At 41.2% G+C, this 72,089-nt stretch overlaps 1 protein-coding gene across 5 annotated transcripts; it reads right to left on the reverse strand.

Moving 5' to 3' along the window:
- Window positions 1-24,938: 24,938 nt before the first annotated feature.
- On the reverse strand, window positions 24,939-28,126 carry LOC147455873 (uncharacterized). Of its 5 annotated transcripts, none has more exons than XR_015188501.1 (4): window positions 27,774-28,125; window positions 27,434-27,644; window positions 25,962-26,094; window positions 24,949-25,491 (listed from the first exon to the last, which is right to left on the reverse strand). XR_015188501.1 is itself a non-coding variant. In XM_086515352.1 (3 exons), exons 1-3 carry the CDS (start codon window positions 27,833-27,835, stop codon window positions 27,017-27,019), a joined length of 315 nt encoding a protein of 104 aa, XP_086371478.1. In that variant the 5' UTR covers window positions 27,836-28,126; the 3' UTR covers window positions 26,108-27,016. The 5 variants fall into 5 exon arrangements, 2 of the variants coding, with proteins under 2 accessions (XP_086371478.1, XP_086371477.1); XR_015188500.1 differs by having other exon boundaries at window positions 24,953-25,491; window positions 27,434-27,652; window positions 27,774-28,121; XR_015188502.1 differs by lacking the exon at window positions 27,434-27,644 and having other exon boundaries at window positions 24,939-25,491; window positions 27,774-28,124.
- Window positions 28,127-72,089: the final 43,963 nt, after the last annotated feature.

Raw genomic sequence — 72,089 nt, forward strand, 5'->3', positions numbered from 1 at the left:
ATTAAAAAAATCAAAAACTGATGTGAATTTGATAATTTTTTGCACCAAAATATCTTTTTTGAATTTGGATCTCTTTAGAAAGATTCAATACAAAGTTTCAAAGTGAAGCATTAAGCTCAGATCTGTGGTTGAGCAGCATGGTTGTTTGATCTCATCCGTTGTAATTGCCTCCTATAGAACCAATTGAATAATTCCTTTAGTGCATTGCTCCTTCTTTGTCCACCTCCCTTTCTCGTACATTTGAAAAAAGAAGTCCTCACTTGATAGTGAGATTTTTCCATTCCCTGAGTATTCCATGTTGCAAGGGGTCCTTGTTTTGCAAAATATGGTCCATGCAGGTACAGAATATGCTAAAAATTAAAAAAAAAGTTAGTTGAACTCAATAGGATGCAAAGTAAAATACTATCCAGACTGTAGAAAGTAATTGAATACTCACCAAGTAATATGTGATGTCTTTTGCTCCCAAGCATCTGTAATAGCAGTTATTAAAAGCTTTACTGTCTTTTTAAAGTCATATGCATAAGTAGCAGAGCTAACTTGTTGTCTCAAAACTTTCAAAAAAATGTCGAGCTTCTTCCACACTTCCATGCGTTTGTTGGCTACATTTGGTCTACTAGTGACATTGGTTGTTATAACACAAAGATCCTTCTAGTAGTTCCACATAGCATCAATTTGTTTGTTGTCATGGTTACTCAAAAATCTTCTGGCTTTTGCTCCACCCATTGAAACATCTTGCAAAACATCACCGGTTCCTTTTGAAAGAGTGGGATCTTTTTTTAGATGTACTTGACCACCATGAAAACCCATTTGAGAGAGCAAAGCCTCGCATTTTTCTATGCACTCATCTGCAAGTTTAGTTGGCTTAATAGAATATGCATTGTCAAGATGGAGTCGAAGCAATTTGTACAAGATTCTAATCTCTGCATGCATTGTGCATATATGTACATTTTTTAAATCTATTGTTAGAATTGGTTCCCAAATCATAGAAGACGATGGGTAGTCGATGACATTAACACTATTCCTCGATGGTGCTTTTCCAACCTCGTGTTTTGCAAGCCATCCTTTTGTTCCAGTGTAACAGAAGGGATATCGGTCTGCAAAAACAGCCATTTCAATGTATCGTGATTTTCTACTAGTATTTGAGTTGCTTTGATCCACCAAAGTTCCATTTCTGATTGAGTTTTGTGGTATGGGGAATCAAGATTACCCTGGCTATAGTCCAATGCTCTATTCATAAGGGATATGGATACTCTTTCCATTTTTTGACATTTTTGAATTTGAGCTTCATCCAATTTCAGAACAAATATAAGTTTTCCTTCACAATCTACTTCTTGCATATTATAGTATCTCACCATAGCAGATTGAACATTTTTTATACTCATCCAAATGTTATTAAAAACATTATACTCAAAAGAAGATTTTTTTTCTGTTTTTCATATGGCATCATTCCTTCTATATGATAGTACTCTCCAAAATGTTCGAGTATTTCTTCGTTTAATAGAGTCCTAACTTTCCCAACATTATGAGGCCTAGGCAACCTTGGGGATAGCCTCATCCGTCAGTGGTGCATCCACTAGAGTGTCACAAGGGCTAGCCACAACGATGGATTTCTCAACCACCTCCTCGAGCCCCCTGGGATACTCGAGTCGAAGTGCCTGACCTTCCGCTGCAAGGTTTATATGGACACCCTCTTGCTCCTTGGCATCCTTGATAAAGGACCCAGCCTGAAGGTGTGGTAGGAGGAGCTCCTTCAAATCAGGTTCCTCGCTCACAAAGAAGATGAATGTTTCCAGCCGAGAAAGGTACTCCATTCCCAACTTGCTCTTCTTGAGTGATGGCACCCCTGGGGCTTGCTCGTCCAAGAAATGGCCTGTGTCGATGGCAATTTCTTGGAACCGTCTCAACCGCTTGGAGAATGGGGGATCACCTTTGTGTATGGAGCACAAGAGAACATAAGACACCCAGATGCCTGCATGTGGGGAGATAGATATAGAATATTTTATGATGTGCTCCTCCATGAACGTTGAAATCTTGGCAAATGCATCTATGTGGAGGGCAATTGTGGCGTCAAGGTTGGGGAGATGAGTAAAGAAGATGTGGAGGTCCAACTTCCCTTTATAGTTGATATCCTTGAGGAAGAGGGTGAAGCGTGACAAAGGGGTGGAAGTGGGTGCAGATGCAGAGACTGTGGAGGCGTCCATATCTAGCTCAGGGTGTCAACAGAGAGTGAAGGAGCTCAAAGGTTGTGAAAGTGAAAGGTTTGAATGAGTTATGCAGCCCCCCTTTTATAATGGTTCCTTTTTTTAAAGAAGGCACTTTTCCCAATAAAAAAGAAAAAAAGGTACTTTCACCAAAAATGAACTTTCATCTCAATGTGACAATTAGATTTCAATAATAACTAATTATGGTTCTAAAACAATTTGTAAGATGTCCATTGTAGAGTGAAAATTTATATTAAAATTCTTAAATTTGCCGAAGCAAACCATATTGATTACATAGGGGATTATTTTGAAAACTGCAAGAGTTACAAAGCTATAAGAGTGATAGCATAGTTCCATCCATGCCCCAATCTTCATGGACCTTCAATTTGTCATTCATTCTCTTCCCAATCTGCGGACATTCATTACAATAAGTAGCCAATGATCGTCAAACTATGATGGAGTGAAAATGTGGTGAAAGGATTCTCACCTTGGGACCTTGTAAACAAATTTGCGCTTGTTGAAGGTCCTCGAAACCCATAATAGCCAAATTTTCGCTCACATTACTGAGATTCCAAAAGCATCATTGGGAATCGTCACTGCAATGTCAAAGCTTGCAATAGCGCCATCTACACTCTGTAAGGGATTCCACACTCCAAACTTCCACATCCAACGATCATAGTGAAATTGTATGTACAAGGAGGTGCGGGATTTTAAATAGCACATCCCAATACCTAAAGCTCCAACCTTACAGCAATATCTATCCCCATTGTGCGTGTCCTCCACAAAACCCCAACCCTCTTTTAAAAGACTCCCTAAATTGTCATAATGCACATCTTTACATACAAGCATTGAGGTAGTCTCCACATATCCAAACTCTTTAAACATATGCATGAAACAATGAATAGGCAAACACCAACTCAAGCCCACAGACCTAGAAGCTTTAGAATATTGTAAGGAGTTTTTGACATCTATTATCATCTTTTTCTTAAAAGATGCTACCGACCACAAATCTGGTTGTGGCCACTCCATACTTAATAAGGAAGATACTTTGATGGGTTCAAGCTTTCCAAACCCTTGTGTAGAAGTAGGCACAATATAGGAGTGAGAATAGAAGAAAATCCTTCTTTGAACCAGTTTGGTTGGGCAGACAAACCATTTTGCTCCAATATCCACATGTATAGCATTGAATGTGTCGAAGAGACTATGTAGTGGCTCCTCCTCCACCAATGTGGATGGAAATATGACTGTAAATGCATGGAAAATCTTAAATATGAGAAAACATTCCATTGTGATTTCACATCTATCTTTGTATTCTCGAAAGATGTACTTACAATGTGTTGGAAATCAAGCTGGTTGTTGCAATTGCATGCGTGACACTGAGACATGTTTCACAATGGCTAGGGTCCCCTTGTCTTTGTGATTCTTGAAGCCAAGGAGCTTTCCTTTCCAATGCCATTAAGAAGTGTAATACTACTTTGTCCCCCTACTTTTTTGGGGGCTTAGAGTGTGTCCACCACCCTCTTCTCATTGGCTAGCCTCTAATTTACCTTAATCCCAAAGGTTCCCTAGAGGGTTCATATTTTTCCTAATGGCTATGACGCAAGGGAAAGCTAGTGGAAACATAAAGCTGATGCAAACCAAATGTCAGGGAAAGCTAGCACACATTGATGCTAGTGAAAGGCTTGTGAAAACTTGTGATGTCTAAGTGTGATAGGTCTTGAGGCAAGAACCATTGACTAATGGAAGGGACTCCCTGAATAAGGTGTGCAATTTGACAACTCCTTGAGGAAGAACTTTGGTCACCAGAAATGGCCCTTGTTAGACTGGCAGTAGCTTCTTTGCTTTCTTTAGATTCTTTGCTTCATATAAAAGAACAAGGGAGACTTTGCCAAACTTTCTTGTCTTTAGATGGTGATTGTGTCAAGCTTCTCTTCTTTGCTTCCCAATCTCCAAGTCCTTTACTACTACTAATAGCTTCTCTTCTTCCAATTTGCTGAGTCGACTCACCATTGCTGAGTGTTGGCCTCTAGGGCAGTCTACTTTTATTGTTGTGACCTGAGGTGGAGCCAAAGTGAGATTCAAATGGAGCCATTGCCTATAGACCAAAAGCGAGCTAAAATGGGGAGTGTTGAGTGGTGGTTTTAAAAGCAGTCTCACTATGTCCATGTGGCATCCAAGACTTTTGTTGGCCAAGAGCTTGATTGAAGGTGACATGTTTTGCGAAGCAGGGATAGGAGAACCTTCTTGGTGCTTTCAGTGTGGACATTGGCCCAAGGATAATAGGAGCAAGATTTTATGTGCAAGATTTTGCACCCGTGAAAAAGTTTGGTCAAGAGCTCATTTACAAAGTGGGTTCCTTGATCACTGGTGATCCATAAAGGAAAACCAAACCTGCAAAATTTGTTCTTATACAAAAAAATTTCAAATGTGGTTGATGCGCAGTCTGGGGTTTCCAGCACCTCCCCCATTTGGTAGCCTAGTTTGTGGCTACTAGAAGATACCTTTCTTTGCCTGGTTGGCCAAACCAGATTGCTCGCCCCAACAAAACTGATACCCCACCTTTCAAATGGCAGCCATGTCAAAGAGATCTTCAAGGGATGGCTAGCATGGAGAGTCAGTTTGGGAGCGCACCATTGGAAATAATCACAAGACCGAGCGTACTGCACTGCATCTCAAAACATGTATGGCCACCACAATCCAGTGTGTAAAATGCAATGTGTGGTTATGTGCCCTAGGTAGTGACCGTCTATGATACCATAGTGAGCACCTTCCAAAATGTCTTGGACTTCTTGAGGCATGACACAACAGTAAAGAATACCATCTGGACCACTTTTAGAGAGCGTGTTTCCAATCACAATGTAGGTCTTACTTTTAATAAGCAGTCTCCTCTTTTCCAAGCTTGATAAATCTTGTGGGTAAGAACCTATAAACAAGAGATGCATAACATCCAAATACCAGTCCGTGAAAATGTCTACCTTAAAAATAAATATGTCAAGGAGGTCCTCCTCTATGCCTATTGATGGCTCCCCTGAAGCGATCTTGGAGAGATGGTCAGGCATCTGATGCTCCTTGCTAGGTCTAAGGACAATCTCAAAGTCAAATTCCTGAAACAGTAATAACCATCTCCAAACATGCCCTGCCACTTGAGGCTTGTTGCAAAGATACTTGAGAGCCTGGTGGTCACTTATGACTATAAACTGTACACTCAAAAGGTAATGCCTAAAATTTTGTAGAGCATAGACAATGGCCAAGCCCTCTCTCTCAGTGGTGCTATAGTTTCTCTTGGCCTTTTTGAGTAGCCGACTTGTGTAGCAGACAAGCCGATCCAACTTATACACCTCGCTAGTTGGGCCAGGACTGTGCCTAGAGCTATGATGTTGGCATCAGTGTGCACATGAAAATAAGTGACTCATCTCGCGTGACTAAGATGGGTGCATGTGTGAGGCACTTCTTCAGATAATTAAAGGCTAGCTCTTTTGCAGAGGTCCATTGAAAAGGTTGGGTTGGACTAGCTAGGTGAAGTAGAGGCCTAGCAATATCTTTATACATTCCAATAAACCACCAATGATAGCCAGTGTGGCCTACAAATCTATGCACTCCTTTGACAATGATTGGCTTGGGCATGTGTAAGATGGATATAACCAGGGGGCAATCCCTCTAGCAGATACAATATGGCCCAACAGAGTACCTTGGGTGACCATAAAATTGACACTTACTGGGGTTGAGTTTCATACTTACCTCTTGAGAGTGAGAAAAAATGAGGATCAGTTGCTCCATGTGTCCTTAGAAAGATTCCACTAGACTTACACAACCTTGGCCTGAGAAGCAAGAAAAGTCGTCCATGAAAATCCACAAAAACTTGTTGAGGAAGGGCTTAAACACAATGTAGGGTGTATTGTTCCGGGAAGTTGGTGCATTCTTGAAGCCAAAGGGCATCCACTTGAAGATGAAGACTCCCCATGGACTAATGAAACCTGTCTTGATCCTATCATCTCCTAAAAAGGCCATTTGATTGTAGCCACTGAAGCAATCCATAAAAGTAAGAAGAGCAAGGCAAGCTATATCGTCTAACATGCGCTCAGAAAATGGGGTCAAAAAGACATTTGGGATAGTGAACTTATTAAGAACTCTGAAGTCTACACAAACACTGATCTTATTTGAATTCTTCTTTGGTGTAACACCCATCGAGAAGAGCCATTGTGTGTGTTCAATGGGCTCAATGATATCGGTGGCCAGCATCTTAGCAATTTCCTTCTTGGCCGATACTACATACTTTGGGTTGACCTTGTATGACCGACCATGCACAAGCTTTGCATTCTCTTGTAGGGGTATGGAATGAATTCCCGGAGTGGGTTCAAGTCCTATGAGGTCCTTGTATGACGACCAGGAAAAAAACATATTTCAAACAAGTAATGAAGGAAACCATTATATCCAGTAACTAAGGATGATCCCATAGCTATGCTGTTGGCAAAATTTGGACTCTTCCTCACTACCCAAGTTAACTTCTTTAATTGAATCTTGATAGTTGTTTGAGTTCTACTCCTCTGCATCACTATAGCCAACTTAAATCAATGATTCCACATCATGAGCGCAATGCTCAGGGAAGACCTTCTATTGGATGGGTCGGCTCCACTCTCAAGTTGGATCTATCTATGCCCTATGCTTGTTGCGGTAAAATTCTTTGGATGTAGTATGCATGCACACTCACAAGCTAGCTCAAACCAACAAAAAATACAAAAACGTGGAAACAAACAGACACCAAAAATTAAAATAGTAGCCAAGACAACCACAAGCCCTCCAAGGTAACATCCTATACATACTCAAATAACGATACAAAGTCTAGTCTACTAGTTGTGGCCAACTCTGCCGAGTCCACAAATACCACAACAAGGTATAATGAGGATGTAGAGGCTAAGGTGCAATGGAAAGTCCGGTATCTCATTAATGCTTAGAGAGTGTGGCCATAGGATGGCCATACTCTGCATGATGAATGCTACATCTCTAGCCTTGGTGGTTTGAGCCCCACCCTGGTCGGCCGATGTGCCCACACTAAAGCGCCCACTGTGGGCGGTTCAAGAGTGTTCGGGCACCCCAGACCAAGTATGGTCCAAATGGAAGAAAATGTCCTCTTGAGCATGTCCACCAAGGCGGCCATGCAAGTTGAGCCCTATGTAGCCTTGTAGACCTACTACATAAAGTGCAAGAAAGAGTCACAATTAGTACTCAAATGTCAACAATAACAGCATACCTTGCCTTGATGTGTTACTTTTGCCTAAGTTAGTAAATGATTACAGCCTGATAAGATGACAATATGATAAGATAAGACAATATGATCATAAGCCTGCTTACATCAATGTTTGAAAAACTACTTGCTAACAATGGACTGAATAGCATACTACCATCTCATCGCAAGTTTACAGAAGTAGATCTTCGTATGCCAAAACCAAAATAGTGCAAACTTTCATACTAAAAGCCAAAGATCTTCCAAGAACACCTACAAAGAATCATGGAGTTAGCACATAAAACAAAAACTAAATCATCAAAAATGATTTTAAAAAAAAGAAGGTTTATGTTATTATTGACTTCTCATGTCACTTTATAATAGGTTCAATTATCGTCGTATGCTCTACAAAGCATGATTTCTAAATAAATCATCTCTTTCACATGATTTAGAGTTGTAATGTTTGTCACAAAATTTGAATAGGGATCTAGCTAGTCATTTGGTTTGACCTCCCCTACTTGCACAAAGTTGTGCAAAAGGCGGCAAGCACCAACCAATATTGGTGATAGTTCCAAATCCGTATTTAACTCAAAAAGTATGCACCATTTATTATGCAAGATACCAAACACATTCTCCACTTTCACCCCTTAAAGAGAAGTCACAGAGTCATGCATGTCATTGGGGGCAATACATAAAATAGTCCAAAAAAGCTTATGGGAATCTATGCCTATGGTAGGAAATCCGTGCCTTCAAATGTATTGAATTGGGAACTTATATTTTGATGGCTTCATAGAATTTATAATATGTGTTCCATCTATGGCTTTGATTTTATGTGGTAACCCTATAATAGCTTCATACTCCTCCGTGATGCTTTTAAATCTTTCACCCTCGAGGATGGAACTATAAAAGTGCTAAAACAGGCTAGGATGGTATAAAATGCAAGATATAATCATTGTGTACTTATATGTAGTGGACTCCACAACTGGGTAAAGACATGTCATGGACTTCAAAACATGACCATGTGGTAATATCCACAAGACTCATACAAGTGCTAAATCACTAGTTATGAGTGCATGGATGAAATACTCACCACTAGATGGCAAGAAAGGCTCCACTATGTCTAGAGAGTGCATAAAAGGACTCAAAAGGCATGCAATATTCCAAAAACAACTTGTGCTAATTACTTAGATTGACTTCTGACCACTAACCATAGTCAGCACAAATCAAGGTCAAAAATATCTAATGCCTTGGAAAGACCCACCTTTGAGGGGTGCCATATCAACATGCATCGGGCTTTAATGCACTCATGAAAGCTCCCCACCCATATGTGAGTTGATGGTGTCGCAAAGGTTTTTACTCTTGCATACAACAAGCCAAACATTCCAAAAACCAAAATATCTGCAAACTCTCCATCCTACAAAGACATGGGTATCCGAAAATATTACTACCAACACATGATAGAGACTTTTGACCTAGTAGTTTAATAGCGTTACCTTGTGTGAAAAAATTTGGGATGACACAAAATCCAACTACTTAGTTGCCATCAAAAATAATAATAATAAGTTGACCAAGACCTTGATGATAACATAATAGAAATTATAAATTTGTAGGAAAATATCTCATACGTTTACTACTCACAAACATTATTTAAAATATTTGCAAGTTTTAATTGAGTGGAAAGGTAAACTTGCATGCTTTTTGTGTCCTCCTCCTTCAATATTTGCAATAGCTGCTCCATCTATGCATGCCTTGATGCCTTTCCTTGACATCCCGGAAGGTGTCACATGACTTAGCCATGCCATCACCCATGGTGCCATTTATAGTCCCTAAGAGAGACTCTTGCAATTGCTTTGCCTTGCTGCCACCACCGAATCCCTCCAAATCTATAAATTTTGTTGAGCTTGTAGCATCCTTTGATATATTGGCACTCACTCTGGCATATAGCTACGCTTATGTTGAAGTTCATGCAGAACTTCTTCATTTCCCTTTGGTTGGCAAGCACTGTCCAACCCCCACCTCCGCCCCCCAATAAATGCAATACATTTGGGATTCTTACACCACATAACCTATATACCCCACACTTCAACTATGTGGTAAATGGGCCTCCACATGAGACCCACATGGATCCTTGCCCCTTTTAACCTTCAAAACCACCCCAAGGAACGCATAATTGATGAGTTTTTGTCCATATTTGGGCCATTTGGGGCCCAATTGCACCCCAAAAACTTCCAGCTCGGTATTGTACTAGAATTTTATACACTTGGCATCATATCTTTCAACCCACCACTTGTAACCATAATTAGAATACTTACCAAACCTTATGCTACCATTCTTAGAAATTAACCATTTTCAAAGTTTGGATCATAACTGAATTTCATAAGTGGATCGTTCCAATTGCAAACCCAAAAAAACAAAAAAATACAACCAAAAATATTTGACACACATTCCAAGAAAACCCCCCATCAACCTTGATTCCCAATACCAAGAATAGTCCAAGCAAACCAAAATAGAACGTGTATTCTGCATTTCAACCCGTGCGCACAAAGTAGCATGACATTCACCCCCTCTGAACCTGCACACCCTCTAGTATGTGCCAATCAACAATGCCATTTGATACATCATTATCATTATCCAACTCATGATACTCATTATTTCCAAGATTTCATCTTCACCATGACTCTTTAGATCTCATGTTTTGAACATCATGTTGCCTGCAACAAGTATCTTCATCTTTGTGCCATCCAACTCGCATAACATATAAGTAGCATGGTCATAAGCATGTTTGCTCACATAAGGACCAAACTACTCCTTGACCATCTTTTTCATGGTTACATGTTGATTATCCAAGTTGCTATCATAAACAAAAACCCAATCACATTCTTTAAATGCATCGCATCAACCTATGCTGCTTATAAAAAACCCATGTATTCTTCAAACGAGCATCCTTTAGCTTTATCATTGCCACTTCAATGTCTTCGCTCCTCTTTTTCAATTCACGTGTCCTTAAACCAAGTAGATCCTCTTTGCTCGAACCTATATCCCAAGGTAAAATACTCTAAGTTATCATCACTATCTCTTATCTAGGCAGAATAGGCTTCTTTTCATACATCAATTCTTCTAGTATATAACATGTAATTGTACTAAGTGTGGTATAGTCTGCCCGTAAAGCATGAGATAACAACCTAAGAAATTTTGTTATAAATAGTAGTAAAAGCTAACTTATACCCATATGAGCAAAGGAACCTCTCACTTCACCAGCATCATATTCACCTCTATCAAACAATAATTTTCCCAATTCATGTATACCTTCAAAAAACATCCTCAATTTGCACATGTAGCTTTGGTTCTCAATGCCCTTTGTTTGACCATATTCTCTTGTAGGAATGATATATTTGGATCTATCATAGACCTACGACATAGCCACCAACATGCATAGTTAAAGTATAAATAGGAGGAAATCTATCATGATGCCTTATGTTCGAATAGATATGACAAATAGCACAATCTGTTATAAGTTAAAACCACATCTTTATACATGGCCTTCCACAAATAATGATCCTTGATCTTTGAAAAAGTAGCCCAAACACTTCTATATCCTACCCACAAGCTCTCATTAAACTCCTTGAAATTCTCTAGTTGAGTTATCTTGTCACAAACTACTTGTTGAGATGTTACTCTCCTCTGTTTTGGTTGCTTCCATGGAAATGCACCCTACACCCTTCAAAAATTAACCATTAGCCTTATTTTGACTCCTTTTGAACTCTTTGTCTCTCCATTCTTCCTGCTTTGTCAATGTGCTCAAGTATCGGCCAATCAAGAGCCAGTCACCTCCAAACATCTCCTCATAAAGTCTCAAGTGCATAAACCATTTTTCCACAGTCTACATGCAACTTTGAGCAAATGAACTACTTCAAAGCTACATCGCACTCTCCATAATCATGTCCTCTTCACTTTCAAACTTGGAAACTAGATTGTCGTACCTTATGACTGCCATGCAATACAACAAAAGGCATGCTACCACACAACGCATACATACACATAACACATACCCGAATCGTGTGGTCAGGTACTCCGCTACTGTTGCGCACTGCGACGCAGAGCATGCTCCCACACAACCCCCTCTCTCCTCTCTCCTCTCGACGTACCTGCACAGGCGGTCGACTCTCTCTCTCTCTCTCTCTCTCTCGCTCTCTCTCGCTCTCTCTCTCTCTGTGTGTGTGAAGATGAAGCAATGAAATAACACCCAACGGGCCCGATCAGACCCGTATATATATAATTATGCAGGCTTGCCGGGCTTTTCAATATTTTCGACGCCCGCAGGGAAAATGGAAAAGCCCGCCGGCGGGCCCGTCGAGAATACTAAAAAGCTCGACAGGATTTTACTGTGTTTCCAGGTTGCCCTTAACCGGATTCTTTGTGATCACGTTTAGTGTAATCATGTATGTAAATGTGTAAATAAGACCTTGTGATCACACAAAGTTTGTCGTAATTACGTAAATATTAAATCCTTGCCAAGAACTCCTCTTGTCTTGAGTGAAAAGAACGGGGCCCTTCTTCACTGGCTCTCCCAAAGAAGATCCCTTCCGTGTGCAAAACAGTCGACCCCTTCTTCTTTCTTGGCTCTCCCAAAGAGCTCTTCAAAAACTGTCCAAAAAACTGGCCTCTTAGGGTGCATGAAAGCGTCCTATATTTATCCTCTGCATGGCGTGTGACAACTCATCTTTGCTATTTTTGGCACCCTTGCTTGCACCCCAAGATTTCCATATGCACTCCCTCTTAGCCGGGGCACCGACAGCGCCGTCGATGCTCCCAAGCCTTCTCTCAGAAAAGTTGGACCCTTTACGGGCGTGCCATGTAAGCAATCATTGAGCACCAACGGTGCCATCAACTGCCCACTACACCACCAAACGGCCGTCCACTGGCGCGCAAAATACCCCCCATCACCGCGCTCGGTCGTGAGCAGAGCCCGCAGCGCAAGACACCATCGCTACGAGCTTGGGAGCTCTCCTTCACCACTTTGATACCACAATGGACACCCGCTTGCAGCTCATATACTCCGCAATTTGCCTGCTCACTTGCGTATATGGGGTAGACCCCTTGCCACGTGGAAATCCCATGAGCCTTTGGTCTCCAAGGCCTTCAAAAATTGCACCCCAAGAAACTTCTCCAAGCTCTAGAAAATTTCAATTTTTTGGCCTAGTTCACCTGACTGCCATTCCCTGCTTACAAATCCAATCACCAACCCGTTGAATCTCAATGCAAACCCCAATTCTCTACTTGAACATGTGCAGACCTCGACACCTTTTTGACTTTGCCGACAAGGCGGCTGGAGATAGGTGATCCAAGTGGAAGTCGAGGTACATGTGTGTAGAGCTCAATTCATGGAGTCTACCCGTCTTTTCAGATTGCGAATCAGAGCTATGGTTTGCGTTTTATGGCCAATTGAATTTTTTTTGAGGGTCGGGTCTGAGGGGAGCTCCCTCCTCATTGGCTATGGCGCCTGCAGGGCGCTGCGCTGGGCGTTTGGTGGTGGTTTTGGCCTGTGGCCGTGGTGCAGAGGCGCTCGCGCCCATGTAGAGTTGATTGATGATGTGGCATCTACACTAGCAGTGAGCCCCGCGGCCCTTGGGGCCCCAAAGTTTTGAGAAGAAGAGGGAGGGTAATAGCGACCTTGCTATTGCCTCCCCCCCTCGTGGAAGAAAGTGGTCACACAAGCAGAGAAAGCGGGCCAAAAAGGGTTCAAGAAGTCCAACCAAAAGACTAATCCCGCCAAAGGGTTAGGAGAGAGCAAGTGGAAGAGAGGGAAGGTGCTCAAAGGGGTCAATTCAAAGTGGCCGAATAATGCAAGGCAAGCCGGGCGGCCAAGTTGGGCAGACATTAGGAAGAAGTGCACCATACAAATGTTTCCAAAAATGAACTATGCCAAGTGGTGGCAATGCAAGGAAATTCTAAATGGAGCTATAAGTGAAGTGCACAACATGAAAGCTCACCCCATTTTTCATTTTTGGTTCTCCTAGACACACCCTTATAAAAGGAGATAGACATTCATTTTTTGGGGTCTTTGACCAAGGTTACTTTTTTGCCATGAGGTTTTTTTGCCAAGGCTTTTGAGCCATTATTTTTGGTTGGCGAGGTTCATTTCGGCAGTGTGTTGGTTGTATATGGTATTGCATATGCTAGAAGACTATTCTCTATTGTTTCTGGGCATCATTCCCCCTTTCCCTTCTCTTCTCTGCTTGTGTGCGTGTGTTTCCCGGCGTGTGTAGGCGTCTATGCACCCTTGAGGTTTGTCGTGCAAAGAGAGATAGAGAGAGGTTGTGTGAGTGTGGAAGGTTGTAAATTGAGCGGGACGGAGTGATTGAGTCTGTCTAGTGCATTGCAAGGCGTATGTGCGTATGGTTGTGTGAAAGTGGTGGTTTGCTTACGGGTACTGTTGAGTTTTGAAGGTGAACTCTAGTGGATTGGGGTGTTGTGTATACCCTGGGCTATAGTGAGGCATTGTGTTGTGTGCTGGGTGTGTTCCCCTTTCCCCCTCTCCATCTTCTGGTGCCCCCACTAAGGAGTTGTCTGTTTTTTAGCCGACAAAGCGGTTGGCTGATGGTCGAGATGTTTGATGGTCGAGTTTGAAGCTAGTAGAGATGGTGGAGCCAGGTTTTGGCCCCATATTTACAGGCGTCGAAGGTCCCGAGGATTGGTTAGCAGATTTCGAGTTATGGCTGTTGTCGATGCGTATATCAACGGATACAAAAAGGTTATAGACGGTGCCGCTGTTGATGCAAGGACGAGCCGAGTTGTGGTTCGATGGTTTAAAGAGCAGTGATCGAGAATCATGGCCAAGGTTGCAGAGTCAGTTTCTGGAGCGGTTTCGAGAGGTGATTACGGCGAAAAAATTTGGTGCAAGGCTGAAGGCGGTACACCAGGATGTAAGTAAAGATTTCTCTATTTTCATTGAGCAATTTGAAGTTTGTTGGAAGCAGTTAAAGATTGCTAATGGGGTCAAAAGCAATCAATCTTTGAAGCTATCAAAGCTGTTAGAGTGCTTGCATCCGAGGATTAGAGAAAAGGTCGAAGATGGTGCAGATACATACGAAGACATGGTCTATCTGGCAAAGATAAAGAGCAGAAAGGTGAAGCGTAAGTTGGAGCTGGGCGTGTTAAATCCATAAGATTATATGCCTGTTGCGGAGGTAGCGAAGTGCTCTTGGGTCCAACCAAAGGTGGTTCCAATTGTTCGGAATGCCCAGCCTGTTGAGGTAAGACCTACTATTGGCTATGTTCCTTGGAGGTTTCCAGTTTGTGACATGCCTATGCCGAGGGTGGAAGAGCTTGTCAACAAGAAGAAGCTCCATGTCGAGGTGAACCAAGATGCAAAAGCGGTAGCAGATGTGGAGGTTCCGGTACGGATTGAAGAGGTAAAGCATGTCCTTGTGGAGAGTTTGCATGAAAAGGTAGCAGAATGCAATCGAGATGAAGATACCAAGGGTTCAGAAGCTGATGAAGAAAGTTTACAAAGCAGTGAAGATGGTCAAGCTTTTGTGGAGCAACAAGTGGAAGGAGATGCAGATAGGAAGTCGATATATGATGCCGATGCTGATGAAGATACAAGCTCGATTAGCTGGGAGACAAGTGAGGAGAATAGAGCGGATGAGTCCACATCCTATGATGAAGAGACGAAATCTGATGAACCTAAACTGGTAAAGGTAAAGCTGCCCTCTCATGTGTTTGATGATATGGTAGTAGCCCATGTGCAAGAAGAGTAGGGAGCAGAGCAAGCCGAGAGGCTTCATGAAAGCCAAGTGGTGCGGTCTAGACCTACCAATGATGATATGCAAGTGAAGGTGGTGTGTGGTGCCATGCTAATGACCGTGCTGATGAAAGTAGCGGTGGAAGGTGCCATGGTGGTGTAGCATGTGCGGAATTTTTCCAAGAGAGATAAAGCGACAGTGTCTATGGAGAAAGACAAAGATGATGTAGTAGAGAAAGAATTCTCTCTTCCATGGAGGAGCATGATGCAACGGTAGAAGAGGTACTTAAAGAACAGATAATTGAAGTTGATGAGCGAGAGGTGCTGATCGACCATGAAGGGCCGATAGACGAGGAAGGGCTCGATGATGCTAGAATGGAGTGTGCTGCCAAAGAGGAGGTTGTGATGCCAAAGATGGTGGAGGTTCCACTGAGGTTGACATGTCCAATGGTGGAGAAAGGAGAATCTCAAGGAGTGACTTTGCTTCCATTGAAGGTATGTAAGCTATGGTTGATGAAAAAGATGGTAGAAACAGCTCTATGGAGACTGGTTTAGCAGGTGCAGGGGTATATGCTCAAGGCCTCCACTTTATTTGGTTGGGAGGGAGGGTCAGACATATGTTGGATCTTGGTGCCAGGTACATGTTTTTTTTATGATGATATGCTCGGTGCTTCTTGATATGGAGTAGACAAGTTGCAAAGGAATGCATGGAGTGCAGAAGGTAGGCTATGGACAGCCTACACATGGTGGTATAGGTGCTACGGTACGGCACTCTGGTGAGCAATTACAGATGGATGGAAGATATCAATGACAGGTGTTCGATCCAGGTGGAAGCTATATGATACAGGGGATGGGACAACTCACTTGAAAGTTTGACAGTAGACAGAATAAAATTATGTACATATGGTTTTAGTTTTCTCATAGTGTGTGCCAGGTTTTGCAGTTAGTAGTGGAATAAAAGCTCTTATGTGGTTGAGCATAAATGCTCAACTGGGGGGTGGGCAATGATGGTGCAGCCAAAGTGTATCGACTCTAGAAGGTGGCATGGGCAGATATATGCAGGCTAGCAGAAGCATGGCAAAGGGCTGGAGCAGCTAGGAAAATCATGGGATAGCAGGTAGCAGCGGAATTGTATGCCTGATGCGGCTTATAGGCCAAGGAAGGCTCCATGAGAGGCTAATGTGGGTAGCAGATGAAAGAGATGCAAAGTGTAGTTTTTGGGTCCAAGGATGAAGAGCTTGAAGTGCTGAAGGAGCAGGTCCAGACGGCTCATCAAACCGAGCTATGGAGCCCAAGATATTGAAGGTTGAAGTTTAAGAGGATTGCAGATTCTTGCCGGACAGGGCGGCTGGAGATAGGTGATCCAAATGGAAGTCGAGGTACAGGTGTGTAGAGCTCAATTCATGGATTCTACCCGTCTTTTCAGATTGCGGATCAAAGCTATGGTTTGCGTTTTATGGCCAATTGAATTTTTTCCGGGGGTCGGGTCTTCGGCTGCATTGAAAGGCGTGTCATGTGGAATCTTTTGGGCCTTGCCAAAGGTCTCGATGATAGTGTACGTCCTGTGGAGTTAGCACAAATTCACGGCACGTGATTCCGACCCTCGAGCACCGAGTTATGGCTTGGGAAAACCTAGGGCATTTGAAGATGAAATGTTTGCAGATGGTTTTTCAAAATTTTGGTTGCCTCGGATCGCGAGCCTAGAAAAGTTGAGAAGCGACACGGATTATGTTGAAGCAAACCGGCAATGCAAGTTTCATCTGGGCTTTGCGGCTTGGCAGTATGACACTGGAGCAGACTATAGGAACCTGGAGAAGGAGGCCAAAAAAATGAGTTTTTTTATTAATATGGGAAGTTTTTTTTGGGGGATTTTGGATAGCCCCAAGGGCTTTTGCTTGAAGGGCTACCACGTGACGCAGGCCTCATCCCACATGCGATGGCGGAAGCAAAGGGGTCGCAGTATAAGACCAGGGCTGTGAGCCCTCATTGGGTATCAAAGGGAGGGGAGAGGAAAGCTCCCTCCTCATTTGCTATGGCGCCTGCTGCAGGGCGCTGCGCTGGGCGTTTGGCGGCGGTTTTGGCCCGTGGCGGCGGTGCAGAGGCGCTCACGCTCGCGTAGAGCTAACTAATGACGTGACATCCGCGCTACCGGTGAGTCCCGCGGCCCTTGGGGCCCGAAATTTTTGAGAAGGAGAGGGAGGCCAATAGCGACCTCGCTATTGCCTTCCCCCCTCGTGGAAGAAAGTGGTCACACAAGCAGAGAAAGCGGGCCAAAAAGGGTTCAAGAAGTCCAGCCAAAAGACCAATCCCGCCAAAGGGTTAGGAGAAAGCAAGAGGGAAGGTGTTCAAAGGGGTCAATTCAAAGTGGCCGAATAATGCAAGGCAAGCCGGGCGGTTGAGTTGGGCGGACATTAGGAAGAAGTGCACCATACAAATGTTTCCAAAAATGAACTATGCCAAGTGGTGGCAATGCAAGGAAATTCTAAATGGAGCTACAAGTGAAGTGCACGACATGAAAGCTCACCCCATTTTTCTTTTTTGGGTCTCCTAGATACACCCTTATTAAAGGAGACAGACGTTCATTTTTTGGGGTCTTTGACCAAGGTTACTTTTTTTCCATGAGGTTTTTTTGCTAAGGCTTTTGAGCCATTATTTTGGTTGCCGAGGTTCATGCCGGCAGTGTGTTGGTTGTATATGGTATTGCATATGCCAGAAAACTATTCTCTACTGTTTCTGGGCGTCATTCTTCCGTCCCCCTTCTTTTCTCTGCTTGTGTGCGTGTGTGTTCGGGCGTTTGTAGGCGTCTATGCCCCCCAAGGTTTGTCGTGCAAATAGAGATAGAGAGAGGTTGTGTGTGTGTGGAAGGTTGTGAATTGAGCGGAGCGGAGTGATTGAGTCAAAAATCCACAAAACAACACCTGCTAGTAGGGGAACATCACGTAAAATCCAAACAAACTCCCAGTGTCCATCTCTCCCTCTCTCTCAATCAGTTACCTGATGCTACATACCATAGCCACAGAATCTAGTGGTCATGCAGTGTTGCATGCAAAGGCGCTCTACATGGACCTTTTCGGAACTGCAAGCATCCTCGTTTTTACCCCCACCACCCACCAACCAACCCTCACACACACACACACTCTCGCTCTCTCTCTCTCTCTCTCAACCACAATTTTTGTGAACTTGTAATCACTCATGACCTATACAACACTTTCTAGCTTCCCCTAACTCAACCACCCTCAATTAGCATGTATGAGTAGAGGCTACTCATACATCTCACCCTGGCGTCCCATCCTACCAATCTCTTGCATCTATTCACCTTTTCTCTACTTGAACCTCCACTTTTTTCCCATAATACCCTAGTACTAGCGGCCCAAGGTAACCATTCCTGCACAGGGGTCATCATTGCCATCACTTCTGTCATTACAATTGTAGCCTATGTTGGGGAATCTGTAGCCGCGGACTTCGTCAGCCTAATAGCATCCATGGTGACAGCGCTCGCCTTCTACAGTTTTCTTTGAAACCCTAGCCAACTGAGGTTGGCAACTCAGTTGCCAAAATTTAATTTTATTTTTTTCCCTAGCGGCTTGTTCAGCTAATGGCCTGCCCCAATTTTTGGTGAGCTAACAAAAAAATCTTGGGTTTGTTTCCCACGAACTAGGAATCTCATGTAGAGTTTATCTTCACCCTTGCGATGAAGCCGTATTTGGTCTTAGTACTTATCCTCATTTACAATTGAACGGTTTATTGCATCCTACTATCTCTATTGGTATGTGAGGGAGTCGTCTAGAGTCTCTGTGACCCACTGTAGCGCTATAATTGCGTGCATGTGCAGCTACCTTGGAAAGCTTGAATGCTTTAAAGCATGCTTACAAGACATTCTTTCATAAGACCAGTGCATAGTTGAATGCCTTATTGGTTTTCATTTAGGGAAAAAAAAAATTTCCACCAAGAATCTCTTCAAAATGATGCTTCAAATGCATGTTTTGGTATTAACGATAGTGGCCACGTTTTTGCCATTTGTACGCAACTTTACCGTCAAAGGCCATCCAACCTCATTTGGAAACCTAACCGGCCTTACTTCCTTGGATCTCTCAAGCACAAAGATTACAAGTATACTTCCAGAAGCTCTTAGCAATCATAGAAATCTTGTCACGTTGCAACTTGGTGCCAACCAGGTAGATGGTCCACTATCTTCTGGCATGCCAAGCCTTTTAAATTTTCAGTATTTGCAGTTGGGAAATAATGCAGTTTGAAACCCCATAGCCACAAAAAATGGAAAGCATGCCTCCCTAAGAACTTTCGATCTAGGCTTTAACGCTCTTTCAAATTCAATCCCATTTCATTTGAAGAATTTGACTTCAGTATTTTCTTTGACTTTGTCTAATAATTCCTTGAATGATATAGTACCTGAACAACTCTAAAGTTGCATCCCATTTACAATCTCTTTCATTCAATCGCAATGCTCTAATAGGAGCCTTCCAAATATCCTAGGATCTCTTGCCAATCTTTCCACTATTTGTCTCTTCTTTAACAAATCTTTTAGGTCTCTTACCTAAGAAATCAATGCGACTTACAGAAACCCAATAAATTTTATCCTTGACCAATAATCTCTTTTACAGCACAATTCTAGTTACTCACCACTTTAACTATCTAGAAGGAATAGCACCAGATTATTTTGTTTCTGAGGTTCTTTCGAAGGAAAACTACTTGATGGATATACCTAACAAGCACAACTTGAAGATTTATCAAAAAATTTAGAGGGCTTTCATTTCAGGAGAAGATTGAAGCTCCTTATGGAGAGTTTCCATTGGTGGTTGATAGGTGTCATCAAATGTGATAACATGCATCTATAGAGCTTAAATTTGCCTCATTTCACTCAATCTTATATTTCTCTCGTTGTTTATTACATCAAAAACGGTTGTACTCTTGTTTGGTCAACAAAATTTAAAATAATATTATTGGCTATTTTAAACAATATTTATTGAATGATGATTTTGTTGATGGCCTTCATTTTTAAGAACTTGTTTAGCATTTGACAGTTTTCTAATAGCCATTTCTTCGAACCACCTCTAGATACATAATTTCTCAATGTCTTCTAAAGCATTTTTCCTCTTTAATGAGTCAATTCCGAAATAAATCTATTGCTATAATATGTCTTAAGATCTTGTCATTATGTACAATCTCTCATCTGCATATATTGTAATGTACTCTCTTACTATGCTATCATAATAATACTCACCTTCTCTACTTCCTTACAAGTTACTTTCTTGGTACATAAATATAGGAACTCAAGCAGTTTTCAATAAGGATAATACCATTCGTCAATTTGAAAAGATTTGTTTTTGCTTATCTATATTCTCTTATGATGTGAAATTAATCATCCCTAAAGTTTTGACTTGTGCTTGCACTAAATGTAATTTCTATTGAGAGAATTTGTCATTAAGCTACACAATCACTAATAAGAGCTAAGGTGCTTTAGTGAAAAACACTTATAATAAGTACTTGGGAAATTAAAAATCCTCCAATTTGTGTTAATATTTTGTCTTTTTATGTTTTCCTAATCCATTGGTCACGTGCACACAGATTCGTCGATTTAAACAGCATGACCGTAGATTTGCCGCTCTAAACAGTACACCGACAAAGTACAGATTCACTATTTTCAACAATATTAAATGTAGATCCACCGATTTAAGTAGCATTAGTGCAGATTCGCCGATCTAAGCAACACCTCTTATTGATGTAGATTTGTCGATTTAGGCAATACCGATCACAGAATCATGTTACAGTGTGTGACCACCACTGTCCTTTGTATGATTTTGTTAACCTGGGTATATAATGAAAGTGATTGGGATTTGGAATTATATTTGAAATTGGATTTCAATTTGATATATAATGAATTCCTGTTGCGACACCGTTTATGAGATTGGACTTGAGATTTATAAGAATCGATGTTGACGTGTGTGACCAATGAAATCCTGAATCATCAGGGTATGACATATACTACTTATTCTAGTGGCATTGGATACTAGAATATAGAGTATGTGGATGACGACAGGAATAGTCAATAATTTTTTAATTTTTCATTCACTATGTGATACGGTAGATGTCGAATACTAATCATTGTTTTTTACAAGTATGATTTCCAAGTTCTTATCTTCGCAACTCAGGACAATTGATTTCTGACGGAGAGGTATGTACTGGGAATGATAAATCATATTTATTGTAGCTGACAGGTGAAAATTGCATAACTACTCTATGGAATGTGCAAAGGATAGCAAATTCATTATCATTGTATTATTAAAGAGCTCTTTGTGAGCTATAGTCACTTTATATCCGGACGAAAAATGTGTATTCATTTTTTAGCATTCACAAATCTATAAGTAAATATGTGCAAAAGGAAAATTATCCTCTTGCACGGAGGAAGATTGCACCCAGTGCTCATGTCTTTCTTCTCCTCTCTCCTCTCTTACCGAGCCAGCGTAGCATTCCGCTCTAGGAGTTGCGTCTGCTCGCGCTCTCTTACTCTCTTTCACTCTCTTCCCCTCTCCATTCGTGTATCGCAGCAATTATGGTGCAAAATATTCATTATGTGTATAGATTTGTTCGTTTATGGCTTGCACTGTGCTATTTTGGGTAATTTGTAGGGCCATCTCGCATCGTTTTGTAGCATCTGAAGCAAGTTACAGCGTTGGGTTATCCACTTTGTGACTGAGGATATAGATTTGAAACCGTAGATTCTGCATGGGGTGTTGATTACAGATTTTCAGTAGTATAAGTGGTTGTGATTGTATCGATGTACGTAGTGGTCTGCTCGTGTGAATCATCCATGTGGTGCAAGATATGAGTATGTACTCATTTGTGCTCGAGAGGATCTTCTAGAATGTACAAACAAAAAATGAACTTCAAGTTGTGAGTTGACTTGTAAACTTAAAAACTCAATAATAATATTAAAAAGTTAAACAAAACTCCAAAATAGACGAAATTTGACCCACGGGACCACTAATTGAGACATCATCAAATCACTTGGCATTCAATGCATATTTACAATAGAAGTGGTTAGTATCAAAAATTTATTCGTTTTCTACCCAATGCTTGTCATTTCGTTGCTTTGTCTCCAACCATCGTCATAATCGATCTTTTGCACTCGAAGCATGATATGATTGTGATCGCCTCATGCTAACCACTTTCTCTATTCTGCGTTTCATCTCTCTCTGCTAAAACTCTGTAAAACCAATTGAACATCTCGTGTAGGGTATTGCTCTTTTTCCTTCCACCTCCATGCCGTGTATTTTTAAAATACATTGCTTTTGCTTCATAGTGTGAGCGCTCCATCCTTGGCTACTCCAGATGCCCACTGGACCGTATGTATCGAGATAAAATAAGTTATGTGCAAAAAGAATGTGCTAAAAAAACAATTAAACTTTAGTTCAAACACTGATGCCTTTTGACTGCAAAGACAAAGTGTTCAACCCACCATGTAATGGGTTACGTGCTCTTCCCTCCAGGCATCCACCATTTGCACTGTGAAACTATTAATTACAAACTTTAAGGTGGATATCTTAGCACGGGTTAGCTTTGTCTTTTCAAGAAGACTAAAAATATTATCTACAAGCTGTCACACGCAAGCACGCTTAATTCCTAGGGCTCATTACCTCTGTAGATCGTAATGTCACACACCTTTTTCCACAATTGAAACTCACTAGGACTTTGGGAGTCAGAATAGTCTGAAGCAAATGCCTAAATTTACTACCACCCAAACATATTTTATTAGGGCGATCCTATGTACTTCCATGTGTCTTCTTGTCCTTTGATAACTCAACTGCACCCCCATGTAGATCAACACTTGATAGAATAGATTTGAGCTCTCTTATACACTCTTCTCTTCTTTTTGCAAGCTCCATATTCCAAGCATAATTTATATGGAGCATAAGCAACTTGTCAAGAATTTGTAGATGAGCATGAAGAGTACAGACATGCACATTTATCAGTGGAATTGGTAGAATAGGTTCCCAATTTTGGGGTGTCCATGTTTCGATTAGGGGGTACACTCTAGTTACAACTGAGCATACCTTGAAACCATTGTTGTATTGCTTTACTCACTGTTTTGTTAAATGTTTGGCATCTTAAGTGAACTACCCAATGTGATCCCATTATTTAGTTTGGCTTTTAGGCATTTACTTTACTTAATTGTCAAGGTTTTGGGTAGAAAAATTTACTAAGGCTGCTATATAAGCAACTCCTTGCCTCCATTGTATACACATTCAGTTATCCATTGCCAAGGTTGATAGTTTTAGGAAACTCTCTCTCTCTCTCTCTCTCTCTCTCTCTCTCTCTCTCTCTCTCTCCTTGGTCTCTACCCTTCCGCATCGTCAACTACTATGACATGGGATCAGAGATTTGTCTCATTGTCGACGCCGTTCACTTTCTCACTTGCAGACAACATTTCAAAATGCTAAGTCTATTCTCTTTCTCGACGTCGCTATCCATTGGCATTTGTTGCCCACAATAACATCTCAAAATGTGGCCTCTTCTAGGCGTCGGTCTCCCCCCACACTACTCCTACAAGCATTTCAAAACATTGTAAACAACGACGGTCTCTGCGAGCGTGTTAAAATGCTTCCCTAAGGTGGCCCTCTATGTTAATGTATGCACCCGCTATGCATTTTAAAACGCAGTCAACGTTGCCTTCCCTGTCCCTTGCATTTCATGATGCCACCTTGCAGCGCCAATCCACAGTGCTACCCCCTTTTTCTTGCTAGCATTTTAAAACGACGTTTCGAGTAGGTAGTGGTGGTTCTCCTTGGGCGACCGACCGCGCGACGAGGTGAGGTGACAACAAAGGTGAAGAGAGGGTGTTAAGCGTTTTGACACTGCCTTGAGTTCAATGCACATGCATCGGACAGGAAACCAATCAAACGTCTAAAACACTATGGATGAGTGCACCAATCCATTATTGTTGGTCATATTATGGACAAAATGTGTTCCAACATTTCATTATCTTAGAGTTTTATATTTTGGACATAATGTGTTATAGTTCACAAAAGGGGATTATTTGATGTAGTGTGATCTACAATTCAAAGTTTTTACAAAGGTAACAGATGCTCAAGATGGCATTACTTTCAAGTAGAAAGTTGAGGAGAGAAACACCGAGATTATCCAATAGTCAAAGACCTTCTATTTGGGTGTCCATGGTAGCTTCTTTATCAACTTGGTCTTACTATTGATATCCACTATGAGATGCAAAGAAGGTGTTAAAAGTTTTGGCATCTCATGTGAACTGCCCAATGTGATCCCATTATTTAGTTTGACTTTTAGATATTTATTTTACTTAATTGTCAAAGTTTTGGGTACACATTCAATTATTCATTGCAAACGTTGATTGGTTCAAGAGACACTCTCTCTCTCTCTCTCTCTCTCTCTCTCTCTCTCTCTCTCGTGCTCACTGTCCTTGGTCTCTGCGCTTTCACATCATCGACTTTGACATGTTTGTGTAGTAAGCATACTTTCGCAAAGTTGACTGTAGCTTTGCCACCCTTATCCTTACCACCCTTTGACTTGTTGGCCTTTACACCTCTTTGTCCTCAATTTCCAATGAGACGTTACTATGTCTGCAATAAATGCATGGAAAGAGGATCATTGTACCTTGCTCGTACCCCAACATACACCTTGAGAGTTTTCAAGTTTCATGCCAAATGTCACTCCACTTGAAACGTATCCAGACCTGAAACATGCAATCATTGTTCTTGGTATTGTCGAATTGGAAATGTGACACTCATCAAGCTTCATTACAAATATAACTTTGTCATACTTTTTCTCTGTCAACCCATAAAATCTTATCATTAACTCTTGGAGCTTCAACAAGTCAACATAGACATTAATGTGCTCGTTGTAACGGAAGGATTTGTTGTCTTCTAATAGCATGACATCCTCCACATATTGAAATCCACCCAACAAGATTGCAACAACATTATTGACGCATCTTTTCGCAACGCTTACATAGTAAAGTGTCGACAACAATCTAAATAACATTTTGCCTTGTGACCTAGTGAGACAATTCTATACAAAGCTTTATAAGCCTTGAAACTTTTTCTGCGCTGTCACAAATCTTCATCTCCTCCTTAGGTGACACAATGCCTCTTAGCTCACTGAAATGATTTTGGTGCAAAACATTAGTAATATTAGTATTGATGGATCATCCAATAGCTCCACCAACTCCTTTGGCTTGACGATATGTTACAGTAGAGTACGTCCAGTCATTTGAGCATCGGAATAGATTCTCATCATCATTCGAGCCAAGTTCTTAGATATTGAAATAATATTACAACCTGCAAAAATTTAAGAAATTAAAAGCTTGTATTTGTATCCCTATCGAGTTTGACAGATACATTTCTTTCGAACTTCACCGCTTGAAAATAGCATAGATATCACATGTCTCTTGCGCTTGCAAATGTGGTAGCCCAATGGAATGTGTGTAAAATGATCAATTCATCGGTGTATATTACGTGCAGTGTTGTAAAACAAATTATCTTCACATAGAATTTAGATTTCACATTGTGTATAAAGATCATAAATACCCTTTTCTTAGTTAAATGACTCTTGAAAGAGATTTAACTTTAAAAATTTGACCTCCACTTGATCACATAATAACTAGTCGAAGACATCATAGTTGTTGCAATTCAAAACATTGAAGCATAAAAGTTTTTGATCAAGGATTCTTTACTAGCATTAAGGATAGGAAGTATTGACATTAAAAAAATTCAAAAAATTATTGACATGAAAAAACATTTGAGCTTACACTAGCGAGTCTTTCACACCAATCCTCGCAAGACGTGTGTCATTCATCTATCATCTTTCAAGGTGGTGCTCCCATTAGCCATCTTATTGTCTCGCATACTGTCTTTCTTGGTTCAAGGCTTCCTTTGGTCTACCTGAGTACATAATCCACACTGCATTTTCTCCTTAACATTTGCGATTATTAGTTGTTTGTTATGAGATACTAATAAGTAGACTACTTGAAGATCGATGAATCATTTTCTACACCATAGAGTTTGACATCTACATGAAATCTACTTAACTTCAGTGCACATTATTAACCACGACCGTTAGACATCTACACTTCAGAACAAATTGTCTTTACATAAGAATTTGTACCTCACATTTTGCATAGACAATATGAAATACCTTCTCTCAATTGAGTGACTCTTGAAGAAAATTTAACTTTATAAATTTTATCTCAATGATCCCATAATAACTAGCAAAAGCTATCATAGTTGCTACAATTCAAAGCGTCAAGGCGTATGAGTTCTTGATCAAGAAATCTTCATTTTCATTAAGAATTGTTAGTATTGACATGGAAAAAAAAACTTTTTCGTTAAGGATAGTAAGTATTGACATGAAAAAAAACATATGAGCTTGCACTACCGAGTCTTCCTCACCAACCCTGGCAAGATGTGTCATTCATCTATCATCTTTCAAGGTAGTGCTCCCATCGGGTATTCCTATTGCCTAACATCCTGCCTCTCTCGGCCCAGTTTCCTTTGATCCACCTCATTGCATAGTCCACACTCCACTTTCTCCCAGTCTAGTCGATAATATTGAAAGGGATCTCCATGGGAATGTATCTTTCAAAAGCATGCAATGATGTCCCCATCTTTGTAACCTGCGATTAAACGAAAGATATCTTCCCCCACCACCCTTTCAACTAACGTCTTGTATCATAGCCACTCATTTGCACCTTTGGAAACTCAAGCCTCCTCATTGACTAACCCTTCCACATTCCTAAAGCAACATCAATCTAAAGCAACATCAATCCGACCTCTCGTCAGTTGAATCTCCGTTGGTTACTCCTTGTCATCGACCGTGCATTACATCTTGTTGCAAGCAATAGCAATGCTAGCCACCAAAAAAAAAGCTTCAGAATTCAGAAGGAACTTCTGATTGTTCTTCATATACCAAAATAAATCAATTCACGAGGTATTTTTCTTAGTTTGGATATACATATCTAGTAAAAGTCCAAACTAGGGAATGTGAAGCATTCTCTACATAGTGATTCAACATCTATCAGCAAATTCTCCACATAGAAAATTCTCTATGTAGTCATTTTTCTTTACATAGAGAGTGGTGCAAATTGCTACATAGAGAATTTACTACCTAGAGTGCAATTTCTCCATGTAGGTAATCGATGCGCTTCACCATATAGGAAAACTCAAAACTAACTAACTATGATTGAGAGACAATAGTGATGAAAGACATGATAATCTGGCTGACCTGCAAGGTCAGAGATGGCAAGCTTCTCATCAACGGATTGGAAACATAGGTGGTGAATTTCAAGGCCTCCCGAGCGCGAGCGTGGCTCAAAACCTTGTTCACAACACAATATGCAGGAGCGGAACCATCTGTGGAAGCTGCCTTCATAATTAGCTCCCCCATGATCAATATGGACGTTTTGAAGATTGAGAAGAGATTTACAAAGTGTGGTCTTTCCCACTTGCCCGTCACCACAGAGTAAGACACGCCCCATTCGCAAAAAACAAAAGATTTTCACTTGCAACAACTTGTGTTTGAACAAAATACAACATATGAAGAATTAACAATCGCTTATACATACCTCCACTCCTCTTTGTCAAGCAGGGCAGGTGCAGTCCTTGCATTTGACCTCCAATGCTTCATGTAGTCCCATCAAGCTATCATCAAAAGCATCCTCCATAGAACTCACGATGCACCATACTGATAATACATGCAGGCAAAGGCATCGTCGTCGATGTTTGACACAGGCCCCGTCATCGACATTCTCAACTCCGTCACCGTCGTCGTCGGCGTTCTCTACATCAGCAGTTTCCCCGCATCTATCCAAGCTCCCGCGTTGTCTGTTTCTGAGTCTCCCCCTTTCTCAACCTTGTGCATTGCGATTCTAATGTAGTATTCAAATAAAAACCCTAGGTTTGATGTACAGAGTTGGGTTGATCTTATTCTAAAAATGCGCGGTTCATTAAGGGGGTAAGATGCCCTTTAGGAAATCTAGGTGGAACACGGTGAGGCTAGGCACATGTGGCGAGCAAGCAGGCAAGCCAGCATGGAGTACAAGTGGCAAACAGGTGGGGTCAGGCGTCTACCATTGTGAAAATTTGTTTTTCTTAAAGGGAAATTTGTGGCCCTTGAGCAAGCTGGTTAGCACAGAAAGTAGTGGATCTTGACCATTGCATCGCGAGTTCAATTTCTACTCTCCCTTAGTAAATCGATGCAGGCCAAGGGGAGAACGCGGAGGAATCTGTGGAGAAACCTGGTCATGGAAATGAGAGAATAGGCATTGGGTTTACCCACATAGAAACAACAGTTTCCTTTATAGAACAAAATATGCTCTATGAAGCATTCTGTGCTCTTGAGCAGAGCACACATCATGCATTTTGTGTCAGGAGTGGGTTCAACCACATGAGGAGCAGTCTTACCAAAAATTTGCTCGTTAGGCACCAAAATCTTGCTTCCAAGATATGAGGGGATAAGGTCTTATGGGTCCAACACATTACTAGGGTAGTTTTCAGAAAAATGGCCCAAATTTCCACAATGAAAACAGGAGCCCACAAGAATAAGATATATCGCCGGCTCTCCAATATATAGCAAGTCAAATTCCATAGTGGAAGGAAACTTTCTATTTATTTTCCAAAACACACAAACTCGATTCCTTTTAGGACAGTGCAAAGAAGGACAAAAAAGGACTTCTTCTAAAGATGCCCCCCATTCTATAATACAGGGCCATAGAAAGGATGGCAGATCTACAAGCTCTACCAATACAAGACACTTCTGCCTATGCTTTCAATTGGCCAATGATGTCACAATGGGCTCAAGGAAGGGGCATGTATATGTAGGGCAAGAACATTGGTGAATGTAGGGGCATGTATATTGCAAAAGCCCAAAAGTATTGATGAGCTTCCTATTTGGAATGTCGTCGCTTGCATCTTGTTGATTGCATGGTATACCCAAGATGGTTTTGACAAGGAAAGTTTGGGATGTGTTCATCGAACACAAAGTGAAAGCCTTTCTCTAACTCTAGTTGCGTCTTGTCTATCCTTTGAAGGTCGATCGCATTGCACAAGATGTTCACATGAGTGCAAAATGTGATGATAAGATTGCTATTCAGAATCATTTGTAGAAACAAGTCTTGTTTGTGGTGCTTTGGTTAGCAAGCAGACAATGTCCACATCCTTACGAAAGCACAAAAAATGCTTGATCAATTTGTTGTGTGGGATGTTATCTCCTGGATCCATGTTGATTGCAAGATGTTCCCAACATGGCTTTGGCCAGAAAAGTCTGGGTTGTTTTTAGCTCATGCTATGTAAAGGCTTTTTCCCAAAAACAATCACGTATACTCACACATTGGAGACCTATGGCATTGCATAAGATACTAGGAACTATGCCTTGAAACAAAACATGGACTGTATTGATTCATGTTCCACTTTGCAATGCTTTCGATTAACATGTATGCCAAATGAAGAATTGTGTATTGCTTTCGATGAATGCAACAAGAGGCAAGTAGGCAAGGTTGCCTAACAACAAAAACAGGTCAACCATGGCCTGTCACTGTAATGGGGTTGACAAACCCTGATTTGTCTTTGTAGTTCCTCTAACATATCCCTAATAAACTCTAACCCCAATTACATGAACGAAATACATGTATATATACTTAGCCTCTCTCCATCACAACATTCAACATCCATCTTATACAGTTACAAAATGAAGAAAAAGTTTAAATACAGACAAGAACTCATCTTTAGGAAAGAACACAAAAAAAATATCATTGTATATAAGTTGATAGATAATTGTTGCGCCTGTCTTAATTATTTTTGTCCCACAAATCTTGCTATCGATTTGACCGGAACACACTTCAGTAGGTGGTTCAATGAAGTCAAGAAGAGCATCTTGATTTTCCACATTATTGTCCCTTTGCAACGTCTTGTGTAAATGGTCCATATTTGCTAGCATAGCATGTAGAATCCATTTAGAACTCACTTGAGTATGATAAACGAGTTATCATAAGTAAGTTGTATCTAAAGGAGTACCTCTTTTCACTTTCCTTGAAAGTAACTGGCTGGCATAACTCATCATCAGATATAAGTCCTTGACTTAATATCATTCATTATTAGTAAACAACCCCACCCTGTATCCCCACTACTTACAAACAATCCTCCAAAGTGAATGGTAAACAGGGATCACAATCACTGGCAACATTGCTAATTAATCAACAATGTTAGGAGCAACCATCTTGGTTAGCTTTGGTGAGCTTATCTACAAGCACCCAAATTGAGCCATGACCTATATTGGTGATTGGTAGATCTATAATTAATCTCATAAAGATATTGCACATATATTAGGAAATGCTTTAGAACCTACTAATGTCATGAATGTGCATGCCGCTCCAAATCACTCTTTGCTAAACATTAGGTCCCATAGCACCTAGTGTGCATGCATTTAGCAAAAATCAGATCCGAACCTGCATATCCATAATCGTACTTACCAATGCTTATTGTTAGCGGGTCATCGCGACGGACGTCTGTAGCATAGCTAAATGGCACAAACATAATGTCAATACTCAGGGAAGTGACTCGGATGGGACACAGAGACTCTTTGAGGTTGTCAATCTCAAGAAGTGAACCTAACAAGCTAATGCAACAACTCGACAAGTAAATCAATCACTCAATGATCAGGGAAATATGTATATGTCCTTTCTCACCGCTCTAGGTCATCACGCCATTTTGACACTCGAACAGACTTGAAATGCACAAAACTTTAGGAGGAGGTCTAGGACACCTAGGACACTATCCTAGCAATTCTGGTCGCAATTCGTCAAGGTACCAAAATCATGCTCCATCATGAAAAAGGTCATGAAAACTGCAACAAAACATACCAAAAAGGTCGCTCTATGGTCTAGGAACACTCTCCTATGGTCAAAACGTCAAAAACCAATGATTTAAGCACTCAAATATGAAGATCGAGCTCACTAATGCGTAGTCACGAATCTCAACAAAACTGACAATGCTTACACTTGAATGAAAGAAAAAGGAAAGAGGAACACAATGCAAGTTTTGGATTTGAAAGCGGGTTACCCAATCATTAGAAAAGTCGATAACAAGTTGGAGCAGCTTCGTAGATTGAGCGTACGTACAATAGATCTCTTTCTTCTTCTAAAGATATGCCTCCTTTCACATTAAGGTTATTGACATTTATACCTAGGGATTTCTAAATGGCTAGTGACTGGCTCACATGGACCTTTACAATTATCATGACATGATTACAACTCCTCAGGGAATTGACCTGCTACTCTGGAATCAAGATTTACACTGAGTATCGCTACACTAGCTTGGCAAAATAATAAGAGTACAAATGTGGTGTTCGGCTATGTGTCCAGCCAGGTGGGCCCCCATTCGATCAATCCCGTAACATTCCCCCTTTCTAGATCGTGTCGTCCCTGGACACGACCATGTGCAACCTTGTTGTTAGGTTTGTATGTAGCTATGACTTCAAAGTTGGTCTTTAGCTTCGGAAGAGCTTTGACGTTGATGACACTCCCCCCTTCCTTGAGTGATTCATATGTGCCTTTTTTGGATTTTGAGATGACGCATGAATGGTCTGCCCAATATGATATCCAAGTTGTTGCTCTTGTTAAAATTCATTATGGCAAAGGTATGCTCATACTCAATGCCACATGAGGATACAATGATTTGTTCTAACATTTCTATCGGTCTCTCCACATATCCATCCACTAATTGCAGTTTCATTTGAGTTTTCCTATGAGCACGCTTTCCCCATTTTTTCCACATTCTTTTGGTTGCAATGGCAATTTCTTCCCCACTATCTAATATCACAACCGTCTTTACTCCTTTGTACTCAAGTGGTAAGGTGGTGTTTTCTTCATCGCCTTTGCAATAATCACCCACCTTATTTACTGGTACTGGTTTTGCTTGTGTTTTCTTAGGCAAAGTTTCATCCATGTTTTCATCTGCATGTTGGTCATGTGAAGGGATTTTCAACCCCATCTTTACCAGGTGTTTTCCCATTTGTCTGCATAGATGCGGTCTAATTTTTAGCAACTCTGAGAGAGAAAGTGTGCATTGTATAGGAGAAGACATCAATTCGTGCAAGCTCTTCATATCCATCATCTTTTGTGTGGCTCTCCACTGAGAAGGTACCATTTTAACCTTCAATTTTGTTTCGAGTTCTCTTTTGAAAGATGGCAAAAGTCTACAGAGAGTTTGGTTTGCTCTCTTCAGATGTGATGGACCTGGCATCCTCATATAAAGATCTTTTATCCCCTAAGAAAAATTCATGACCCATGTTTATCTCAGGGATAGGTGCTTACTGTAAAGTAGCACTACCATTTTTTTGGTTTCTTATAGATTTCCATAAAGATTGTGGCCACGGTTCTTCTACCTCCGAAATAGGCATCACTCCTTGTGAGCCCACCCCATCTGTGGTATTGACTACTTCCCTTGTATCTAAAGGTGCCTCAACAAGCCTTGGTTCTCCATTTCTTGGATTCGGTTACGGATTAGCACCTCCATTTTTGGAGCATCTGGAACAAGTGGTTCCATAAGAGCTTGGACTACTTGGATGAGCTCCTTGCACATTTGCAACCTCTCTTTTTCATACCCTAGATGAGGATACATCAATCATCTATTCTCTTGGGTTTGATTAAGTTTTAGTATAGCTTCATAGGCCTTCAAAATTGCATCTAAAGGTTCAAAGACTTTGTCCACCAAGACTGAACCTCCCGATTTAGTCTTTGACTCTTTAGGTCCTTTGCATTTTTCTTGATTTCTTGCTCTTGTCTAAGTTGTTCTTTGGTTTGGTTTGGTTCAGTTCAGTTTCCAAAGAAGATTTCTCCTGCAACCTCTTCACTTTCATTTTTTTCCTTTTGGCTTTCCATGATTTTCTTGTCATTCTCACTGATAAGTTCTCGATTTTTGTTTAAACAGGCAATGTGAGTTCCTCCTCAATGTTGCATTTTTGGAAGCTTCTTGATCTTGAGCACGAGTCATCACAATTACAGGAATTATGGGTTCTACCTCAGATCCAATTGAAGAAGGCATCATGCCTACAATGTTCATTGTTGCTTTCCCCTCGTAGTCTAGATTCTTAGCACAGTGTTGGAGTAGATGGTCTCTCTCACAACTGTTCACAGAATATAAGTATTTCTATTTGTGGACCCTTGTTTTTGGACAACTTCATGCCCAATGAAGAAGGCATCATGCCTACAATGTTCATTGTTGCTTTCCCCTCGTAGTCTGGATTCTTAGCACAGTGTTGGAGTAGATGGTCTCTCTCACAACTGTTCACAGAATATAAGTATTTCTATTTGTGGACCCTTGGTTTTGGACAACTTCATGCCCAATGGTCACCTCCACATTCATAGCATGAACCTTCTTGTTTCATAGATGGTGATCCAGCCAATGGTTGTTCTTGCCTGGTAAGAATGTTCTTCGAACCATAATTTTGTATGGCTATGAACATGAGCGTATTTGCATCCATGGAGTATTGGTTTTTCATGGGTTGTGGCATATGCGTTGGCTGAGTGTAGTTGACTACTACTCTACCATCACTCAGAAGAGGTGATTGTTGCCCTAGTATTTTTTGCGGCTTCGGTTGAGTGCTACACCGTGGAGTGAGGTGATCCCTTCCACAAGTATTACATCTCCTCAAATGTGGTTGTCATACAATCGGGTTCTGTATGTAGACTTGATTTTCTCTTCTAATCACCTCCTCAACTACTTGATCAAAGCTCTGCACCATAGGAGGTTGAACATCTTACTTTGTTGTGGGTTTGATCTTCAGGGATGAGGTGCTACTAGTCGCTTTGTCTATCTCTTCAGTCACCTCTTTGTAAGCCTTGCAATTGTCAACTAGATAAAGAGCTTCTCTACTGACTTGCTCAAACGTCATGCATCCTTGCAAATGTAGGTCCTTTTTTAGAGTCTCATTATTTAATCCTTCAATGAAGAGAACTGACAATCTCTCATCTTGTGGTATCTTTCTTGCACCACATCTCTCGATGTATTGTTTGAAGCGAAGCAAAGCTTCCTTCACTCTCTCGTTTTTTTTTCTGTTTGAAAGTGTAGATTTGGGAGATTGTGTTGTGTTTGATCCCCCTTGTTGAGAACTCCTTTACAAATTCTTATAAGAGTTATGCTATGTTGGGAAAATCATCTTTGCTCAATGGCTAAAACCATGTCAAAGTCGTTCCTTCTAATGTTAACCAAAATCCCTCATACTGAGTATGGAAATTTGTAAATTTTCACCTCTCAAAACTTGTTTGAAAAGTCAGACATGAGCATATGGATCCCCTTACCCATTCTACTTTATTTTGACACATTCAGCCACTTAATATGGTCTTAATCATTGTGGTTCGGTCACTAATGTAACCAGTTTGTGGTCACTTGGAAAGAAGTCTCTCTTTCTCTACTCTCGTGTTGGAGAAAACCCCGGTGGAATCCTCTTTGATATGTGCTCTGACATTGTTTTTGGCTAAAATAAGTAGAGATCGGAGTACCCTTGTACACATATATCTCTTTAAATCAATTGGATCAACAAGTATGTACTCTACCATACTTATCTACCATCAAAACTTGCACTCCATGGGCATATGTATATGTAAATGCATAGAGGTTCTTATGGGTGCTCAACTCTCTTGCATTGGGTTCCACACACTTGTAGAAGATAGATGGATCCCGTGTGTGAACCTATATAAGCCCTCGTGATCATAATGCATTAGGACTCTCAAAGATTCATTGGTTTTGATGAATCTCATGTTCGGTTTGTTGATCAGAGGATGTGTCTCCTCTAGGTATTCTCCCAATCCCACTATTGCCGGCATTGTCATGTTTCTTGCATTTTTCATGTCTCTAAATAGAAACCCTAGTGGTGGATGATTTGTCATGTTTAAGTCTCACTCAATAATCTCAAGATAGTGCTTGACAAGCCTACTTTGAATTAGTGTAACTTATCCCTTTTGCCCCTGGTCAAGTCTCTCAAAAGTTAGGTCTTTGTGACTCTTTGGTATTTTGAAACTGGTCTTGGGTACCCTAAAAGTTTGGAATTAGGAAACCTAAAAAAATTCAGCTTTAAAACCAAAACTTTCCAAAAAGTAACAAGTACTCAAGCGTGCAAACTGACTCCTTAGAATAATGGGTGCCACAAATAGTAGATAATCCAAAAATGGAGCATTACAAATAGGGAGAGTACCACCAAACGCTTTTTGCTCTTAGGATCTCATCAGTGGTGGTGTTGGTGAATGGTGTTTGTAAGGGAGGAGGAGGAGGTAGAGGTTTACAAAGGGTTCTTGGTAAGATTCTCTTTTGAGGGTTGACATTTTTCTTGGGGAGAAACGTTTTTTGGAAAGAGTGGAATTGAAGGCCAAGTACCAAGGTACAAGGAGAGAAGTTAAGAAGGGTTAAGATGAGTTAGGTGTAGGAAAAATCAAGAACCAAGCGTATAATTTTAAGAGTACAAAATTTAGGGTGGGGTAGCAGTGTGTATGGGGGGGGGGGGGGCTGCTTTAAGTAAAGGAGAAGCATCAATATGAAAAGAAAGGCAAGGTTAATAAGGGGAGTGGGTTAAGAATAGCCTGTAAAAACTTGAAGAGGTTAAAACTAAAGGAGAAAAAACTACATGAGGGGAAAAAAAGGTCCAAAGGTAATATAAGGGGAGGGAGGCATGGTAGTGGGATTCACGCGTCTCAAAAAAAATTTGAGCTCTAGATGGTGAGGTGCAAGAGGTAACAATGGAGGGAAAATGAGCACTGAAAGTTTTTGAAGAAAAATGAATCAGTAGGCAAGGGGGTTGGGGTGGTGTGGAAGGCACAAAGAGAAAACTTGCGGGGTAAAAAGTCGAATCAAGGGGGGTGTAAGCTATGTACCAAAAGGCTGTGGATGTTGGGCCCAAAAGTCCAACAAATGGTTGGTCTAGGGAGGTGGGCGAGGTTGGCATAGATTTGGCAAGCTTTAGAAATGGGATTGCTAATACATTGAGAGGGTAGCATTTTTCTAATGGTGGGTGTGAAGGGAATTTTGAGCACAGTGGGTGGACTTTTTGTTTTTTTGTGCGAGGGTAGGAGGAGTGAGGTGCGGTTGAGGTAAGAGACCTTGTTTGAAAACCTTTAGGAGGAAACTAGGCGGGTAGCCCTTAGACCAAAGGCGTAAGTAGAAAACGTTGCGGAGATGGAGGTATCCCTTCAAGGTCAATTCCCTTATAATATATATTTTGAGCTCATAGATGATGAGGCAGCTTTTTTGTGTGTGGGGTGCCATGAGATCCAAGGGATGTAATTGTAGGCATTTACGGGTTTTTTGATAGCAATGGGAGTCCAAGAGACTAGATGAAGTGAAGCGATCACCTTTAAAGAATTCAATGTCAAGGATAATGGCATGGTATGGAAGATGGTACTCAAGATTTTAATGTGCTCTTGAAGAGGTTCACCGTAAGAGTTTAAGAGGTGGGTAAGGGTATTGAGGGATACCTTCCATAGTCTAAAAGAATCATCAACGTAATGCTTGAAGTAGAGGAGGTTAGGGTTGAGTAAGAGGGGCAAGACGCTTCCAAACGACAAAGGAAGAGACAAGCATAAACCACGGCAAAGTTTGAGCCCATGGTGGTGCCTTTTGTTTGTTTCCAAAATTTTCCTTTAAAGGTGATATAATGATGAGAAAGGATAAGGGAGGTAAGGGACAGGACAAGATGGGACTTGTGAGTGTCATAAAAGTTAGAGATGGTAGATTTGAGAGCAATGAGGCCTTGATTAATAGGAATGCTAGGGTATAAGGCTTCTACATCAAAGGTGAAAAGGAGGGTGTTCGGTGGAAGGGGAAGTTTGTCCAAGTCTTTGATGAGGGTGAGGGAGTTTTGTAGGTGCTATTTTTGGTAAAGCAGGATTGGATAGAGTTTGAAATGGAGCCAAATATAAGCCTTCTCAAAGAAGTAACCCTTATAGGAACATATAGGTCGAGAGTTGATGGATGGCTTATGGATTTTAGGGATGAAGTAGATAGGACAAGGTTTAGTGGGTTTGTTAAGGGGGGAGAGGATAAAGTTGCACTCAATAGAGGGAAGAGTGGAGTCGCGAAGGGTGATAGAGGAAAGAAGGGAAGCTAAGAAGGTGTGTCCTATTGCTCGGAAGCTTTCTTCTTGGCTTTACCTGACTCAATTTGGAATTGTCTATCAAAAGTTAGAGCAAATATTGTAGTGAGTTGCACTTGAAACAACACTCAAAACAATTTCAAGACCGGAACATAGGAACTTTGGCTTGTATCTTGTTCTCCAGAGGGTATTTTCAGCTCAAACTTGAGATTTGGGATGTACTCAAGTATATCTACAAGATCATCGAGTCAGATACCCCCACTATGTTGAGGTACATGGATCACGATCCATGTTCCCCTGTCAAATGTTTTTCTTCAGATTTTGATAGTGTGTAGACAAGGTCATATGCAAGCTTTGTACCAATTTTCATCAAATTCTGAGGTTGAGGTACATGGATCGCGATCCATGTTCAACCACATCTGGACTTGATCTTTTAGGAGTTTGTTCTTGACTATGTTCACAAGATAAATCTCAAATCTTTTTGGATTTGGACTTGTTTTGACAGGTCAAATGGCCAACACTAGTTCTATATAGTGGTGACATGTTTTGCTTCCTTTTGACCCAATTTTTCTCAAATTGTTTCACAACTAGGCTTGGGGATATGTTTCCTTGTGTATGCATACTGATTTGGAAAGTTTCAAGTTAAGTGTTACTATGGGTACATGGTGACTGCGATCCATATTTGGAGCCCAAATTGACTTTTCTTGGTACCATTAGACTTAGCATGATTAGTAGGTCCTTTGGTATCATATTTTTTGAAAATGGACCTATGGATTGAAAGTTAGGTCAGTTCTGGCACTTTGTTAGAATGCTTGACAGTTCTTCGCTTTTGGTCTGGTTTTTGATATCCAAATTCTGTTTTGAAAAGACCACTACACTCCTTGTGATGTGCTCTAATTATGGTGCAAGTTTGATATCAATCTGTGATAGAGGAACATGGATCGTGATCCAGCGCACCTCTGTGTCAGAAGGTACTGAAACTTGGTACACAGCTTACCCTTGGTCTCCAGATCCCTACTATATGGTTTTTGTGTGATTTGGATCACTTTAGGTCAAGTAGAAGTCAATTCATAGGTTTGTTTTAGGGTTTTTATCTTTGAACAATTCTTTGCTCTTTTGACCCACTTTTTGAACTTTTTTGACAATCCTTCTCTGGGAACTTTTGTTCACAATGGTCTCTACTACAGGCTGGAAAAGTTTCTGTCCAAAAATTCCTCAGGGGTACATGGATCGCGATCCATGTTCCACCACTTTTGGATCTAAATTTTTGTGTGATGATAGCGTGTGATGTTTGTAGCTTGCTCCACAATTTTTTTTTGGATTTGGATCAGTTTTGCCCAACCAAAACTGACTTCTACAATCTTTGTGATAGTTTTGACAATGCTCTGTTTTTGGCTCTTTTAACCACTTTTAACAACTTTTTTGCATTTGGTTCTTTTGAAAAAAGTGTTTGTCTATGTCTCAGCTACCTACTGCTCAAATCTCAACCAAAAGTTTTGATGAGGTACATGGATCGCGATCCATGTTCCATCACATCTGAACTCCAAATTTGGCCTAATGATTACTTGCAATGTCAGTAGTCTACTCCACCTCTTCTTTTTTAATTTTGGACAACTTTTTCCCGGTCAAAAGTGAGTTTTTCTATCTGTCCCTGGTTTTTGGCTATCTGACAAAATTTTGGTGTTTTTATCAACTTTTTTTCAGTTTTTTGCTATGGTTTCTTTTGGCAAATTAGTCCCACTAGTTATACTTGTTAGAAATTAGTCCCAAAAATGTCATAAGGTACATAGATCGTGATCCATGTTTGATAGCATTATTTCATGAATTTTGTTTTGCTGGTTCTCTATTCCCTGTAGAAGCCAAATATCACCCCTTTTTGAATTTGGATCCCAAAAAGTTGAAAAACCCCAAATTTTGTGTTTATGATGTCTGTTTTGTTGTTTTTGTCCTATCAATCAATTTTGATGTGATTTTTGACTTTTTCTTTCAAGCAACTTGATCAAAGCAATATCCCACTGATGCACACTGTAATTGGTCACTATCCTGCAAAATTAGTCTCTGAGGTACATGGATCGCGATCCATGTTCCTCCATAGAATCTGTTCATATTTTCCAGATTGCTTCTAGAGAGTATGTTGATGCCCTTGATTCACAATTTTTGAAATTGGATCACTTTTGAGGTCTCTACCATCAAATTTTTAAAATTTCAGAGTTATGGTCATTTCAGCCAAAATATGGTGAAAGTTTTTTACCCTTTTTTTCCTCAATCTTTTAGCCCAAATTTGATGGTGGTAGTTTCTACTTATCCTACTCCTAAGTACTAAATTGAAACATGAAACAAAAGCAAACAGAACGGTACAAAAATAAGTCAAAACAAAAAATGAAACAACACTCCCAAAGCATAGAGAAAATTGAAGAATGAAATTCTTTTGGTTATCTCACTCACAATCCTCTTTACCTCTCGAGAATAGACCTAACAAGTCCTCAACTTCTAAACTCTACCAAGCAGTAACCACGTGTCTAGTTGCTTCACTACTAAAGTGTAAATGGAATGGAAGACAAATCTTCAAAAAAGAACGCTCTAAATACGCACTAAGTTGCTCATTGTGATGAACGTTTGTAGCATAGCTTATCTGATGCTAACATAATGTCAATACTCAGGGAAGTGACTCAGAGACTCTTTCACGGTTGTCAATCTCAAGAAGTGAACCTAACAAGCTAACACAACAACTCAACAAGAAAATCAATCACTCAATGATTGGAGAAATCTACCAATATCCTTTCTCGCCGCTCTAGGTCATCATGCCATTTCGGCACTCGAACAGACTCTAAATGCAACAAAATCTCAGGAGGAGGTCTACTAAGGACACCTAGGGACACTATCCTAGCAAGTTTGGTTACAATCCGACAAGGTACCAAAACCACAATTCATAATGGAAAAGCTAAAAATTACAACAAAACATACCAAAAAGGTCGCCCTATGATCTAGGAACACTATGTTCAAAACGTCAAAAAACAGTGTTTAAGCACTTAAACCTGAAGATTAGGCTCACTAACGTGTAGTCGCAAATGTCAACAAACTGATAATGCTTACACTTGAATGAAAGAACAAGGAAAGAGGAACACAATGCAAGTTTTGGATTTGAAAATGAATTACCCAATCATTAGAAAAGTCGATTACAAGTTGGAGCATCTTCCTAGCTTGAGCGTACGTACAACAGAGCTCTTTCTTCTTCTTAAGATAAGCCTCCTTTCACATTAAGGTTATTGACATTTATACCTAGGGATTTCTAAATGGCTAGTGGCTGGCTCACACGGACTTTTATAATTATCATGGCATAATTACAACTTAGGGAATTGACCTACTATTTTGGAATCAAGATTTACATAGAGTATCACTACACTAGCTCGGCAAAATAATAAGAGTACAAATGCGGTGTCTGGCTATGTGTCCGGCCAGGTGGGCACCCGTTCAATCAATCCCAAAACACTTATGGCTAATGTTATGCTCACGGCTCACTGAGAAAGAACTAGATACTTTTCATGTGGAAATTGTGCTAACATATATGGACCATACTAGAATGTGAAAATCCATCACATCTAGGTACCAAATAACCTTCTTCATTAACAGAACATAAATTTTCTATATGTATAAACAACCATCCGCTAAAGTTGTTTAATTGTTCTTGTAACATTAACAAGTCTTACTAGGTATCGAAAAATTTTGGTTGGCCGCTGAAATTGTTCCTAATACGATGTGCTCAAAATGGTCTAACAAATGGATATGACCAGTACCAAAGGACTCTATCATGACACATAATTTAAATAACAAGCGCCATTGTGAATCCAAGAGACTCATATTCTCCACATGTGGAGTATGTCTCATATAAGAATTAAAAAGAAATGAAACCCATCAAGTACGAGAGGTACGTGTAAACACTCAGTGACATGAATGAGAGGGACCCTCATAAACCTTGCTCCAGACTTGGCTAAACTAAACTCCATGAGTTCCTAAACCAGGTTTCTCCTCTTGTGACAACATGTGCCAAACAAAACCCTACATGTAGGTCCATAACTGCATAATACAGAAATGTATTTTGAACAATACAGCCCCAAATACTTTACTACTACATCATTTTTTCATGTATTTGAAGAGAAAAATGAATGAAAGAATTCAATCTTATCACATCCTACTTAGAAAAATCAATCAAAGATTATGCAAAATAAAATAAAACCAAATCATATGCATACTTGGCAGTTGAACATAGTGTTCACTTACCCGTAGTCAAATACACACGACCAAATCTCCTACCTGAAAAGGCCTACTAACACGAATTGAAAGATTAGTGAGAATCAAGTAGTACTAGACTGATAACCTTGGGTGTCACCCATGCAATCCAAAATCCTTGGTTAAAATCTATAATGTCAAACCCCTTGGTTAGATCTATATAAAAATTCTCAAACAAATAGCCACCTATGACCAATATAGTCTACCATGTCAATATCAGCTTGGGAAGTTGAAATTTTTCACTACCCCTTGGTAGATTGTGAAATTATTTCCTTGAAAGTACAATTGTGATGAGATCATATTGTGACCCTCAACACCTATGGAGTGATTGTATAGTAGTTAGGTCATACCCCTAAAATACCACTCGCAGAGACACAATCAATGTTGCAACTAAGCATAGATCATCTCCAAGTTGGAATCTTATTCACAATTGGATCTTGAAGAAATCATATCTCTCCATAATCAGAGGAGAAAAATTGTCAACACCCCAAACAAGGTAGTCATACTGAAATTTCTTGGATGTTCAAACAAGAGACCACCTACTTTGAGACTCTCTTATTCTATTCATGTCGTCCCATGGATTATTTGCTTGATAGCGAGTTCATGCCCACTTGCTATCCACAGAAAGAATCATCTGTATTGTAAACATCTTGTGCACAAAAAATTCATGCCGTTGTAGTCATATACAACAATTACAAGAAAATATACCAACCTCAACTCTTCTTGAGCAAAGTAGCATATTAGTATAGCAAAAGCTTAAACAATGAGTAAGTGGAAAGAATCCTACCATAGTGGCAAGCCATGCATGCATAACAAAAAAGAGAGTGACAAGCCCATGGATTTCACAACGGTCCAACAGTTTGAGCCATGCCATATGTGCCTTAATGCACGATTTCTAATGGTAGGGATACATCACAGTACATTGTTGGCAAATGTTACTGCAAAATTATGTCCTGTTGTTGCTATTTGCCAAATCTGTGTGCCATTATCCTTGATCCTAAGTCAATGGATAGAACTTTGGCACAAAATAGAAGCCTTTCTTTCCATGTAAACTGTCAAAGCGCTTTCTTTTGCAACAAGAAAATCATGTCGAATTTAAGGGTTAAACACAAAAAGCAAGAACTTGTAAGTGGCTAACCTTGTCGCCCCTCCATGGCGCGTGATCCTGAAATTCAAAGGGAGATGCTCATTTGAGAGGGAATTTCAACCTTCCTTCTGCTTGAAGCTGGCTTGTAGCCTTCCATGTTGATGAATCTGGCTCATAGCCATGTATACTATGAAATTTAGAGCTTTCGGTTGTACCATGTATTCCCTCATGGATTGATACCAACCTCCAAGAAAAAAATGCAGGTAGACATGTTGCAAAGTTTCCTCAAGATTGTATGCTAATAGCATATTCCAAACTTTGGAAACATGCATGCAATATGCCCTGAACTAAAGACGTGTCTTGCATAAGTTCATTGAAAAGGTGAGATAGAATGCAACCTTAGTGCTCATAGCTCAGTGGTTTTTGTGTCACAAAAATGTAAAAAAACAGAGAAAATTGACCTGTTTGAGCTTGCATAGAAAATTGGCCTTGTTGAGGCATACTTCTTATTGAATCCTTAGATTGTTCAATTTTGAAAAAGATAGCTCCGTAATCTTAGCTATCAAATTTCATCTTACTACCAATCTCTACTTGATTGAAGCAACATTTGCTTGTCAAGTTGGCATGGTAAAAAATTTCTGCACAAGATTAGTTCAAAATTGTAAAATGTAACTTGTTTACTAGATAGTTGGAATTGTCACATGTAGTGCTAGAATTCATAGCATTACTTGGTGTGATTTACTTGTTGATTTTTCCACTTCTTGACTTTGTCGAGTAGGATACCATATCGAAAGAACAAAAAATATCGACAGTAATTGTATAAACAAAATACACCTGAGTTGCCCAATGCTGCTTTGTAAGTACCCATTTGTAATTGCCTTTCAAACCTAGCTTGCCAACAGGGTTGATCATAATCAATCCTGCCTGCCAACTTTTGGGAGTTGAAATTAAGGATCGGCCTTGCCAATTGTCTTTGCCTTACAAATCATCAACCATGGCTGGCCTGCTTTTACTTCAAGGTAACCTTGGCTTATTCAAGGTTTAGGAGCATCATTGAAGCCTTTGTATGGGTTATCCTTGTTGGAGCCTTGCTCCTTAATAAAGAGATAATCACATGCCTTGCATGGATTCTTAGGATCTTTCACCATAGTCATAGTTCTTTGCTACAAGCCTTGCTTGTGCCTGGAGTGCTTAAAATGCACAATTATAGAAGAGCATCCATGGTAGCACACGTTCATTGCATACCATAGACACACTGCATGTTCTTAGAATATTTGGAAAATATAATCAAAATTGATCGCTTACCTCATAATTTACTTGTATCAACTTGCCCTGTGATCGCATGGCCGGGTTGTTTGAGCTTCCATGATCCTCAAATTAATTAACAATATTGTCTTTGCCTAACAACATTGCTCTAGCAAAACTTCACACCCAAAACTGTGGGATGGAAAGAGAGGGAAACCCCTACCAGCTTCTTGAACTGGAACAATTGGTCGGCCATGCCGAGCACCTTTGCTTTACCAGCAATAAGCCTTGCCTTAACTTTCCATATTGCAACTGAATGAGTTACCAACCGGAGATTCCTTGCCTTTACATGATACATCTTGGTAGCCCAACTTTGGATGCTACCATCAGTGTTAAATATGTGTGTCCGTTTAGCCTAAACTAAAATTTAACTCTAGTTTGACACTTATTTCATCCTATCTCTTGGAAGTCCCAATGTTGCTAATGGTTTACATAGATAACTTCAATTTGAGCACTCTAATTTTGTGCACAAATAAGTCTGATACCATACTAATGTGTGTAAAAGTCAAACTATGCATGCATGCAAATTTGGTCGACTTTCAAAGATGTAGGGGATTTTTTTTTGAAGGTTATCCCTTGCCATCAAACATGAGAAATTTAAGGATGAGCTGCTTGTTGCTGAGCTTTTCCCATGAGCTCGTCTTCTTTGAAGCATTTCTCGCTTGAATGTGGCTCGTAGAGCTATGTATGATTATAGTAGTCCAGATGCAATCTCTCTAAAATTACAGTTGGCCCTCCTTGATTGTTGGATGCTTCCTTGCCCGACGAAGGAGCGCTAGATTGCAAGCTCATTGCTCAAATCAATCTTTGGAGGGTGTGCACACTCCCTTAGTCCTTTTAAAATTAGGGTGCCCAACCCTTGGTGCACCTTTGGTGTGTACACCCAATCTCCTACCATGTCGACGAATGGGCATCAACGCAGAGAGAGCAAGTGGAAGTTGTAGAGGATGATAGGCGCTCAGTCAATCCGCTCAAGAAGTGAAAACCTTCCTTTGCTATAACACAATTTTTTACAGAGAAATAGAGCTTGGTTATGACCAGGTTGATTGTAGCTCACTTCCTTCCTAAGCGAGCCTGCACACGGGCCTTGTTGGCGAGAGTGCCTTTGTCTTCATAGTATCAAGGAACCATGCCCACACCATGCCATCACCATTTCATGCAAGCTTGAGATAAGGACTGAGAGAGAGAGAGAGAGAGAGAGAGAGAGAGAGAGAGAGAGAGAGAGAGAGAGAGAGAGAGAGAGAGAGAGAGAGAGAGAGAGAGAGAGAGAGAGAGAGAGAGAGAGAGAGAACATGCATAGCCATGCAAGGCGATCACCTCTGTGTTTGCTTCCCCCATCCTCCATAGCTCCCCTCTCCCCTGAGCTCTAACACCAATCTGAGACCATAGGGGACCAGACCATGCAACTCCCCACCCAGCCTCACTATATATAGACTCATATCTTACTAAAATATAGCACTCATTGATTGCATGCCCATCATGTCCCTTGCCTGCCCAGTCTTACCCTAGGCATGCCACGAATCTAGTTACCCCTATTGAAATCCAACATCAAGCATTACCTTACGGCAAATAGATGGATTGACAAGGTTGCCAAGTATTTGTACCCTTTGTGGAGCAAGCCAATCTTGGAGTTGGAGGGCCTTACGGCAAATAGATGGATTACCAAGGTTGCCAGGTATTTGTACCCTTTGTGGAGCAAGCCAACTAGGAGTTGAAGGGCCTTGCACTCCTTGCCCATTGGTCAATACCCATAATTAGAGAGGGTTCCCAAATTCGGGCACCCAAAATAATAACTTTTTTTGTAGCTATGGTGGCTTCTTCTACAATGACTTGCAGACGAGAGAGAGAGAGAGAGAGAGAGAGAGAGAGAGAGAGAGAGAGAGAGAGAGAGAGAGAGAGAGAGAGAGAGAGAGAGAGAGAGAGAGAGAGAGAGAGAGAGAGAGAGAGAGAGAGAGAGAGAGAGAGAGAGAGAGAGAGAGATTCCATGTACGCTTCATGTAAAAAAGTTCGTGCCTTTGATTCATGCTATCCCTCTCCTCTAAACTCTAATACTAGAGTGTGAACTTGGGGACAACCACATGCTCATCCCCACCCAACCATACTATACATAGACCCTTGGCCCTCTGGCTCCTTAGTTAGATATAGACCTCCGTATTGCAGGTGTGTCCTAGCCCTACCCTTATCTTGAATTTATCGTGTGTTTTGTGCTTACATGATCATTCTCCAAGACCAGGATAGTCATGCATCCTTCACTAGAATGTCTCTAATGTATGCATTGCATTGACCTACATGTCAGCTCGTGTCGATGATTTATATGCATTGCATCAACCTACAGCCTGGTAGCCCTCTCGGACAACCCCAATCTTGGCCGACACCCTTTTGATGCACTATAAGACCACCCTCTTTACTTGCTCAATAATGCTGCTATCACAAGGAGGTTGAGCGCTCCCAGTTCTTTACCCATCCGATGGCAACCTCTAATCAGCCTTGCTTGGCGTGGACCGGCTCCTCCAACTACTACAATCGTACTTAGTCCTCGCTGACTTCTTTCCACCTACAAAACTCGCTTCCTTCTTTGCCTGCTTCCCTTGTATTAACTACCGAATAGGTCCATGAATTGGATAGTCTCTCTCCCTTCCTCTCAAGCTTGCTGACCTTCTAACAATGCTTTATCCCCTTCCTTAAACTCTGCAGGCCTGCAACTTCAAGAGATTTTAACCCCCCTTCTCATTGGCGTTTTCCAAACCAATATTTTTGCACTCACCTCTCTCTCTCTCTCTCACTCACACACACACACACACACTGTAGTACTTAGCTATAGTTTCTGTTTTTTTTTATAAAAAAAAACCCCACACCATGGGACTAGGCCCGTATATATTACCTACAAGTCGGTTTTGCTTTATGGTTTACTACCCTACTACCATTATTTTCCGTGAAGGTGCACGGGCTCTCTCTACAACTAGAGGTGGCCTCACTGTTGTGTAATACAATCGGTATACTCATGGTGATTCTACTCATGGCTTTGATCTAAGCGGACCGCATCTCTCCCTCCTTCCTCTATATAATGAGGTGTGGGCACCTCTCTGGCCCTCACTTAGCTTTGTTTTTGTTGTTGCCTTGCCTTGAAAAGTCTGCGTGGTATTGAAGCATGGAGCTCACTTCGTCTAGCACACAGGTCCGCTTCCTTGGTCATATGTTTTATGATTGTAGGTTTTTTTTAAAAAAAAGAACTACTATTGAGGACGGATTTTTATGTTGCTCTTGGTCTATTATTGGGTTATAATACTCTTAGATGAGATGCATACATGGCTTATCATAACATGGAATAGTGATCATGGTAATGTCGCGGACACTGTTAATGTTTAAGATGATTTCTGGTTGCATATTACATGAGGTTTTTTTGGTGCTGCATTTTTCTGTTAACGATAATGTATTAAAATGTTTTTCTCTGCATGTTAGTAGTTGGACCACTTGTTTGGCTATGGCCTTGTACCCTGGTAATTGACTGGCCGGCTAATAGGCACCTTGATTACATGGGTTGTTGCCTTTTTAACTGGGCTTGGATGGTGAACTAGGAAATGAAGGGGGTATGGTATCCCACCCTTTGCACACCGATTGTGTGTTTTGTGTTGTGTCGGGCTGTACGTTACAGCAGTTTATGAACAAACCTGCATTGTGGAAAATTGTTGTACTCTACGTTTTAATCTACCCACTGATAATTGATATTCCCTTTAAAGGACTTGATGCTATGAGCTACTGTTGTCTGCGTTTTTGTGACTGATTTTTCAAAAAGGAAAGGGGGTATACTACTTTGGCTTCACTTTCGTAAGGTCAGATGCATTGTTTTGTAAATACAAAGTGTTAAAACTCCGCCTTTGCTGCTTACGGATGTTAGATGGTTCTACTTCCTTCAGGTAACCCAGTTGCACACTACGGTAGTTCTTGGTCTTTACTATAGATTGGATAGGATATACATTACTCGTTTGTTTTTTTTTGCATTCACCCAGGCAGATGTTGTTCCTGCTATAACTTTGGAGATTGTTATGGGACTAGCACTTTAAAAACATGGTTCATCTTTTCCCTAAATAAAAAACTTCATGGTTCGAATTATGGCCTGGCTTTTTAGCAGCGCTCCTTGCTACTTGGATTTCTAAGGAGAAGTATATGGTAAATGATGTATGATTTGGAATTCATTCACTGTGATAGGTTTCTAACTTAAAAACAAGTTTTAACGAGCTTGATACTTTATAGAAACTGTAAATGAAACTTTAAAAAAAAAACTTCATTTGGTGGAGCTTTCAGAACTGATAAAGTTGTTGATTTTTCTTTTTAAAAAAGGGGGGGATTCAGACACTTGGATTAGAAGGGGTGATGGACTTCTAATCAAAATGATACTCTTTTACTAAAAAAATTGGGTTTTTTTTTTAAATGATGAAATAAATCACAAATTTTTATACTAAGCTTGAATTTTTTTAAAAAAATTTGTAAGATGGACATGGATGATAATTGGTATAGTCCATTGACACCTGTAAAACACATCCAAGGCTAACTGAATTGTTGTCTTGTTTGGATGGATGCAGGTAAGGACTCTATCTTATCTTGGAGGTTTTTTTTTACTTTGGCAAGCTGACCTACACTGGATTGCACACTCACATATGATTTGGGAAGTTTTTCTACTATCTGTATACTGGAATGAGACCTCATTCCTACAAACATTGTACATAAATGATTCTAATACTGAGTTGTTTTTGTACTTATCTGTTCTTTGTTCCATTGCCAGATGTCTTTTGAATGTAAAAGTTCAATTATGTCTTATTATCTAAGATTAAACAGCTACACACACATCCTATACATAAGGTTTTTCTTTCTAGAGAAACCGGGATGCTGCCTTTGGAAATTAACTTTGAAATTGAGCTCTAGGTTGGACCCATAGTCTATAATCTCTTGACTGATTGACTAGTGTTAGGTGGTCCTTCATAGACTCTATTTCTGGTCCACTGCTCACGGGCTAATATAGTCTTTGACTTTTCTAGTTTAAGGTTTGCAGGTCCAAAAGTACAGTTACTGTTTCTACTTTTATGTATGTTTAAAATGTTCCTTTTTCAGGACTGCATACCCTATAGAAACGCAGCCCGCATGAGTACTAAACACAACCCTGAGAATCATGCAAAGATTCTCGAACAGATTAAGCTATACCTTAAGGACCATAAACCAAAGAATGCTTTGGCAGTTAGAACTAGACCCTTCCTTACTAGGAAAGACAAAGATTGTATTACTTACTACGGTAAGAAAAAGTAAACCTCACCACACTTTTTTGAAATATTGCAGACTCGTTCTCTCTCACAAGGATTGGAATTGACCTCAAAGCCCCTCTCAGTGGACACATCTCTTGTACTCAGATGTATTAGCAGCTTGGATGCTTCTCAACTAATATATGACTCGGCTCTTACCTCTAACAAGAAATTGTATGTCTTACATATGCTGTCTTTTAATGATTGGGTCAAAATTTTGGCTACTCTGGATAAAGTCTCAGGACAAGGGTAGGACAAGGGCCAGGACGGCGGACATGCAGTCAAGGGGGTCCCTATATTTAGCAGGCCAAGGGCCTATATAGGGCATGGCTAGGTGGTGATTAGCTTGTTCCAGTCCCCTTGCCCTTTCACTGGTATCGGAGCTCAGGGGGGAGAGCTATGGAGGAAGGGGGCCTTGCATGGCTTGTGCATATCTCTCTCTTTCTCTCTCTCGGGAGTTCATGGAGAATCGTGGAAAGCAACCCTTGCTCTCTCTCTCTCTCTCTCTCTCTCTCTCTCTCTCTCTCTCTCTCTCTCTCTCTCTCTCTCTCTCTCTCTCTCTCTCTCTCTCTCTCTCTCTCTCTCTCGGTCGTTCATGCAGAACCGTGGAGAGCAACCCTTGCAAGTCAGGAAGGAAGGGGAGCCGCAGCGTGTGCAGAGATGCTTGACAAGCCGAGGAAGAGGTCGAAGACCTGTGTGCACGACAACGAAGCAAGAGGAGCAACCGCATGCATGGGCTCTTGTGTCGGGGTGGGGTCGAAATTCGACCATGATGAAATTACATTAGAAGGAGATCGTTGGGGTCGCCAGGCCAAACCAGTGGCTTTTCGTCACTACACTGGATGCTCACAAGGCCTTGAATGTTGTCTCCATCGCCGTTTCTCTGCGCGCAGTCTGCTGCAGATTCCTTGCTGCGTTTTTTTTTCGCCTTCTTACTTTAAGGGGATGCCCTAAGTTGGGAACCCTACCCCACAGGGGTAGTCCCCATGGCCAACGAGGCTCAGCAGACGCCGACAAGATGCTACCTATCTCAAGAAATTGCAAAAACTTAGGGACTTATCCCATGATGAACAGGCCGCACAAGCAAGCAGCCCGTGGATGGCAGTCCAAGGGGCAATCTTGGGGGCCCATCCCATGGAGAGAACTTCCCAAATCCGACAGAAGGAGCAAGCAAGGTTGTACAAGGGACGAGCACTTGCGAAATCCGGCAAAAGGAGTGACCGGCTGAATTCCGTGACCACGGAGGCCAATGGCATATACAACCAGAACTCGGCAAACAAGGGTGTCGTCGAGGGCGAGTTGCACCCTTGGGAGGTGCTGAAAGGCTTCTCCGTAAGCTCGGCTGCGGTTTAAGGTCCATGGACATAGTGACTGACAGGTCGAATCGCATGATTACCCAGGTATGCAGTAGCTTTTGTTTTAGGATTCATGCATGTTTTCAAACGTGCTATGTAGCTCTTGCATGCAGGCACAAGCACGGCTTGTGACAGTTCCGTACGCATTCAACTTTTGTTGATTACTTTGTTTGCAAAGAATCATTGTTTCTTTAAGGATCAATATCAAGCACGGCTTGAATACACAATACTTCGACAACTCATGTTTGTCGGAGGTTGAAGGTTGATACAAAGGCAACTCATGTAGGGCCTGTGACATATTCGATTACGGTATTCAGAAAGGTTGACCGGTAAGTATAATTTCATAACTCTCTACCGTTAGAAACATTTCCGTGGGAAAGCCTCCCTATAGTGACACCCCAATAAATCGATTTCTGTCTTACGTCGATTGTTAATTTTTTATCTTTCCTCGTTGTGCTATCTCAAGCCGGAGGAAATCAAGATTCGTTGGCTTCATGCATTGGATGCATACTCGTTTCCAAGCCATTGCAGCTTGCCAGGGAGTAGGCAATATAGGTACATGAAGCATCGTGGAAAAAACATTGACATCCAGAGGTAGGAGCTGAATGCAATGGTGACCACCATATGAATTTTCACAATGCCAACTTGTCAAGCAAAGGTTGCTTTGAACAAGCACTACCTTTCTCACTATTGGGAAATGTTATGATTCTCAATCAGTAGCAAAATTTGGCAAGGCCATTTCCCTCTGAAATTTTAACAAGGTCAAACTTTTCTTGCTCGGACATATGTGTGTCACCAAGAGCATCTGTTAGCTATGAGCACTCAAGTTACATTCTTGTCTCATCCATTTGATGAACTTATAAGAAGCAAGGTCCCCACATTCGGTGTATGCTATGAACATACAAACTTGGGACGGACTTGGAAATATGCTTGCAGGTTATTTCATTATATGACAGAAGGGCGTATATGATACAAGGGACGTATATGTACATACGACAGCCTCCACTTGTCCAATAGATATGGCTATGAGCCATTTTTAAGCGAGTTTCTTCCACGAAATCTCAGGCCAACTGGTTACAGCAACAACCAGGTTAGCCAATTTTACGTTCTTCTTATTTTTCCATGTTTACATCTTTGATGGGAAACTATTGCTTTTGTGCAAAACAAAGTGTTTTCACAATTTTACATGAAGCAAGGCTTCTCCCTTGTTCCAAGGTACTACCCAATGACTTGGCATCAAGCGCATTGGCACACAAGTTCGGGAAACTGGAAAACTAGGGAATCTCAGCTCACCGAATCCCTACCAGTTTAAAACTATGCAAGGCACTTATGCTTCTCGCTCTCACGTTTGAGGCCATCACCTTTGCCAAGTGCTTAAGTTTATGTTTGTATGGCATGCTAGCTAGGTGGATTCAATTCTACCACCTCTTGAAAAAACATTTCCGCTACAACACTAGACACTTTGTCAAGGACTTAATTCAAAGGCAAAGTGCTATCATTAGGTCACACAGTGTCAGCCACAACCACATACATGGTAGGTGGGTCAGTCTATGACTTGTTTGTGTGTTCTGCTACCCCTCTCGATGAGAGAGTCATAACAGAAAACTATGGCACGCTTATAGGATAAGCTACACGCTACGCATAAGATGCACACGAGCATGGGTGCATTATATACACAGTAGTAACTCAAGGAAAGTTCCTCAGCCCAGCATACTCTCTCTCTCTCTCGTTTTGATTTTTCTTGAAGAATAATGAAACCTTTTAAGGATCTTTTGAATATGTTTGTTTGGAAGTCACCCTGAGCCAAGGTGCTCTAACTCTCAGCTAGACATAGGGCAAGACGCTATCTAAATTAGTCTTCATCGGTTTGTTGATTGAACACTAATTTCCATCAGGGCTATGAGCCACACACGTGGCTAAGAGTCATTGTCAGATCTCGGGTACGATCCAACTGTTGACATTCCTTGGGTGATTGTTCTTAAGATTGAACATATTTGCCCAGTGGAATACACATCGAACACCTCGATCGATGTTAATGGACAAGCAAGAGTCTTGTCATTACGGATCTTTAGGGTGTCATTTTTGCACTACATGGAGTTAGTGTGACGCTCAAGTTGAGTTTAAATCAGAAACTCACATAAGCTGATCTATACACGGAATCTAGAGGCAGCAAACAGTTGCGACAACACGGCTGTTGATACGACCTAGGCATCTCACTTGTGTGGATTTCTTGCTCTCTCTATAGCACTACGAGTGTCTATGGCATCACAATTTTGGGGTACGCCCCCGCGGATGCTTACTAAATCACGCCATAGGCATTGAGGATCACAGTTTTATCTATTCCCATTGTACTTTCAAGGAAATAATTCTGCAATCTACCACGCGATAGCGGAAAAATTCAGCTTTTCAAGTTGACTCTCATCATTCTGCACACGATTAACTATGTTGGTTATCGTTACCTGCTAGTTGAGCAGTTTCTACAAAGGGTCTTACCAAGCAGTTTGACTACGTAGATTCTAACCAACGGGTTTGGATTGTGAAGGCAACACCCAGGGTTCCCAGTGCAATGTTGATTTATTTTTTCACAGGTGGGAGATGTACTCCTGTGCATTTGAATACAAGTAACTAAACTTTCAGTTCAATCCCCAAGGCCATGCCAAGGGCATGTCGAAACAAGTATTTTGGGCTGTAGTGTCCAATGTATATTATGATGTCATGAATCCACTTGTAGGATTCGATTTGGCACATGTTGTCACATGGGATACAACATGGTCTAGGAACTCAAGGAGTTCGGTTTAGCCAGTGTGGAGCAATCAATGAGGGTCCCTCTCACTCTTGTCGCGGAGTGTTTAGAGTTACCTCCACACACAAGTACATCTTGTACTTGCAAGATGTTCTTTTTTTGAACATCCTTACATGAGACATATTCCACAGGTGGAGAATATGAGTCTCTGGACTGACACTGGCGCCCATTACTTCAAATATGTGTCACGACAAAGTCCCTAGGTGCTGGTCAAATCTGTTCTCTAGACCATTTTCAACACAACGTATCAGGAGCAATTTCAGAGGCCAAAAATTGTCGGATACTTAGAATGACTTGTTCAAGTACAAGTACTACTAAACAACATTACAGATGGTTGTTTATACATATAGCAAGGCTCTAAGTTGTTAATGAAAAAGTTTCATTGTTTATACCTAGAAGTGATCAATGTTTCACCTTTTACTGTGATTCAGACATTTCAGCAAGGCTTGCAAAAGATTGCAACTGAAAGTATTTAGTTTCTTTTTAGAACTATTTACATTCCTTTTTAATGTGTGCTAGGCGCATCGCATTTGCCATAAGTATTGGCAAGGACCACCATGGATATACAGGTTCCGATCTGTTTTTTGCTAAATGCATGCACACTAGGTGTTATGGGCCCTAGTGTTTAGCAAAGGCTGAATTGGAACGGCATGCATATTCCTCAAGTTGTTGCTTATGAAGCATTTTGCACTCTATGTGCAGTATCTCTATGAGATTACTTTTGGGTCTACTAATCCCCAATAGAGGTTATGGCTCGGTTTGGGTGTTTGTGGATTTTTCAAGTTAACCACGATGGTTATTCCGGACATTGTTGATTCGTCAACAATATTACACGATATTGTGATTCCCTTTTACCAGTCATCTGGGAAGACTGTCTGTAAACCGTGAGGGAAACACACCTCAGTACTGTCAGTTATCCAGCGGGATAGGCATATTACAAAGTCTAATCTTGTGCTGAAGGATATGCAAAGTGCGTACATTAGCACCAAGCGATCTAATCAGTAAGCATTTATTGCTCTACTTCGAGTTTGCTTACCATAAGCATAAGCATGTTTGCGACTAGGTGTAGTCTCTTCATGTATAAATCAAGTTCTCAACCTTGAACACTAGTAATGGTGGGGTTGTTTACTGCTAAAATTGGAAAATCAGTCCAGGACTTAAACTTGGCTAATCATGTTATGTTAGCAAGTTACTTTCATGGAAAGTGAAAAGAGGTACTCTTTAGGATACATCTTTGTGGGATAACTCGTTTGCATACTCATGTGTGTTCTAAATGGAGTCTACACACTATGATTGGATAGGAATCGGCAACACAAGACGGTTGCAAATGGACAACAATGTGAAAAATCAAGATATTACTCTTGGTTTCATTGAACCTCCTGCTGAACCGTGTTCTGATCAACCAAACAGTTGGATCCATGAAGGATTCCACTATAGAAAACATTAGTGTATCATTACTCTTATTTTCGAGGAAGAAAACGCTTCTCCAAGGGGGGAGTAATGTCAGGACAAGGGTAGGACCAGGCACGGCCAAGGGTTAGGACGGACATGCAGTCAAGGGGGTCCCTATATTTAGCAGGCCAAGGGCCTATATAGGGCATGGCTGGGTGGTGATTAGCATGTTCCAGTCCCTTGCCCTTTCATAAAGACTCCATGGAAGGGGTGAATTTAATTACCCAATACATAGCCCAACTTTCCTTACTGTCTTCACAATACCAACAAGAGCTTGCCCTATTCTCTTCCTCAGGTGCTGTTCTGTCTAACTTTCTAAGGAAGCTGTGCGGTCTCAATCTCTCTTTTGTCTGTACACCGGCTACTCCAACTATCCCACAAATTGGTGGTATTTTTTGTCGGGATAGTGCAGTCCTTGAAGCAATTAAGGAATTTCAGAGTAATCTTTGTTCCCTCAATGACTCTAACCTCCTGGAGATGGTGCCTAAGATCTCTAAAGTTTTTCCTGTCTTACCTGTTAGAAAAATTGAAATTGAATCCCTTGGGGTTGACCATCAGCTTTGGGTCCTGCCCAACAAAGCGTTCTTAGCACCCATTTTAAGTGAAACTTGGGTTTACCTTGCCAACCTCCCTGCCTCTACTATGGAGGACTGCAGACTCAAGATATTGAAAGGAGGACAATTTTTGGACAAAGGGGAGCTCATCAAAGCACACTTCAGCTTCAATCTCATTGACCACTCCAAATGTCCCTCCACTACCGGCCTCTACATCCGTACTAAAGGAAACATGGAATTTGCTAAGAGTAACCCTGATTTCTACACTGAATCCATCTAGAATGTCTTTTGATCTTATATAAAATGTGTCTACAGATTTCTTGAGCCTAAAGCCTCTTTTCAATCCAGCATCATGTGGTTCGATCATACCCTTTGGTTTATTCTCAACCATCTGGACCTACTCTTCCCGGAAAAACCTGTGGATTTTCACCTCTCTCTCATTTGCTCTTGGTGGGGTCGCCAATCTAAGCAAATTGTAATTGCACAGATTGCCTTTAACATCTTCCGTGAACTAATGCCGGATATTTTGAAGGAGTTAAAATTTGATGAACCTTGGATTTACTTAATTACTTATGCAAATTATAAAGGTGTTGAGATCATCACTAGTTTCCTTAAACCATGTATTGATGAAGATGACTCCCCTGCTCTTAAAAGACCCAACTCTTTGACTACCCCCCACTCCTTCACTTCCTTTTTAACACCTAGTTTATTCTCTAACCGGGGAAAAGCTCATAGCTACATTAGGGGAAGAGGCAGGATTCCCCCCATCAGGAATTTCCTTGAAATGTAATACTTGGTGTTATTGTAGGTAACTACAAGCCCTTGTGGAAGAAGAACTCTCAACAAAGTGGATCCAAACAATGGATATGTCTACATACACTGTCTCTTTCACAATGTAATTCTCGATTGGATTCAACTAAAAAACCTTTTTTGTGAGTGCTTTGAACTATTTTTTGGAAATCACAAATTACTTGATAATATACTCATAAGATGGAAGTATCAACAACCCGTGAAGAATTTGGTTTACAGTAATGACTTTCTTCGGCGTGATTCTATTCTTGAATGTACATGCTATCATTTTGCCACCTTTTGTAGGAACTTTGAGGCATATGGAAAACATGTTTGTACCTGTGATCTTAGCATTATTGAAAATATTAAAGTATGTAGAATCTTGTCCAATGGGCTCAATCATATACCTAACTTTCCCAAAATCCCTACCTTGCTCTATCAGCTATACTAAGCTGTCTCACCTTGTCAGTGCTCTCCAACTGGAGATGACAGTCCTATTGGACTTAAAGAAAGTTGTGAAGGAATCCTTCCTTCAAAAAATATCACAAATACCTAGAAAATGGTTATCCTCGGATGAATCTTGGCTTACATCACAACTAGCTTTTGATTTTCAAAATATTTCTGAAAAATGGTTTGTTGTCGAGCTTGACAAAAGCTCTAACTACCCGCAAATACCTTGCTTGGAAGGCTGCCCGTGATCGAGTATTTGGAAAGCAATTCTGTAGTATTAACTCTTCACTACAAACAGTGACCAATAACATCTCAAACTACCACTACAACACAACATGGAGATATCGACGCGCGTATATCCACGAAATTAGCGGGCGTCGCTATACGCGTCAATATACACGTCTCAATGTACGTCGATATACACGTGGAAAGGCTTTACTTCCCACGTGTATATCGACGCCTATAACGACACGTATATCGACGCGTATAGCGACGCAAAAAAAATTGGGGGAAAAAAGCGAAACCCGCAAGCAGTAGGGGCCATTTTTGCCTGCGCTCTGCTCAAATCTTGGCCTCCACCTGCTGCGCAGGTATTATGCCCCCCCCCAACCCCTCTCTCTCTCTCTCTACATCATGTGTGTGTGTGTAGGAGAGAGAGAGAGAGAGAGAGAGAGAGAGAGAGAGAGAGAGAGAGAGAGAGAGAGAGAGAGAGAGAGAGAGAGAGAGCGGTGTGTGTGTGTGTGTAGGAAAGAGAGAGAGAGAGAGGTGTGTGTGTGTGTAGGGGAGAGAGAGAGAGAGAGAGAGAGAGAGAGAGAGAAGTGTGTATGTGTGTGTAGGAAAGAGAGAGAGAGAGAGAGAGAGAGAGAGAGAGAGAGAGATAGAGAATTAATGTATGCTTAAGAAATTAAAATTAAAGAAAAATAATTAAAAAGAGAAATGAAATGAAATGTTATAGTAACGTCTTCGAAAGGCCAAAGTGACCTATGAGACATGAGACAAGAAAGTTACAATGTGATGGATCTGATACAAAGTCAGAGTAAGAAGGTGACAAAATAAAATATTATGGAATCCTAAACTGTTGGGTATGGACTAAATGGTTAAACTAGCTAGCTGGGATAGGTAGATCATAGGAGATCCAGCAGCTGTCGCTGGCGGATCTCATCAATCTCCTCCATGGTCAGTAGTCTGACCGGGCGTTATGCATGTCGAGCCAAAGTGACCTAGCTAGATCCTCTGATGCATCCTCTGTCGATGTTGTGTAGTCCTCCGCAGTCGTGGACGTCTAGATCTCCCTAGCTCAGTCGCTCGTTCGATCAGTAGAGAGATAGGGAAGTAGAGAGCGAGAGAGAGAGAGAGGTAAGTAGAGAGAGAGAGAGATAGGAAATAGAGAGATAGAGAAAGAGAGTTATATATATATATATAACTCTCTTTCTCTATCTCTCTATATATACTATATAGAGAGAGATAGGATATACTATATAGAGAGAGAGAGAGATAGGATATATATATATATATATATATATATATATATATATATATATATATATATAGAGAGAGAGAGAGAGAGAGAGAGAGAGAGAGAGAGAGAGAGAGAGAGAGTAGGGAAGTGAAGAGCGAGACAGAGAGAGAGATAGGAAAATAAGGAAATAGAGAGAGAAAGAGAGATAGCGAGAGCGAGATTGAGAGAGAGAGAGAAAGAGAGATAGCGAGAGTGAGATCGAGAGAGAAAGAGAGATCGAGATCGCTTTTTTGAGCAAGAACCATGCAAGGCTTCTGAATCTTTCTCAAGTTGCTCATCCATCTCCACATTATCTTCTGGCTTGGACATGGAGGCCCCGTTCGGTTTACAATCAGGTAGAAAACTTTCATTGGGCTGAGAACTTCCATGGCTTGTGCTTTCATCAAGTGCGGCATTGGAAAGCTTTCTCTGACAGGCTACCTCGGAATGGAGGCAGGTGGGTTCGTAGACAGAGAAGAAAATATGGAACTAAAAGAGGCAAAGGGGTTTTGTCTGCTACATGCATTGCCATGTACACCTGGGAGTGCACGTATGTGTCTACCTATATAGGATTTGACCAATAAAGACGAGATTTTGACCCGGTGGTCCTGATCTCCATACACCTCTGGACCGAGGTGTACGGAGATTGGGCAAGACTAGAGAATGCAAGGTAGTTTACATTGTGAAGAGCATATATATATATATATATATATATTAAAACAACATTCATAATCATTGTAGATGGCAACGTCATCAACTAACATGGAGGAAAAGATTGCATGCTCGTGCACGCTCTGCAAGTATCAAATCCTGCGCAAGCGTAGGATATGTAATGAGCATGTGCACAAGTATGGAGAGTTTGCTAGAGAAACCGTACAGAATCTGCGATACGACTCCTACGGAACGGGCATTGATTTCCGTGACATAGCACCTACATTTGAGAGAGAGAGAGAAAAAAGATTATGCGTGAAGGTCCGACCAATATAGAGCCACGGATGGAAGCAGAAAAGGGCTTACAGACAGAAGACGATGGCATGGAGGAGATGCTGGATGCATTCTTCCAGACAAGCGAGGAGAACGCGAACGAAGCAGCACCAGAAGCCGTGCGCCTATCTCCTGAAGACATGTTGAGGAAGTTGGCACGTCAACCAATCTATGAAGGCGCCAAAATATCTGTGCTTCATACTTGTCTGGCGTTTTTGAATCTTCAGTCAGTGTACGGGTGGTCAGATGCAAGCGTCACTGCTTTGTTTAGGTATGTAATTTACAAAAGAGATTTTTCGATTGCAACGATGATGTGCTCGGAGAGCTTTTTAATTTAATGTGGCTTAAACAGGTTATTGCGGGAGAAACTTCTCTCGGCTGGCAATGAAATGCCCCCCTCTAGGCCAGACGCAAAGCAACTTCTGACCTCAGTTGGCTTGGACTACAACAAGATTCATGCATGTCCAAATGATTGCATTCTTTTTCGCAATGAATTCGCAGATTGTCTGTCGTGTCCTAAGTGTGGAGCAATGCGCTACAAACAAGATGCAGTTGGCGAGACAGTGCCAGCTAAAGTGTTGCGGCATTTCCCTATTATTCCTAGGATAAAAAGCATGTTTCATTGTGGTTCCATTGCAAAGTTGATGCGGTGGCATTCTACGAATAGATCCACTGACGCAACATTTAGGGTGCCCGCTGATTCGAAGGCTTGGAGGCACATTGAAGATACTTGGCCACATTTTAAGAGTGAACCACGCAATTTGTGTTTGGGCATGGCAATGGATGGAGTCAATCCATTTGGCTTGAGAAGCTCGTCATGGAGCACTTGGCCTGTGTGCCTTATCAATTACAACCTCCCGCCGTGGCTTGCTATCAAGAAGGGTCATTTGATTTTAAGCTTGATTGTACCTGGTAAGTTCAAGGCAAAAAACATGGATGTTTATCTAGCTCCACTAGTTGACGAGCTCCATGAGTTATGGCATGGGATTGACATAGCAGATGCGGTTGAACTAGTAGGACAACAGCATGCAAGGATCCATGGACTTCTTATGTGGACTATGCATGATTGGCCAGGATACGAAGAAGCTTCTGGTAATGGTTATTGATTTACAAAATTCTCTCTATTTGCAAGCCCTTTGCCTTGGCTTGATTCATGCTTTGATATATGCAGGACTAACAACTTCGGGATACAATGCATGTCCAATTTGCGGGAAGTCTTTGGATGTGCACTATTCTACCTCTCTTCGAAAGACAATTTATCAAGGCCACCACCGTTATCTTCCAGATAGCCATCACTTGCGCGAAGGCCAGCTTGGTCGCGTCGAATGTTGTCCTATGCATGTACAAGAGTGGCGTCGTCGATGGGAGCAACATGAGGGGCAACCTATTCCAGGAATGAAACGTTTGTCCATTCTCCATATATACGTTGCCGTACTGGGGTGATCTACTAATTAACCATTTGCTGGATCCAATGCATATATTCAAGAATGTGGGAGAGCTCCTCTGGAAGACAATCATGGGAATGAAAGACAATTGAGCTTCACGAGATGATTTGCAGTCGGTTGGAAAGATGCCAGAGCTGTGGCCTTTCACCAATGCAGCTGGTCAAACAAAACTTCCAAGAGCACCATGGGTATTGCTAAAAAACGAAGAGCGACAAGTGAAAAGGGTGATTTCAGAGTTCAGGACGCCAACAGGATATATGCGATGTCTCAAGACAACATTCACCCGTGACGATCAACTGTCAGGGTTGAAATCGCACGACTGGCATAAGTTCTTGCAATTCATTCTTCCAATTGCGATCAAGGGGTGTTTAACGGAGGAAGTGCGGACCTGCATATACAAGATTTCAGAGCTAGTGCGGTGGATCTCTTCCAAGGAGATGCGGGAGGAATCTATTGCAGTCGCAAGGGCTAACTCCATTGAGGCAGTTTGCATGATTGAGAAGTATCTACCCACGAGCTGCCTAACTATCCAAATGCACTTGCTCATCCATGTAGTAGATGAGGTTGCAGTGGCAGCTACAGTCCACAGCCGTTGGATGTTCTTTCTAGAGCGGTTCATGAAAACACTTAAGGGTTTTGTTCGCCAAAAAGCGCGTCCAGAGGGGGGCATGGCAGAAGGATGGCTGGTGCAAGAGTCTCTTGTATTGACGACCGAATTTCTATCTGTTTCTGACCCAGAAATTCCTCGACTATGGAGCGATGAGGAGGATGCAAGACTGGTGGGAGAGGAGCCGCAGGGGCAAGGGGTGCCGAAGAAAATGAACCTGGCCATGCGAGAAAAGATCATGAAGTTCTGCATACTAAATTCAGCGCCGATGCAAAAATGGCTTGAAAGGTACGAAGAAGAGAAAGAGAGACGCAATCTAGGCGACAGGATTTCAGGCGAAGTCGAATGACTAGAGGCTTACCCTTGCCAGACTATCTCGCTCCTCTACCTGAATTCCCTACAATGGCATGGTTGGACAAGACAGTGAGAGCAGCTCGACAGATCGGAGAACCCATATCTCTAGAAGAGGAAGAGCTAGCTATTGGATGTGACTGGAAGTATCATACATACATGGCACTGTGGTCGCATGGAAAGCATTTCAGAACACAACAAATTGACAGCAGAAGAAACACGTTTGACACTGGGGTAATGGTTAGTTTCATGCAAAAGAGCAGGGCCAGTGCTAGAGACACGAATGAGAGCACTAGCAACCTGGATTACTGTGGTCTGGTGTCAGATATCCTGAAAGTAAGCTTCAGGCGGTTTGAGATGTTTTTGTTGGATGTGAAGTGGTTCAAGGTGATTACTTTTGGTCGCAATGAAACGGTACGCAGAGATGGAAACAAGCTTGTGCAAATAGATTCTACAAAGACTTGGACAGATGCGAGCGACACATTTGCTCTCCCCGAACATTGCGAGCAAGTGGTCTTTGTACCGGACCCTCGAGAGCGACAATGGTGGTTTGTGGTTCAGGTTGCTCCAAGAAATAAACAAGTATTTGAAGGGCAAGATCTCTTGGAGGAAAGTCAATCAGACGACGTCCATACTACTGTGACATTAGATGATATGGACGAAGGTATGGCAGAGGAAGCTGACAGATATACGAGGGATGACGCAGACGAGCCAGAATTGACACTTGTAGATGAAGATGCAATGGATGAAGACAATCTGCCAGAACGAGTTGGGGCAGAGTTATGTTTGCAATTAGAGATAGACGATGATACGGTGCAATATCTTATCGATGATGCCTCACTCGTCGAGGCCTAGGCCTGTAAGTGTTTGTGTGAAGACTTTGATTTAAAATTAAGCTTAAAGTTAATTTAAACAATTGTGTTCTGACGCTTTATTTTACTTTCTTTGTGCAGGACTTTAGTATGGCAGACGAGATTCCAGATCTCGCTTCCATGAGTGCAGATGCATTCATGGGCTTCGTTACACGGATGACGCCTGCTCAGATGGCAGAGGCTTCTCAGTACTGGGTAGCCAGAGGCACGGGTACTACGCTCTGGGCTTCACACCCGAGGGACCGACGCCTAGGGGGGGGACGCCTACGGAGTTCAAGACGCCTATGGGTACGACGCCTTCTTCTCCCATCACGGCCGCTTCGACACCTAGGGGTGGGGCAGAGGCGGGTACGTCCTCATCTCCTCAGCACAGGCACACTCGCCGATCTCGGCAATCATCAGGTGGAGGTGGTGGTTGCTGTGGAGGAGGGTCCACAGATGCTTCGACCCCTCCTCGCTCACTACCCCCGTCTTACCCAGGCACACCTCTCGACACACCTCTTGGCACATCTCGGACACCTTGGGGGGCACACGATCCTAGTGCCTCCAAGCTCTATACTGTACGGGGAGACGGTTTTGTTGACATGGATAGAGTCGGGACTGAGATGCGATAGCGGATTCGCCAGCTCGTGGAGCTGCAGTTTTCGACCAGCATTCTGACGTCTTGGGATCAACAAGACAAGGAAAAAGTCACTTACATAGTGGAGACCATCCTGAGAGAGTACCAGCCTGCTCTGGGTTCTTCCGTTGTTTCGGCGCGGTGGATCAAGGGTGTTGCACGGGACACCATCAAACATCGACAAGATGCAGCTCGGAAGGCTTTCAGGACCGGCTCCCCGAAGCCTTTGGGCATCCCACACGAGACGTGGCTGCAGATCAAGGAGGATGAGCTGACAGCGGCCACGCGGTTCAGACAGCAGCGTGAGGCCGCGCAGGTACGACAGATGACTAGGGGGACATCTCATCTTGGCAGCGGAGGCTTCGACACCTTTCGCTATGAGTTTGTGAGTTTCTAATCCAATCTTAACTATGGCGTTTTTTAAAACACGATGAATCATGTATTCTTATTACTTTGATTTTTGTATAAACGCAGAATCTTGCGATGCATCGAGCTCCATCACGCGAGGAGGAGTCAGATGGATATCGCAGAGGTATCTATGAAGTACTGAATGATCTTGAAGCTTCAGGAGAGCCTGTAGACTGGGAGGCCTTACAGTCTCGCTGATCGCTTGAGGTGAGACACTAATATGTGTGAGTTGATTTAATTAAGTCAGTATATGTGAAGTAATATCAATACTAATTTTGTGAGTTGTCCTATGTGCAGGTTGCGACGCCTAGTCATTAGTGGACCAGATTTCATCTATATGCTTTGTGAGACACAGACACGCTTCTGTGTCTCTTTTTTGTACAAACAGTTATTGTTTCCCTTATGGTTATGATTATTGCCATTGTCATTGTATAGACAGTTATTGTTTCTCTTTCTGGTTATGCTTATGGTTATTGTTAATTTTGTTTATGGTTATGGTTATCTGCATTATGGTTTTGATCAAAGTGGTTATAGCCGGTTATGGTTTTAAGTTATGGTTATGGTTCGTTATGGTTATGGTTCGTTATGGTTATGCTTTTAAGTTATGGCTTTTAAGTTATGGCTATGCTTTTCAGTTGGTACGGTTGTCTTTCATTGGCCTTAAATCTCATGTGAGATCCTACATGGATAGCATGTAGGAGGCATATACATGATATGGTTTTTTTTGAAAAGTTTATGTAAAAACAAAGGGAACTCTGCCGAAATTTCTGCGTGCGGGAGCATGGTTGATATTTTGGTGCTGCTCTCTTTCTTGGGCAGAGGGCAAGAAGTCTGGCTGTGGCTGTGTCCATATTTTAATTGGGCACAGGCTAGGCTACCTGCCCTCTGCCCAAGAAATTTTTTTTCTGCTATGGTCGTCGCTATGCCCGTCGCTATCCGCGTCACTAATAGCGACTGGTTTCACAACGACCTGTATAGCGACGGGCAGCGTCGATATATGCGTCGATAAAACCTGTTTTTGTTGTAGTGTACCTAGGGAATCTAGGCTACCTTGTACAGAACACTAAGCTACCAGTATTATTTCTCACCTATAAGATTCATAAGCATAACTTCAGATGGATATTGGATGCTTCCAATTCTATTTTTTTACTGATATCACCAAGGAGATTACACTTTGCCTTGATCTTATACTAGCCGAATTTGAGCTTATTTGTGCCACTAAACAAAAAATCTGCCATGACTTCCTTCATATACAGTACAACCCTTTCGGCTTATGAAAAACTCTACTGAAGTCTCGCTTAACCTTCCACAACAAATCTTTCACATTTTTTCTGCGGACATTACACAATGCTATGAAAACATTCCCCTTGATGGGGATCTTGGCCTTAAGACCGTTCTTGCCAAGGTGATTAAAATGGCTTTCTCCAATGCTAGGAAGAAGAAACTTTTTTACATCTCTCTATCCAAAAAACCCAGGTGAAAAAACTCACTCCTTACACTCCTTACACTTCAACGAGGAAAAGCTTTGCTTTTACATCTCATGGATGCCTAATAACTATACTATAGTTTCCGATGGTCTTTGCTTCAACCAATGCTTAGGCATCCCCATGGGGTTCTCATGTTCTCCACTTATGTGTATCTACCTTGCTTTCTTCGAGCACGAATGGTTTCTAAAAGCCATGGAATCTTGCGAAAATAATCTTTCATAGTTCAGACATACCTTTAGATATATGGATGACTTATTAAGTGTCAACAATAAAGCTTTCCTCAAAGAAATTTGTCTAATCTATCCACACTGCCTTAAAATTGAACCTACATCTTTACATGGGATCATTACACCCAATGGGGCTTTTTTCAAATGAGTCCAATTCCTTAACCTTCCTATCTCTCTTCATGTTCCATCTTTCAGAGGATATGACCTAAGGTTTGTTTGGAAAAGAGATCTCCTAAAATTGCCACTTGTGGAGTTCGTAAAAAGGCATAGCAATAGGCCTCACAAGGCTGCCATTAGCTCATGTATCAACCTACTACACTTAATTTTCTATTCGTACTCTAATTATTTCCTTGCCTGGGAGGATGTTAATTTACTATTAAAAAAGTATTGCCTCAATGGGTTTAATAGAAACGAGGTCTGTGACATAATTACACAATCTCTCACCCAGCATAATTGACCTGGGTTACACTTTAACCAAGATAATCTCATATCTCTAATTAGGTAGGAGGCCCATGCACAATGGGCCTACTACCAACCCATTGTGTATGGCGCCTGGGTTAGGGCGGGTACACACACACACACACACTGTGGTACTATTAATGCTTTATTTTTTTCCCTCCTTCTATATAAATTACGCCCCCCCCCCCCCCCCCCCCCCCCCCTTTCTGAAGCTTTCGTGGGACACTGACTCATAACAGGCCACTTATAGCCTGTGGGACTATTACCTTGCATAACAATTCTCTCCTAGAATTGGGCGTGAGTAAAAACACCAGGCTCTCATTACAAATAGTAGGCGGCCTTCACATCCTGGGTATGGATCTCCCCTTGCAAGACTTTCTATGCATCACTTGAAGAGCTACACAGTAGGGCAGCTTGCCTCTCTCATCGATCACGCTCAGGAAAATGCAGCTCAACCTCTATAAATAAGGTGAGGGCGCACCTTGCCCCTCACTTAGCCTGTGGGTATTTTTGTTGTTCTGACTAAAGCCAGTATACCGTTTACTTCACTGTCCGAGCTATGGAGCTCTCTGCTCAAAATACTCAGGTTTTTCTCTAAGGCTTTTTTTGAGAAAAAATCTTTGACTTGGACTTCTACATAATACCTTCCCTCATGATTTCATATGAGGAGAAGGTGTTGGGGTTATCTTAACCCATCTAGCACCCATGACAGTGGAAACATGAAAGTATCTTGGCTAAAAACAGGGTTGAACACTGCCGAACTGTACTGGATGCTAAGGACTTAATTTAAAAACTTGAAGATTTGAAGGTAAGTATATGGAGACTACTCTCAGCTTTGGCGTTAGCAACTGGCCTTTGGCTCATGACATAAAGTTCCACTTGAAAAAAATTGGTTTTTTTGATACTTTATTTCTGATTGGTAAGTATATGGTTGCTACTGTTAGTGTAAGCATAGCTACCGAGCTATGGAGAAATCTTGGGAGGTTGAAGGTAATTATATGGCTGGTACCCTAAAAAATTGACATGAATACCGAGATATGGCTCGAGAAATGAGGTTCCACTTGGTAAAAATGGAGTTTTTTTGATACTCTATTGATTAGTAAGTATATGGTTGCTACTATGGGCTCAAGCATATCTACCAAGCTATGGATTAACAATTAAACTTCACTATTCTTTAAAATTTTCAAAAGAAAACTCTTGATTCCTTGTAGAATTCACCACTCACATTAGAAGGTAGATTGCACCACTGATTTTGGAAGGAATGTGTAAAGACTTCTAAAAAATCTAATAACCTAAGCTTGTCTAAGGTAATTAAATTCTGTAAGATGGACATGGATAACAACTGATATGGTCCATTGATACCTGTAAAACACATCCAAGGCTAACTGAATTGTTGTCTTGTTTGGATGGATGCAAGTAAGGACTCTATCTTATCTTGGAGGGTTTTCTTTTCTTTGGCAAGCAACATTTCTTGACCCCAAAGCTACCTATGAATTAAGCATTATGTGGTTTGATCATGCAATATGGTATATCCTCAACCATTTGGATCTGCTATTCCCAGAGAAACCAGTCGACTTTCATCTATCCCTCATCTGCTCATGGCTAGGTGGACAGGCTAAGCAGATTGTGATTGCACAAATTGCCTTTAATATCTTTCGAGGTCTTATGCATGATATTCTGAAAGAACTTAAAGCTGACGAGCCCGGTCTATACCTCACCACTTATGCTAACTACAAAGGAGTCAAATTCATCACTAATATGCTCAAACCTTGTATTGAAGAGGATGATTCTCCCGCTCTAAAAAGAGCTAACTCTTGGGCGTCTCCCAACTCTTTCACCTCTTTTTTTACACCTATCTCCTCATCTAATCGAGGAAAGTCTCGTAGCTTTACAAGAGGGAGAGGCAGATTCCCTGTAATCAGAAACTTCCCTGAAATCTAACCCCTAAATATAGGTCTCTACAAACCCATATGGAAGAAAATTTCTCAGTAAAGATGATTCGAATTGTGCTGCTATCTACATACACTGTCTGTTTCACAACATACTTCTCGATTGGATCTTACCAAAAAGTCTTTTTTGTGAGTGCTTTGACTTATTTTTTGGGAATCATAAACTGCTTGACAATATTCTCATTGGATGGAAATACCATCATCCTATAAAAGGATTAGTTTTAAATAATGACTTTCTTAGACAAGAAACAATCCCTTATTGTACTTGCATTCAATTTACCTCATTCTGCAGGGATTTTGAAGGATTTGGGAACCATGTCTGTACTCAGGACCTCAGCATTATCGATAATGTCACAATACGTAAGTTACTGGCCAAAGGACTCAATCACATACCCAACTATCCAAAAAACCCTTACCTTGCCCTATCAGCTTTACTTAGCTGCCTCACAGACCTTGTCAGTGCTCTCCAACTGGAGATGACAATCCTACCGGACTTAAAAGAATTAGTAAAGGAATGCTTCCTTCACAAAATTTCTCTACTTCCTAGAAAGTGGTTTTCTTCTGATAGTTCTTGGCTTACACCTCAGCTAGCTTTTGACTTTCAACTAATCTCAGATAAATGGCTGGTGGTCGGGCTTGACAAAAGCTCTAACTATCCTATGATTATGTGCAAATACCTTGCTTGGAAAGCAGCTTGGGTCGAGTATCAGGAAAAGAATTCTGTCATACCAACAAAACACCGCAAGATATCTCTAACAAGATCTCTAAACATTTAGGACAGCTTGGCTACTCTATCAGTAACACCAAGTTACCAGTACTATTTCCTACATATAAATTCCACAAACATAAATTCAGATGGATATCTGATGCCTCTAACTGTATCTTCACAGATATCACCAAAGATATTACTCTTTGCCTTGATATTATTCTCACAGAATTAGAACTCATTTGTGCAGAGAAGAAGAAAATCTGCAAGGATTTCCTAAATATCCAATACAATCCCTTATGGCTGACAAAAAATTCTACAGAAGTCACACTCAACCTTCCTCAACATATTTTCCACATCTTTACAGCTGATATTACACAATGCTACGAAAACATCCCACTTAGTGGGGATCTTGGCCTTAAGACGGTTTTAGCCAAGGTTATTAACTTAACCTTTACCAATGCTAAAAAAAGAAAGCATCATTTTATCTCCCTAGCCAAGAAACCTAGATGGATTCAAGCATCTCACTCTGTAAACTCTCTACACTTCAATGAAACAAAACTTTGCTCCTATATTTTTTGGTTGTTGAACAACTGTACTATTATTGCAAGTGGTTGCTGCTTTAATCAATGCCTTGGCATCCCTATGGGCTTCTCTTGCTCACCACTTATGTGTAATATTTACCTGGCTTTTTTTGAGTACAAATGGTGTCTTAAGAACATGGAAACTAACCAAAAAAAACTTCCACTATTCAATCACACTTTTAGATATATGGATGACCTGCTTAGTATCAACAACAGATTGTTCTCTACGGAGATTGATCAAATATACCCCCACTGCCTAAGAATTGAGCCTACTTCCATCCCAGATAATTCGACTCTTGGGAACTTTTGCAAATTAGCCCAATTTCTTAACCTTTCAATATCCCTTCACTCCCCATCTACGGGTGGATATGACCTTAGATTTATCTGGAGAAAGGATCTTCTTAAGCTGCCTCACATAGAATTCATCAGAGAAATAGCAATAGGCCATACAAAGCCTCTATCTGCTCCTGTATTGGCCTTCTTTACTTAATCTGCTACTCTTCATCTACACCCTCGATGGCCTGGGAAGAAATTTCTGTACTAATTAAAAAATACTGCCTTAACGAATTTAATCGCAATCAGATCCGTACCACCATCACTCAAGCTCTCATTTGGCACAATTGGCCTGGACTATTATTCCAAAAAGAGAGTCTCATCTCTCTCATAAGGTAGTAGGCCCATACACAATGGGCCTACTACTGACCCATTGTGTGTGGTGCCTGGGTTAGGGTGGGTACACACACACACACACACATACACTGTGGTACTATTACTGCTTTATTTTTTTCCCTCCTTCTATATAAATCCCCCCCCCCCCCCCCCCCCCCCCTCCCCCTCTTCTGAAGCACTCATGGGACACTGACTCATAACAGGCCACTTATAGCCTATGGGAATATGCCCTTGCATAACAATTCTCTCCTAGAATTGGGCCTGAGTAAAAACACCGGGCTCTCATTACAAATATTAGACGGCCTGCACATCCTGGGTATAGATCTCCCCTTGCAAGACTTTCTGTGCATCACTTGAAGACGCTACACAGCAGGGCGGCTTTCCTCTCTCATCGATCATGCTCAGGAAAATGTAGCTCAACCTCTATAAATAAGGTGAGGGCGCACCTTGCCCCTCACTTAGCCTGTGTGTATTATTGTTGTTCTGACTAAAACCAGTATACCGTTTGCTTCACTATCCGAGCGATGGAGCTCTCTGCTCAAAATACTCAGGTTTTTCTCTAAGGCTTTTTTTGAGAAAAAATCTTTGAACTTTGGTTATCTGTTGCTTCTAATAAAAAAACATTTAGTACTGCTTGCAGTAAGCTCTCAAAGCATAGCGTTGAACTATATAACATTCATTTTCGTAGGGGTTTTACTTTAAGATTTTTTTTTGGCAATACTCTGCGTAGACTGGTTTTTTTCAAAAAACTGCTGTAACCCTTAGATATGGTAGCAAGGCATTCTCTGATTGAATGAAAGGACACCTAATGGGACTTATGAGAAGGATTGGGGGGATTTGCTGTCGGCAGGGCTTTTAAGAGAAAGAACTGTGCATCATTGGTTCTCTTGGCTTGACTTAAGCCACTGCAGGTCTTACTGTTTACCGACTCAACTAAGGTTTTTTGCAAAAAAGAAAGGGCTCTGTTTTAGCTATTATACAGGCTTTTCTTTGAGCTCTGTTTTAGCCGACACTGGTCTTCTTTTTGCAGGACTAACAGTAACCGGACATTACAATTTTTTGTATGATGACTAATCACTTGGGTTTAACAGAAAGGGGGTAAGTATATAGCTAATGCATTTTAGCTCTGGCCTGATGCTAAGGCTAGTAACCGCATGGGATGTGAATGGAACCTTGGGTTTTCTGAAAGCTTGTGGATTTTTTGGTGATAAAATTCTGTCTGACACCGACAAGGATACGTCTGGCTATTCTGTTTTAAGATATATGGCAACTCTTGGACTTCTACATAATACCTTCCCTCATGATTTCATATGAGGAGAAGGTGTTGGGGTTATCTTAACCCATCTAGCACCCATGACAGTGGAAACATGAAAGTATCTTGGCTAAAAACAGGGTTGAACACTGCCGAACTGTACTGGATGCTAAGGACTTAATTTAAAAACTTGAAGATTTGAAGGTAAGTATATGGAGACTACTCTCAGCTTTGGCGTTAGCAACTGGCCTTTGGCTCATGACATAAAGTTCCACTTGAAAAAAATTGGTTTTTTTGATACTTTATTTCTGATTGGTAAGTATATGGTTGCTACTGTTAGTGTAAGCATAGCTACCGAGCTATGGAGAAATCTTGGGAGGTTGAAGGTAATTATATGGCTGGTACCCTAAAAAATTGACATGAATACCGAGATATGGCTCGAGAAATGAGGTTCCACTTGGTAAAAATGGAGTTTTTTTGATACTCTATTGATCAGTAAGTATATGGTTGCTACTATTGGCTCAAGCATATCTACCAAGCTATGGATTAACAATTAAACTTCACTATTCTTTAAAATTTTCAAAAGAAAACTCTTGATTCCTTGTAGAATTCACCACTCACATTAGAAGGTAGATTGCACCACTGATTTTGGAAGGAATATGTAAAGACTTCTAAAAAATCTAATAACCTAAGCTTGTCTAAGGTAATTAAATTCTGTAAGATGGACATGGATAACAACTGATATGGTCCATTGATACCTGTAAAACACATCCAAGGCTAACTGAATTGTTGTCTTGTTTGGATGGATGCAGGTAAGGACTCTATCTTATCTTGGAGGGTTTTCTTTTCTTTGGCAAGCAACATTACTGTGATGAAATACCCACTGAGGAACGGGGAAGTTTTTTTACTACCAACCTTACTGAAAGAGGATCTCTTTCCTACAATCATTGTACCTAAATAATTCTGATACTAAGTTATTTTTGTACATATTAGTTCATTAGTCCTTGGCCAGCTGTCTTTTGAATGTAAAAATTCAATTATTTCTTATTAGTTAACATTTAAACAGCTACACACACATCCTATACATAAGGTTTCTTCTCTTCGGGGAAATCGGGATGCTGGCCTAGGAAATTATCATTCAGCCAGGTTGGCCGCTTCTTCGTCAGTGCCTCATGCACTTGCCAAGTCCTTACTCTTGGTACATGAGAGAAAGTGGAATTTTTTTGTAGCGTTGTAGGTGCTCTTGTGAACGGAATCAAATACCTTGGATTCTTGTTCAACCAGCTCAACCTCCACTATGGGTGGTCTTTATCT

This window comes from Adiantum capillus-veneris, chromosome 6 (genome assembly GCF_014529385.1).
Source record: "Adiantum capillus-veneris isolate H3 chromosome 6, ASM1452938v2, whole genome shotgun sequence".
Taxonomy (NCBI): Eukaryota; Viridiplantae; Streptophyta; class Polypodiopsida; order Polypodiales; family Pteridaceae; genus Adiantum; species Adiantum capillus-veneris.

Coding starts and splice junctions, on each gene's coding strand:
- LOC147455873 (XM_086515351.1), bottom strand. CDS start 27,816: ATGCAAGGACTGCACCTGCCCTGCTTGACAAAGAGGAGTGGAG. Junction 27,653..27,773: donor CTTGACAAAGAGGAGTGGAG/GTATGTATAAGC, acceptor GTGACGGGCAAG/TGGGAAAGACCACACTTTGT. Junction 27,059..27,433: donor TGCCATCTCTGACCTTGCAG/GTCAGCCAGATT, acceptor TTTGGTGGCTAG/CATTGCTATTGCTTGCAACA.